Genomic DNA, 71,322 nt, shown 5'->3' with positions numbered 1-71,322 from the left:
TCATATTCATAAATTTTATTGAAGTTGAATTAAGAAGTAAAAAATGTACTGGTAAATGAGAAATATAAAACTTGTTTCTACATGTACTTACTGATTCCATCTTGTCCCACCACTCGTCAGGTGCCTGAAACAAACCGGTGTCATAGTCAAAGCCTATCCCGGACACTCCCTTGCTTGAATCCATCAACTTCGTCCACGCTTGCCACTCTTTCTTCAAGCTCATGTACTTATTCTTCAACTGTTTAAGTCCATGTTTTTTTCCTATTTTTCTCTGAAATTTCCTTGACAACGACTTGTATCCTGCCTGGCTGAGGACTAAGAATGGCCGATTTCCTTTACTAATCTCATTTGCAATCAACTGGAGGAAAACTCGGACTGAGTTACTGTCCCATGAGGCCTTGTGGCTTAGCTGAGTTTGTGTCTCTTCAAGACTGGTTGACTTGTCACTGACAACGCCTTTGCTTTTCGAGTGGTTACGAGGCGAAGTACGTGTGGAAGCCATTACTAATGTACGGTTACAAAAGATTACCATCACAAATTTGGTTGTTACATACACACGCATAAGCCATGACACATTATTAACAACAAACAGACATATATGATGCTAAAGTTAAATTTGCATATACCCATTGGAAATTACTAACGTACGTAAACAGGTTCCATGGAAGTTAGTAGTTGCCACAAAAAATATGATAGTTAGTATTATGGCTCCCATATGCGAGAACATACTACCAACATACTACGAACGTACTAACTACATACTAACAACATACTGACAACATACTGACAACATACTAACGTCTTCATACATAGTAACAACATACTGACAACATACTAACGTCTTTGTACATAGCCCCAAACATGGTACCGGTGCCTACATACGGCACAACAAAATGACAACCACAATGCAGAGCACATACACAATGGTCTTAAGGACACGCAAGGATTGTTGAATGTCTATGACATCAGCCCGCAATTGCATGGCAATTTCATCTCTGGGAGACGCATAGCCTTGGTTCTCTCGCCTTGGTTCTTCACACCAACCAATCCAACTGACACATGGCTGATGAGTGGAGATTACGGAACTATTAGTTTCATGGGTTGGTAATGTTCATACAGTTATGATCGGTAAAGATTGGGTCACTCACCACAGGGCGGGGACAGACAAAGTAGGGACGCCCTGGATTTTTTGTGGACCTGGAAATCTTAACAATACAGGGGCCATGTCCACAGGCACACATTTGTCGTGGCCATGTACTGGAAGTTGCAGTAGAGGTGAACGACGCCATGGTACGCTTTAAATTGCAAATAAATTTACACGAACCAACATCAACACATACAAAGACAAACGTAAGTTTATATTTTATTCCATGAACTGACTACGTTGTTTGTAAAAGTATTGTGCATCATGAATGTAGGTATATTGGTCATATATTTTGAAATTTATTTTTTATTAGATTTGTGAATATGTGGTTAATATATTTTGTAATAATTTATTAAATTAATATATGTTTACTGAAAATTTTACTGACATATGTTGAACATATTTTTGAAGAAAATTTGTTTAAGATAATTGTACAATGGTTTTTGTGCAACTAATATATTGTTCAGAAATGAGAATTGAGCAATTCGTATTCAGTAAAAAATATATTGAAATGAATAAATCTATTGTGTAACATATTTAAAATATATTTCGTATGATACTTTAAAAATATTTGCCTGCATATTTGTACTATATTGTTTAATAATTAAATGTTGTCATATATGTTTAATGCAATTTGCACGCTCTTTACTTTTGAAATAAAAAATTGTCATATTTATGTTAATATATTTTTAATATGTTTGTAATATATTTCTTAGTAAACCATATTTTGTAATTATATTTGTAATATAATTGTAATATATTTTCGATAAAATTTGTTGTTAATACATATGGATAATATATATCTACCTTCCTTCCCAAACTTAGTTTGAAATATTTTTTATGTAATTAATATATTGTGCATAAATGAGAATTGAGCAATTCGTATTGAGTAAATAAAAAATTGAAATTAATAAATCTATTTTCTAATATATTTTAAATATATTTTATATGATCGTTACAAAATATTTTTGAATATTCATTTATTTTGTAATATATTTTATATATATTTTATATGATATTTTAAAAATATTTTTGAATATATTTGTACTTTGTATTTTTAATAATTAAATTTTGTCATATATGTTTAATAATATAGTTTTTCATAATTAAATTGTGTCATATATGTGTACCTAAATTTTCAATAATATAGTTTTTCAGATATATTTCACAATTAAATTTTGTCATGTATGTTTAATAATATAGTTTTCCAGATATATTTCAGATATATTTTAAATATGTTGGTTAAGAAACCTAATTTTTGTAATTTATTTGAACTATAAGTTTTATATATTTTGTAATTTGTTGTTAATATATGTAATTCATATGTAACCATAAAAATGGGAATTGAGCATTTCTATTAGCACCAATTCAGAGTATGAACAAAAAAAAAATAAAACAAATCTGGCCCAACTTTGTGATAACCGAACAGAACAGAGTTATGCAAGACCTGGTAATTGAGCAATAAGAACATTTATATTTTATAAGAACAGAGTTATGAACATATCTGATAAGAACAGATTTGCAATGAAAGGTGGATATTAACAACGGTTTGTGATCAACAGATCATGTGTTCATAACTAAGAACAGATATTTGAATAAGAACATACATGTTTTATATACATATATACGTATATATATACATATATATATATATGTGTATGTATACAAATCAGTCCCAAATTTGTGATAATCGAACAGAGTTTGAACATAAGAACAGATCCGCAACCCAAATTTGTGACAGAGACAGATCGGTGCCCCAAATGTGTGTAATGTAAGCGTAATCAACCCATTCACGACCGGAAATGAACAGATCGGTCATGAACCGATGCCGTTATAAACCCACACAACGCAGATCGGAAGAAGAAAAAGATCAATCAATAGGCCATAAAGCATTACCTGAATCAGATCGGTTTGAGTTTGAGAGGCTTGGTTCGTGTTCGCCGCCGCGGATGGGTACTCCGGTGGCGATTATCTCTGCGGGGGTTCCTGGTCAGCTGTGGTTCTTCTCTTCGTCTTTGTCGACTCGATAGGGTATGTGCTGCGCAAGACGCCTATTTGATGAATACAGATTCAGATGAATGTCTTCGGGGCATTTGAGTCAATTTACAGGCGTAAGGGTTTGTTGGATACCCGTGAAGGCCATTTTGTCGGGACGTGGCTGAAATAGCCAATCTTGTCGCGACGTGGCTATTTTAGCCCCGCTTCTCCTTCCCAAACAGACGCTTACGTACCGTCTATCCCTACATGTCACATGTATCACCGGGAAGCTTCCCGTTACGAAAAAACAGTGGCTCGAGGGATGTTTTCTATTTTCGCCTCCCGAATCCCTTTTTTCGACTAAGTTTATGACATTTTCAACCCTAACTCCCAACGTACGTGTCCTACTTACGTACCGTCTGTCCCTACATATTGTTTGGTAGCTAAATGTCTATCATTGGCGACCAACAAATTTTTAGTAGCTAATTGGTATACCTTTGGTGACTAAATTTAGTTTAGTCGGCAAAATTAATCGCCGAATGTGTTCTTTGTTGTAGTGTCTTAACTTACACAAAAACAATTTTATTTTTCTTAATCATTATTATTTGTTACCTTTTCAACGCATAGTATAATTTTTGCCACTATGGCTCTGCCTGGGAAGGGCTAATTCAGTTTGGCTTTCTAACTAATTTATCCTGACTAAACTAATTTCGTTTGGAAAGAATTTTTAACCTTTTTTTTATTTGAATGTGATAGTTGTAAGAGAAAAAGTGATGCTGTGAGACTAAGGATGAAAGTCTAACGCCTTGTTTGGCAAATGACTTTTTTAGTCAAAAAGTCAAAAAGTTACTAAAAAAATTAAAAAGCCAACAACTCATACCAAAAAGTCAAAAATTCCCTTTTCTCTCTACTTTTTGTACATCTTTTCGTAAAAAGTCAAAAAGTCATCCCAAACATATTAGTTTTTTTTACATCACATTTTAACCAAAAAGTCAAAAAATTACTAAAAAAACATGTTCTCAAATAAGGCCTAAACGTGATTGGCTGCGCCTGACACAAGGGATATTTTTAAGAAAATGAGAATTAATATGAAATTTTTTTAAATAAATAAGATACTAGTTACATTATAGAAAATATTTACATTAGATAGATTACTAATCGACAATATTTAGAACATAACCATGCAACAAACAAAAAGTAAACATTAGGTGTAACATTAATATCACAAAGTTATTCACTTAGGGTTTTGTTGGCTACATATTTTGTAAAAGCCAGTTACAGTTCGACACGTGGCATAGTAAGGGTAATAAAGGAAGGTTATTCAAGCCTTTAATCCTGATCGTACACGTGACAATAAACATTGGTCCTCACATGATCCGAGTAACACTAGATCAAATAAACGGGATGCAAGATGACGTGTCTTCAAACGGTTACTCATATTCAAATCTAAGTACAAGAGGGAAGCTCAACTGCCAGTAATGGCGTAATGGAGCTACTTGTAAGGAAGCATGACCAGCGATCATGGAGGAGCAGTTCGACAGTTCGAAGTGCAGTTCGAAGGTCATCACTGACGAGTATAAATAGCAGGGTAGCCCCCAGAAAGAGGGACGGACTCAGACCATACAAACCAGTCATTTACTTCATATATTTTCTTTCCAGTCATTTATATTTCCAGTCCTTAAATACCTGTTCTTTAAATACCTGCACTTTAAATACTCGCACTGCACTTCGATTCATAGGAGTAGCTTCAAGTAGATTCAAGTAGATTGCTGTTGTAAACCTCTCCGAGGCTGAGTTCGGACCGTTGTAAGTGTTCATTTTTATGAAATACTTCAATTGTTCTTCATATTACTGTTATTTCTCTTAATTTCTCCTAAGTCAAGCCACCAGTAAAAGTCCTCTTCATTGAGGCTGAAAAGAACTAAAACACAATCGTCTGATAATTGGTTGGCAATTATAATTTCTGTAAGGACTGATTGATCCTTGCTGGCACGCTCACATTCACAAAAATACCCTTCGAAAAGCCAAAAAGCCAACATATATTTTTGGCACGCCCAGTGGGACTTAATTAAAAATGGCTAGAAGAAGACGACAAGGAGAAAATGAACGCTTCGAAGAAGGCGTGGAAGGAGAGGTAGAAATACCAAATCCAGAGGATAATGTGGTAACACATCCTGTGGAAACTCCTATATTGTCAGAACCCATGGTCGAGCAGACCAGTACTTCTGGACAAGAACCATATGTTCATATTATTGGACAAAACCAAGGAATTGGACCGTCCACTATGCCAACAAATCCATGGGATGGTTTAGTGAATGCCATGGGACAACAACTAATGAACACAATGGAAAGGTGGGCAACATCCTTTTTGGATCGAATGAATAACCACCAACCAACAAACACAAGACAAACGGAGGAAGTTGTAAATGTCCCCCAACAAAGATTGGCTAGAGAAAAACAGCCTATGCAAGTTAATGGTCAAACTAGTACCCAAAACTTTGAAAGACCATCACCTCAGTCTTGGTATGAACCCATTTCAAGGCCTATAGCAGGCCAAAATACCTCAGCACTTAATAATGAAGCCACACAAGTTGGTGGATCTGGCCAAGTACAAGAAATTGGTGTAAGAATGGTTACAAATCCTATGTTCGAAGCCATACCTGGCACAAGAGGGTACACCAATCCCTTATTCGAATTTACACCCGGGGGGTTGGAGGGTTTTCCTACAAATGGTAGAGACACGACACCTGTCCCAGCACCTGTTGCAGGTCCTTTCGCAGGTCATGCTCAAAGAGGTTACCCATACCCTCAACAGCAACCTGCACCGCAAGGACAACCAGCCCCAAATTTACCACCTTATGGACCAAGAGGACCACAAGCACAAGTTTATCCACCAAATCCTGTGTTTGCTCCTCCAGTAGTGGTTCAGCAGGCACAAAATATGGTCCCTAGAGACCAGATTGTTGATATTGTTAGGGAGATATGTGGACCAATGGCTCGGGGGGTCCAGACTCCTATATACAGAAAACCATACCCAGAATGGGTAGATAGGGTACATGAATACCCAAGGGGATTCAGGATACCAGATTTTACCCTTTTTTATGGGACTGGAAATCAATCAACGATAGAACATATTGCTAGATTTGCTGCTCAATGCGGTGAATTCACTAACCATGATTATATGAAATTGAGATTATTTCCAAATTCCCTAACGGGAGGAGCATTTGTATGGTACATCAACCTTACACCTGGCTCCATTCAAAATTGGCAACAAATGGAAGAGGCATTTCATGCCCAATTCTTCCAATCAGAACCAGAAGTATCTATGGCAGATTTGGCTAGGTTGAGTCAAAGGCCTGAAGAAAAGGCTACTCAGTTTATTGCCAGATTTAAAAGGGCTCGAAATAAATGTAGAGTCATCCTGCCAGAGCCAGAATTCGTCAGATTGGCTCAAAATGGTTTAGAATTCAGGCTTCGAAAGAAGTTTGATTCAACTGAATTCAGAGATTTGGTCGAACTGACCTATAAGGTGTCTCGATATGAAACATTATTAGAAGAGGAACAAGATCGAAATAATGCATCATATAAGACATATTATAGAGATCCTAATTATGAAATAGATGCAGCAGAGATTGTAGGCAAAGAACCTGTAATCTGTGAAGCATTAATTCGTAAGGATACAACTATAGACCAGCAGTTTAAAAAGAAAGACTTTCACAGAAAATACTCTTTCGATTTAACAAAAGCAGATGACATCTTTGATCATTTGCTCGCGGCTAATTTCCTTAAGTTGCCTAAAGGAGTAAAACTACCATCTCCGGATGAACTGAAAGGAAAAGTATACTGTAAATGGCATAATTCTTGGTCTCACTCGACTAAAAACTGCATTGTTTTTCGAGACAGGATCCAAGAACAGATTCGGAAAGGAAGTTTGAAGTTCTCAGCTAAAACAGAAAAAGCCATGGGAATTGACAGTGATCCCTTTCCAGAAGTTGGAGAGGCAGCAGCCAATGTCATTACATCAGATTTCCAGAACTTGTCCTTGACAGAATTGGAGGAAGTCAATGTGCAGATGCATGTTGCTAATCAAACCAACGTCAAGAAGAATACTAGAAGACTACCAGTTATTGAACAAGGTTCCTCACACCAGATGGAATGTTCTGATGAAGAGTCACTGGATGATGATTCTTTAGAAGCAGCAGTGATGCAGAGAATGTGCCCCAGGTGCAGACTCAGTTACAAGTGGTTGAAGGGGCTTCCAACTGATGGGAAGCAATACTACAGGGATGTTCAGAGACGTCCTAAATCAACCAATGCTTACAACAAAAGGCCGTATCCGGCTAGTGATAGGCAGAGACCACCAGTGGTTGAGCCTGTGGTAAACAGAATGCATGACAAAGGCAAGGAACTCTTGCATGAATCCAGACCACATAACTATTATAGAATGCAGAGTAGCCATTCTGAAAGAAAGCTGGAGAGGAGTTCAGTCCATGGAATCAAAGCCAGAGATTGGCTCCCTAGATCAGTTTCACGCAGGTCAGAAAATGGTCACCCTTATCGAAGGTCTGAACCAGATTCAAAACATGAGGACAAAACCAAGCACTTACCTTCACGGCCAGTTTCGAAGATGGCTTCGAAGGTGGAAAAAGGCAGGTCAGCTTCTGAATCAGTAAGCTCATGGGTACCTGGGGTCCCGGATTGGTTTGTAATGCAAAACAAACCTAGGGAGGTACGGGCTTATGGAGATACTGTAAACCAAGGCAGGATGATCAAGCCTCCTATGGTGGCTCCGAACAACTGGGTACTGCTTAAACACCCAAAGACGAGGGAACCCGACATGATCCCAGTCATCTCAAGATCACAGAGGAGAAAAATTCAGCGCAGGTACACCCAGTACCAAAAGGATCTGAAGGAAGGTGGAGAAAATTCTTCATCAGTCAAAACGGAAGGGAGGAAGAACCTAAAATCAGACCATGCTCCAAAGCCAGTTCCACAGAGCACAGTGGTTTGCAGCCGAGAACAGTTGGCCAAGGTTCATTCTGAACTGAAAACCAGAGAAAAGGCCAGTTTGGTAGGGTTGGAGAAAGCTCTGATGGAAACAGATAGTGAGACTGAAGAAGAGATTAGCGTGAGTCAGAAGAAAGAAGTTGTGGAGGAAGAGATGTTTGAAGCCTTCATGGCTGAGCAAACGTTTCTGACTAAAGAGCCAGTTGAAAAAAATCCTTCGAAGGGATCAGTTAGTGATGAAATACCAGAATGCATCATGCAGGATGTTTCTGAGGGAGTCAACCAAAGTAACCAAGAGGGGAAACAAGTACAGCCAGCCATCCAGTTTGGCTCGTTTCCCCCAGTATCAGTAAACATGGTGCACATATTGCCACAAGAATTTCAAGCTGGAGATGAGAATCAAGAGGGGCAGGAAGCTGACCCAGTTCAGATCTCCAGTGAAGATTCACAAGCAAGTATGGTGCAAGATAACTTCGAAATGGTCATCCCGATGGAAGATGGATATGAGGGTGAAGAGGTGGTAAGCATCAATCTATCATATCCATTTGAGTACCCCTCGGATTCGATGACACAGCACGTCAGGCCCTTGTACATCAAAGCTTTCTTTGATGGGGTACAGCTGAACCGAGTCCTAGTAGACAATGGGGCAGCAGTGAACCTTCTCCCGAAATCTTCTTTGAAGAAACTAGGGAAAAAGAATCCCAGGTTGATACCAACCAGCACAACCATTGCTGGATTTGCTGGAGATAAACAAATGGCTCAGGGGATTCTACCCATTAATTTAAGTGTGGGAACCAGGGATTGTATGACAGCATTTTTCGTAATCGACAGTAATGCTAAATACAATGCTTTGCTTGGAAGGGACTGGATCCACACTAACAAGTGTGTGCCTTCTTCTTTACATCAGAAAATCATGATGGCCTTGGGCAATGGAGAGACAGAGGAGATCGACGCAGATCCTCAACCCTTCATAGCCTGTGCAGACTTTGCGGAGGCTAAATTGTATATTGAGGGAGTGACACCTCTCAGTATACTGTTGAAAGATGACAATTCAGCCGAAGTGACGGCTGATGAAGAGGTGACACACCTGAAGCACTTAGTCCAAAAAAGTGCTGGTGAAGAGGTTGTCCTTAGAGATGACAATGATGCCTGGTTATAGGCAAAGAGAGGAATCACCAGAAGCCAAGTCCTTGGCTTTGATCAAGTTTTCAGCATTGGACATAAAAGCAATAGTCCAGAAAGTTCAGGAGCAAGAGAGAGAGGCCATGATAATTGGCTGCAAACAGCAGCAGCAACAGGCTAGAGTCTTGACTCTTGGTAAGTACTGTGCCTTGGACATTGAAACAAAAGTCCAAGAAATACAGGAAGAGGAAGCCTTGTGGACAGATTTTGTCTATGAGGAGGAGGGCAGAGATATTGAACTGAAGAACTTAGGGGCAGAACCAAGCTCGAAGATCACTTCAAAGGCAGCAGAAACTAGAGGGAGTTCTCATGCACAAGATCCTTTAGAAGAAGTAAATCTAGGGGAAGGTTCTGTACAACAGCCCACTTATGTAAGTGCTTGTTTGAATGATCTGGACAGAAACCAGCTTTTGGTTGTTCTGAAGAAATACAAAGATTGCTTTGCATGGTCTTATAATGAACTACCAGGATTGGACAGGTCATTAGTGGAACATAGGCTCCCTATGAAGCCTAATTTCAGGCCCTATAAGCAGAGACCAAGAAGGATGAGTCCAGAAGTAATTCAGAAGGTCAAGGAAGAGATCCTTAGACTCCTCAAGGCAGGTTTTATTAGAACAGCCAGGTATGTTGAGTGGCTATCTAATATTGTGCCTGTAGTCAAGAAGAATGGCAAAATGAGGGTATGTATCGATTTCAGAAATTTAAATCTAGCAACTCCCAAAGATGAGTACCCTATGCCTATAGTGGACTTGCTGGTAGATAGTTCAGCAGGTCACCAAGTCTTGTCAATGATGGATGGGCATTCCGGCTACAACCAAATATGCATTGCAGAGGAAGATATCCACAAGACAGCGTTCAGATGTCCTGGGAATATTGGCACCTTTGAGTGGGTTAAAATGCCATTTGGTCTAAAGAATGCTGGAGCTACATACCAAAGAGCCATGAACACTATCTTTCATGATCTTATTGGAGGATATCTGGAATGTTATATTGATGATATTGTAGTTAAATCCCAATCCATGAAAGAGCACCTGTTTCACTTAGAAGCAGCTTTTGAAAGGATGAGGAAGTTCAAGTTAAAGCTCAATCCTCTTAAATGTGCTTTTGGGGTATCATCTGGAAATTTCTTGGGCTATGTTGTTCACAAGAAAGGAATACAGATTGATCAGAATAAAGCCAAAGCAATCATCGAAGCCAAACCCCCATCAAGTAAGAAAGAATTACAAAGGTTCCTTGGGCAGGTTAACTTTCTTCGAAGGTTCATTTCTAACACTGCAGGGAAAACTAAAATATTTTCTTCCTTGTTAAGGCTGAAAGATGAAGAGGAATTTGTGTGGACAGCAGAGCATCAGATTGCTTTCGAAGGTATCAAGGCCTATTTGGCTAAACCTCCAGTGCTGATGCCACCAAAGGGGAACAAGCCCTTGAAGTTATACATAGCTGCAGCAGAGGATTCATTGGGAGCTTTCTTAGCCCAAGATAATGAAGAAGGCAAGGAGCAAGCTATTTATTACCTTAGTAGGTTTTTAAGTTCGTGTGAATGTAAATACTCAGCTGTTGAAAAGCTGTGTCTTGCTTTGTATTTTGCTGCAATAAAATTAAGATATTATCTTTTGCCTACAACTGTCTTGGTAATTGCAACCACAGATTTGGTTAAATATATGTTATCTAGACCAATGTTGAGGGGAAGAATTGGCAAATGGATACTTGCCTTATCAGAATTTCATCTAGAATATGTCCCTCAAAGGGCAGTAAAAGGGCAGGTTTTAGCCAATTTCTTGGCAGACCATCCATCTCAAACTGAGAACCAGGAGATCATGGAACTTGGTATGACCAGTGTTGAGCCATGGCAAATGTGGTTCGATGGGTCGAAAGCAAATGGGTTAATTGGAATTGGTATTGTAATCAAGTCTCCACAGGGGACAGAAACTACCCATGGTTTTAGAGTGGATGAAGCTACCTGTTCCAATAACCAGGCTGAATATGAAGCCTTAATTGTGGGACTAGAGATTCTTATTGGATTACAAGTACATGCAGTTGACATATTTGGGGATTCTCAATTGGTGATTAACCAAGTGAAAGGAATTTTCAAGTGTCAAAGCATAAGTATCTTGCCATATTATGTTGTTGCATTACATTTGCTTTCTCAGTTTCAAATAGCAAATGTAACCCATGTTCCAAGATTCTTGAACAATAGAGCCAATGATGTGGCTCAAAAGGCTTCGAACTTCAAGAGAAGGGATAATACCCAAAGGGACATAAGCCAAACAACATATCAGAGATTAATTCAACCTTTGAATAAAAGGAATGTGATCTTGGAAGTCAATCATAATGACTTACAAGAACAAGATTGGAGGCATCCAATAATGCAGTACTTGGCTGGTCCATCTTCGAAGGCCAGTAGAAAAGTTAAATTGCAGTCTATGCAATATATGATATATGGTAATGCTCTCTACAAAAGGGGGGGAGATGGCTTATTGTTGGAATGTCTAGGCCCTAAAGAAGCATTAACAGCCATGGCTGAGGTTCATGAAGGCATCTGTGGTGCTCATCAACCTGGTGTAAAAATGAGATGGTTGCTTCGAAGGCATTCCTATTATTGGCCAACCATTCTTAAAGACTGCATAGAATATGCAAAGGGGTGTCAGGCATGTCAAAAGCATGGCACAATAAGGCACGTGCCCATAACTGACCTACATGCAGTAGTAAAGCCTTGGCCATTCAGAGGGTGGGCCATGGATATGATGGGAAAAATACACCCACCTTCTTCGAAACATCATTGTTTCATTCTAGTGGCTACTGACTACTTCACTAAATGGGTCGAAGCTAAGCCATACAAGGCTGTAGACCAAACAGAGGTTATTGGTTTTATTAAAGATTTGATCCATAGATTTGGAATCCCGCAAACCATAACAGTTGATAATGGAACTGTGTTTGATGGGAAGATGGTGAAGGCTTTTGCGGCAGAATTTGGAATTAGCCTTGTTAATTCCACACCCTATTATGCACAAGCTAATGGTCAAGCTGAGTCATCCAATAAGTCCTTGAAAAAAGGAATACAAAAGGTTGTGGATGACAATCCCAGGGATTGGCATAACCTATTGTTGGATGTTCTGTGGGCATATAGAACCTCACCGAGGTCAAGCACAGGGGTCACTCCTTATGCCTTGGTGTATGGACATGACGCAGTCTTACCAGTGGAGATTAATGTCAAATCTTTGAGAGTAAGATGTCAAGATCAATTGAATCCTGAACAATACCATCAAAGTATGTGCTTAGAATTAGAAGGCATAGATGAAGCCAGAATTTTGGCATTAAATAGCATTCTTTTCCAAAAGAAGAAAGCAGCCGAGAATTATAATAAGAAAGTCAAACACATTGGCTTTGATGAAGGTGATTTGGTATGGAAGACAATACTCCCAATTGGGATTAAAAGCCATAAGTTTGGCAAATGGTCACCTAATTGGGAAGGTCCATATCAAATTCATAGGGTTCTGCCTTTCGGAGCATACCATTTAAGAAATTTGAATGGTTATGTACATCCCAAAAAGATTAATGGCAGATATCTAAAACCTTATTTTCCAACCGTTTGGGAGACACAAGGGATAGAGTAAACACCATATGCAAAAACACAAAGCTTGTTCAAATTATATTCAAAATAGTGTGCTTTCATAAAGAATCAAGTACATTATGCCACAAGTTGGCCCAAAAATCATTACAATGCTTTAATTGTTTTTGTACAATAGCTTTCCTATTACTAAGGGAAGGAAATAATTGAATAGCTGCAGCCATGTTTTCTTTTCGATCAGCCAGTCCTTGATTGGTGATGTGCAATTTCTTATCAGTTCGAACCAAGGCTTGGTTTACTGCAGCTAACTCCTCTTCGAGCTGAGCTTTCTTCTCCAGAAGTTGGACTCGAAAGTGGGAGGCAGAAGAGTGTTGTTCTTTCAGAGTTGATACTTCAGTATGCACCTGAGAAACAAAACTCTGGTCCTTAACCAGCTTATCATCCGCAGCTTTAGCAGCATGGCAAATGTTGAGATAGAAATCAATAGTAGCTGCAGCCTGAGATAGATGACTTGAAACACTCATGGCAGACTGCTCAGCAATGTTACAGCATTGAAGGAACCCGTTCCTGATGATAGGCCTTTGTAGAGCCTCGAAGGGGATCCTCGAAAAGGAAGTCAACAGTTGCAAGCATGTGTCCAAATCTACTAAAGGTACAAAAGGCTTGTTGCTGGAGGAAGGAGAACTCTCGAAGATTTCCAAAAGGGAGTTAGCCAAGGCTAATGGCTCAGCTTCAGTAGTAGAAGTAGGAGAGGTAGAAGGAATGTCAAAAAGACTAGCTAGTCTTTCTTCAAAAATGTCTACCTCATCCCTTGACATGAAGGGCATAGAGAGTGTTGTGGTGGAAGACACAAAGGGCTGCATAGGGATGGGAGAAACAGATGGAGCATCTTTGGCAGCCTCTATGGTCTTGGCCACCAGCAAATCAAGTGAGGAAGGGCTGGAAGTAGGCATTGGTGATGAGTCATGAATTGGAAAATTATCGGCATCCCCTGAAGGAGAATCAACTGCCATGCGAGATGAAGTAGCAGTAGGAGGAAGAGTGAGGATCGAAGAAACAAACTGAGGCAGATCAAGAGTCAAGAAAGGGAGGTATGGCTCTAAGCCAAGGAAAAGAGATGCAGGGATACTCGGCCTCGGTAAAGACGTATCGAATATAGGCTTAGGAAGTGGGAGCGTGATTTGAATGGTTTTCACGCGTTGCATCTGATCAACTTCGACTGAAATTGGGGAAGTTTCCGTTGGGAAGATTAATGCAGTGGTCGTTGCTGTAAAAAGAAGAAAATGTGAGGTAATGTCAAGTCTTAGTCTTGAAAAGTCGACAAGAAAAGAATAAAGGCATGCAGAAACTTACTTGTCCCAAGGAATTGTTGCTGCTGCCTCTCCTCAGCTCTTTCAAGAACAACTATGGCTTTGGGATATTCTTGTTCTACAACCTCATGGATGGGATCTTCAAACGAGCTGGTAGCTAGAACAGTGATCTTCCTCCTCTTTTCTATTACTTGAGCAATTGTCTCGGAATCAGAATCTTCGGTAAAATCGGAAGGAGAAACGGTAATTTTTCTTCTCCTTTTCCTTTGAGTTGGAATCATTCGCTCCTCCATTGTCTTCTCGACCTTTTTAGGTTGGGGTCCAGACTCTTCAAAAGTGAGCTTCTCCTCTTCTTCCCTAGCGGCTATCCCCTCTTGAGCCAATTGAGGGTCTCTTTTGTTTCTTTTCAAGGGAGACTCCTGTTCTTGATCATTTTCTTCTTCCTCCATCTCTGGAAGTTCAGTTTTTTCCCTTTCTAGCTCAAAGAGTCTCTTCTTCTTTTGTTGTTGACCACCTTCATAAAAGAAGGATTAGAGATAAGATAGCAAGCATTATATGAAGAGGTTAGAGAAAAGGAGAAAGGGGTACATACTTCGAGTGACCCTGGGAGGAATTGAAGCAGCAGAAGTAAACTGAGTTGTAGCAGTTACTGTAATTGGAATAGTGGAAGAAATGACAGTCTCAGCTTCTTTGGGCTTGGGCACATCCAGCACCTCCAATAGGTTTTGAGAGGAGATGGCCAAATAAACTTCCATGTTGCTCACCCACCAATTTTGATATCTCTTCAATGCAGTACCATGAGGGGAGAAAGGGATGAACTCAAAACTGGCCAAATCATCCATAAACTTGAAGGTTGCCTCTTCTAATCTCGATTTTCGAACCTTCAAATCCCTCTTAGTAAGACTCAGATTGGTGTTGCTGCAAAGAGGTATTGGAACTCCTTGTGTGAGGCCAAATTGTCTAGCAAATTGAGCAGGACAATAAGGCTCAGCTATGCATTTATAGGCTCTGGGGTTGGTGGTCCCAATAAACAGTTCCCTAGGGATCAGTAGGGAAGCCCACATATCTTTATGAATAGGCAAAGCACAGAGCCTATCACTAAGGAAGTGATTTAACCAGGTTGGACCTATGCTAGCTTCGAAGGGACGGAAACGATGATCAGGAAGAGCAGCTGGTAGTTGATGAAAGAAGGAGAAATAAAAGGCAAAAGTAGCTGGATAAAGTGAAGCATTGGCCAGTTTTATGCCATGAGTGAGGGAGTGTAGCCCAGAAAATTTAAGACATTTGGATTGTAGTTCAGAAAAATAGGCAAAGAGCCAAAGCTGAAGAATCCAAAATGGTCCCCCTTGATTGGCATCTAGGGGTTTCTCACAAAAGAGGGAACAAACTCTATATACATGACCCAGAATGTATGGGGCTAAGGCTATTCTTTTCTGCAAAACCAAGGCTTTGGCAAGAGGAGCAAATTCGAGCATGATTCTTTGGGAGGAGGTGCAGAAAAGAAATTTGCAAAGCCAATATAATAAAAAGGAAAAGAATTCCCTATCAGTTACTGGACCCATTCTTTTGTTCTCGACTCTAACAAAATCACTGTAAGATACATTAAGAGAGGGGAGGGAGAAAGGGACTACTAAGTCAGGAAAATCTGGTGTGATGGGGGTACCAATGGGGGATACTCCTAATAGGTGGCAAATATCAAGAACAGTGGGAGCCATCATCCCACACCTAAACTGAAAGAAATTGAAAATAGGGTTCCAGAAACATAAAGCAGCGGGGATTAGAAAAGGGTCTTCTGGGATAGTTACCCTAGATAGTCGAAGAGCATCAAGAAGGCAGAGTTCTTGAAGGTCCAATGTCCTAGCAGGGACAACTCGGTCGTACCATTCTTGCCACTCTGGTCTCATCGTGGGCCAGCATCGGTGAGGACGATTGACTTTCCAGCCTTGCCAGTCGAGACCACCTTCATACAGAAGGCATTGATTCTCCAAGCGAGGATATAGGGCGGGAAGCTCGGAAGGGATCTCCTTGAAAATAGGTCCTAGCACGTACTCTCGCTGCACATGGCGACGAGGGATAAAGAAACGCCCATCGATAGCACTTTTCTCATCACCCTTGTATTTCTCACATTCAGCATCAATAAGCCGCTTCAAAGCCACAGATGAGCTTACGCGCTCTATGGTCGGAACTTTTGATGGGGAAGAAGCCATTGATCGTGGGTTTTCGGAAAATATAGAAGGGAGTAGAGAGAAATGGAAATCCAAAGGGGATTTGAATGTGTAAGCAATTCCGGGGCACAGAGTGAAAAGGTTTTAAATAACTTTTGTGTGCGGGGATACATCTCGTAAGTCATTAAGTACTAAAACGTGCGAAAACAAGGAATCTCTTTCAACATCGATAATTTCTGGAGGGAAAAGCACATTGATGCCAGCTTCGAAGCCACATTTTTGCGCTAAAATTTCAAACAAAAACGGCTTCGAAATGCAGGAGCCGACTTCGAAGCATACTGCATGCTTAAAAATGTCTGAATATTCAAAGTATTGGTCTACTTCAAAAAATCTAAAGACCTGTTCGAAGTGATAACATTCGAAGCAAGCCCTAGAACTCTTTAAGGAAAAAAGGGCATTGTTCGGAACATCCAAACCAGTTATTGGTTTGAGCAAGAAGGAATTACCATAGTTTGCCCTTCGAAGCCAAAAGAGATCAGTTTCAAATTGATTGGCTATATCAACTATGACCATATATTGGTTACAGTTAATATAAAGTCATTAAAATCAAAGTACTAAAATGATATCTGCCAGAATTGTCAATTTTACTCCATGAATTGGAAGAAGACATGATTGGTTCTTTTAGTACTTCATTAAACAGTTGATTCGAAGTATGAAATTGTTCAATTCAAAGTTATGAGTTAGCTTTTAGAGATAAAAGGAAACAGAGTCAAACAGTGTTAAGTACAGAAAGACTTTGTTTATTACATTAAGTAACTCTATCTCGGTACAAATTCAAGCTCATAAAAATAAGGAATAGAATAAATAACAAGGTCATGAAATTTTGTCCAGCAATGGTCAATAAATTTCTGTTCTTTCTTTATTATTTCTTCTATTTCTTCTAAAGTCGATTGCATAAGCTGATGAGCCCTCACTTCATAATAGAGTTCTTCAGCCTTTGCTTCGAAGGCCTCTTCCCTCGATTTTTGTTCCAAGTCATCCATAACCAAACCATCCCAGTACGTAGAATCTTTATTCCTGAAGTCATCGAGCTCTTCGATGAGATTCTCTGCTTCATATTGGGCATGAATTCGGAGAGATAAAAGTTCATCCAGATTTTGGATGGTGATCTTAGAATTCTGATGCCAGTAGAGGAGCACTGGGAGTTGGTCCAAAAACAAATGGAGCTCTGCTTGAGCAAGAGGGTTGAGGACATGACCCCTAGTGAGGATATCACAAGCCCATTGGAAATTCTTAAGAGGAATATCATCCTCAAGAACATTGAAGGGCAGGTGGGAGAAAGCCGCAAGCAAAAGTTGAGCTTGCTTTCGCTCGGCTGGAGAAGGGGGTGACGGAGGTTGGTAAGGTGGAAAGACTTTGTCCATTGGAAGGGCAAGTCTTAGTTTTTCTGTCCAGGAAAGGATGGGAGGAGGAGAAGGAGAAGATGATTCTGCTTCAGAAGACGAAGGGGAAGGAGCAGGTGTTTCTATCTCAGAGGATGCAGATGCAGAAGAAGGTGTGGATGCTTCTATTATGGGAGATGGCACGGGAACAGAAGGAGCAAAAGCATTAATATAGTCAAGCCAATCAGAAGAACAAATCTTCGCCTTTTTGGCTAAAAATGAAGGGGTATACCCTTGTGCTTCTTCTGAACGTTGGGCAGGATGCATTATCTTCGTAGGCATGGAAGAAGTATACCAAGCCACAAGCAGATTCTCCTCCAAGCTACGTCGAAGGTCAATGGGCGCGTAAGGGTAGACCACTGAGCTTCGAGCGTAGGAGGGAAACTCCAAAGGGTCAGTAAACTCAACAAAATGATGATTGATTCGCTCCCTTAGATCATAAGTCTCAGGAGAGGACCAGATTGTCCAGCCAGAAGCTCCAGAGGATGAAGAGGTCACAATTTCATCCCATGCAGAGGTCTGTGAAGAAGAGTTTCCTAGATCCATATTTTCAACTTGTCGAAGCAAAGGCTCGAGGGTAGTTCGGTCAGAATACAAAGGGAGCTTAGGGGAAGAATTCTTTGTATCTGTAAGTTTGTAAACCAAGGGATTAAAAGCAATGTGTTCATAGTCCAGAGGTTTATAATCTACAAAAGCCTCCATTACCTGAATATAGAAGGGCGGGTAAAGGTGGCTAATGAATGCGTGGAGGTTCTTTCGAGGGGGAACAACATCACTCAAAGGCTCTTCATATGCTTGATCAATAGAAAGGGAAGTTGATGCAGCCATAACCTGTTCGAATACTAAGGTATTGGGATGTTCGACGAGTTAATGTAGATGATCTCCAAATGGATGACGGTTGTATTTCCAGAATATGGACTTCATACACGTTCTGGAAGCGCGGGAAAATTGCAATCCACTAATATCACCAAGTATTGGGTATATTAGTGCGGGGGGTAATGTTGGCTACATATTTTGTAAAAGCCAGTTACAGTTCGACACGTGGCATAGTAAGGGTAATAAAGGAAGGTTATTCAAGCCTTTAATCCTGATCGTACACGTGACAATAAACATTGGTCCTCACATGATCCGAGTAACACTAGATCAAATAAACGGGATGCAAGATGACGTGTCTTCAAACGGTTACTCATATTCAAATCTAAGTACAAGAGGGAAGCTCAACTGCCAGTAATGGCGTAATGGAGCTACTTGTAAGGAAGCATGACCAGCGATCATGGAGGAGCAGTTCGACAGTTCGAAGTGCAGTTCGAAGGTCATCACTGACGAGTATAAATAGCAGGGTAGCCCCCAGAAAGAGGGACGGACTCAGACCATACAAACCAGTCATTTACTTCATATATTTTCTTTCCAGTCATTTATATTTCCAGTCCTTAAATACCTGTTCTTTAAATACCTGCACTTTAAATACTCGCACTGCACTTCGATTCATAGGAGTAGCTTCAAGTAGATTCAAGTAGATTGCTGTTGTAAACCTCTCCGAGGCTGAGTTCGGACCGTTGTAAGTGTTCATTTTTATGAAATACTTCAATTGTTCTTCATATTACTGTTATTTCTCTTAATTTCTCCTAAGTCAAGCCACCAGTAAAAGTCCTCTTCATTGAGGCTGAAAAGAACTAAAACACAATCGTCTGATAATTGGTTGGCAATTATAATTTCTGTAAGGACTGATTGATCCTTGCTGGCACGCTCACATTCACAAAAATACCCTTCGAAAAGCCAAAAAGCCAACAGGTTTGTTTGGGAATCAAAATTTTTAGTCAAAAAATTAAAAAGTCATTATAAATTTTCAATTTTTTTAAAAAAATTCATAATAAATTAAAAAATTGCTAAAAAATCTAATCTCTTAATGAGTCCTTAATTTATTTCTAACTTTTTACTTATTAGTGACATTACGTTAAAAAGAACTTATCGATATCCTCAATAATTTTTTTTTTTTTTTCTTTTTTGGCAACAAAGGATCGAAGGTACGGAAATATCACAACCATCCAATTGATGAAGCAGGGGCCATCTTTACGGTCTATCCTTTAATGACCATATGGTATGGTTTCTTGATCTACATCATAGAGAATGGCTTCTATCCTCCCCTTTCAGGTTTGGACCCGAAAAAAAAAAAAATGGAATTGGGTCGCATGGACATTTTATTTTTTTATTTTTTTTATATAAATCGAAATTTAATTTTTGTCTATCTATTAATCTATTGAATTTTGGGTCAAATTTTTAAATTTGTTAATAGATAGATAAATAGATTGGTAAAATCCGAATCATTAATATATTTAAAAAAATCCAAATCATTAATATATTTACAAGGAACTGTTTGGACCACTGGAAACTTGGTACAAAAAACAAATGCATGTCAGTACGCCCATAATCCATAAACAAAAAAGCATGAGATTATTAATTTATAATTGCATTTTTTATTTATTTTTTATTGCTAAATATGTTTAGATTGTATTTAGATTATAAATTTTGATATGAATTTATATTTCACATATCTTTCTATTTTTTTTCTTTTTTGTTTTAATTTCAATCAAAATTAATGATTCAAATACACATTAAGAAACAAACAAGGACAAAGATTTAAAAGACAGAAGACCTGGTCCAGGTGACGTGACTAGTTATGGGCTCAGTCCTGAGCTATAATTGAGCTGAAACATAGGCCCCCATTATCCTCGGGCAAACTGCAACATGGGGTGAGTCTATTTGCACTCAAAAAATAATTCAGTAAGTTTAATTAAAATTTTAAAAATTAAAAATTTATTATATTTTAATATAAATTTATTAATAAGGCAATATATATGAAATTTTAAAATAAAATATTATTTTTTTTTCATGGTACATCTTAATCACTCATGTGTTCTTGATATTCAAGTCTCTTCATTTTTTTTCCATAAGTTTCAATCATTTTCTTTACATTTTTTCCCTCACTCCAAAACTCTAAGGCCATGTTTGTTTGGGCGGACTGGATTAGCATTCCCATGACTAATAGTCCTAGGACTACGAATCCGTTGGATTATGTATCCTATCTTAACTAATAGTCAAGTTTAAAATAATTAGTCCGTACTTCAATTGTTTAACCAAACATCGGATTAATAATTTTATTAGACTATTAGTCCAATCCCAAGCTCATGTCCACCCAAACAAACATGGCCTAATTATCTTATCAAAACTCACCATTATCTTCAATATCATTTAAATATTGTACAAAAGATTAAAATTCAACTTTCAATACAAAATCTGTAGCTTTAACTGCATTCAATAGGGAATTTGGATCCTCGGCCGCCCTTTTGAGCGGCAGTTCCAGCAGCCCCCCCAAAACGACGTCGTTTTGGGGGGTTTTTTCGTTTTTTTTTTTTTTTTTTTCGCAGAACCAGAGCAGCAGAGGGGAGGGGAGGGGAGGGGAGCTCGCCGGAGGGGAGGGGTCCGGATTCGCCGTCGCAGGTCGTCGAGCTCGCCAGCCGTCCGATCGTCGCCCGATCTGCCGTCGCCTCCGCGTCCGGCCCGCCTCCGCCTCCTCCTCCTCCTCCCCCGGTGATTTAGGCCCCCTCCAGTCCGGTGCTCCCTCTTCTTCTCCCTTCCTCTCTCTCCTTCCCCTCCCCTCCCTCTCTCTCTCTCCCTCCCCTCCCCTCCCCTCCCCTCCCTCTGGTTCTGTCAAAAAAACGAAGAAGAAGAAAGAAAAAAAAAAAAATCAAAAAACCCCCAAAACGACGTCGTTTTGGGGGGCTGATGGAACGGCCGCCGGAAAGGGCGGCTGAGAATCCGGACTCTTCAATAGGTACTTGAATATATATGCAGTGTGCACACTCAAAAGTACTATGAATTTGAACCAGAAATTGAAAAAAACAAAAACAAATAAATAAATAAAACGAGTTTCCATAAAACAATTGAGTTTAAGACTGTACCTATAGTGATGAATTAGGGTTGTACTAATTAGTCAATTGAAATGATTTTTCAAAATAGTGTAATTTTGTGTTTTTGATTTGTTTATTATTTAGGTGTATCATAAATTATGATTTTATTTTGAAAGGTAATTTGTGAAAAAATATAAGGTGTATTAAGAGTAAATTATAACTCTAAATAATTTACTAGAGAATACTGAGAAATTGGGTGTACTGAATAATATTTTGAGTGCAAATAGAATCCCCCTGCAACATCTGGTTCTTGGACGCCAAATTATCTCAAGTTTGAGAATATTACAACCGAAAAATTATTCAGTAGGCCCAAAATATCATGTTATTATATTAATGTGGTGTGTTAAACCAATTAGCCCCGGTACAGAGCCCGAAAATCGGGGCTCGAATTTGAGAAGGAAGAAGGAGGAAGAAGAAGAAGAAGAAGGAGAAGTAGAACTAGAGGGGGCCATAAAAATGGGGCCGGTGGAGGAGGCGGGGCTGCGATGCGACGAGCGACGATCTGCGACGACGACAACGACTCTCTCTCTCGCCTCTGTTTCTCTCTCGTCTGTGTTCAAACGAAGAAGAAGAAGAAGAAAAGAGAGAAAGAAAGAAAAGGAAGAAAAAAAAAAGAAAAAAAAAAATATCGAAACGCAAAACGACGTCGTTTTGCGTTTCAAGCCAAATTTGAACCTTGATTTCGGACCCTCAAACATTTTTCTAAACCAATAAAATTTAAAAAAAAATGATAGTTATTTTTTCAAATAAACGACACATTGGCAGAGTTCTTAAAATTCTTTCATATATTGTGATTTTTTTTCTCCATATATTATTTTCATTGATCAAGCACACACTACTAATCGTGGTATGCGTTCTCATAAAATAACTTCTCCTCAATGAGTTTGTAGAACTGCTCTAAAACCACTTCACAAAAAACATCAAACCAACACATTAGTTGAACAAGCCCACTCATCAATCTCCATTAGACTTATATAGCATTGGTAAAATCAGGATATTTTGATAAACAGACTTTGCATATCCTCATAAAAAAAAAAAAAATGTAACATCATTCGACGTTGTACAAAGATATTTGCCTAAAATGGCGATAGAAAAGAGATAAGGTGGTGGAAAGATATTTTGTGGTGGATTGTGATGGTGATTATATATATATATATATATATATATCAATTATTTATAGCACTCAAGTACTTGCTTGTATGTGTCAAAAAGTTACTTATCATCAAAACAAAGTTAGTGGTAACAATTTTTCCACTATCAAATATAGAACTTTTCCATTGGCCTAAACGGTTTACCATTTTCTATCTCAATTTATTATTATTTTTATCTTCTTACTCTGATTTATTTGTTGCTCTTCATATAATAATATTCTCACAATTTTTTTTAAAACACATGTATTATCGGCTAAAACCACTATTTAAGGCCTAGTTTGGGAAGACTAAATAAGTACATTTTTTGACTTTTTATGAAATATGGGTTGAGTTTGGGTTGAGTTTGAAGTGATGTGTTAGAGAGGTGATGTGACTTAAATAAGATGATGTGACTTAAATAAGATAGTGACTTTTTGACTTTTTATCTTTTTTCAATCATGCCAAACTTGGCCTTAGTCATCTAAAACCGTTGACTACCAATGGTAGGAAATAGATAAGTAAGGAAAGGAATAAAAAAATCCAGAAAACCAACATCACACATCTTCGTTTAAAAATTAACTATTTAAATTAAAAATAAAAATAAATAATGAGATAATTTATTATAATATTTTTTGACTTTTTAATTAAAAATCACATTCTCTAGATGGGAGCATCACGTTGAAATTGGTCTCACAAATAATATTCAATTAGAAAAAACTTGAAATGCTTAAAATCTTACCATTAATTATTGATTCAGTAGAAATCAAACACTAATGCTAATCCCTATCACATCATTATAAGTGAATTTATGAAGTAACCTTCTAACACTCTATTTCCATCATGGGAGGAGAAAGAAAAAAGAAATTGTGATAATTTGCCTAAGTGAGAATAGAAAAGAAAAGAAAAGAAAAGTAATGGTAAAAAAGCAAAATATAAGGATACAGGTGGAATTTAATTTCCTTTCCTTTGTATTTTAATTGGTAATCTCAATATTTGAAAAATACACCACTAATTGGTTTGTTTGTCACTAAATCTCATAATTTTTAGTGAGAAATGAAAATTTTAAAATAAGAGAATTCTCGTTCTTGTCATTTCTTACCTAACCTATACACTAAAACATGAAAAAAAAAAGAAAAAAAAAAAGACATTATTCTTTGCATTACTTATAAGGGTTTGATTAACAAGTATCTTAGAGGTATAAATTTGACGCATGTTTTATTAAAATAATATACTTTTTAATATTTTATTATTTATTCTCAACATACTTTTCACACTTATCCTAAATATTAAACAATGTCATACAACCCTCATTATTTAGTCAACTTTTCACCAAATCACTCGAGTACAAGAGAGTCTTTAAGACCATCTCCAACGCTGAACCAAACCTGGCATCAAATTTAAAATTTGGTGAAAAAGTCACTTTTTTAAGTTCCAACGGTTTCACCAAATCGATATCAAATCCAGAATTCAGCAAAAATGGTACCAAACTGAGTGCAGGCGAAGCATTTCACCAAAGCACTGTTCCTAACCGTTGGGATGAGATGAACGGGTCGACCATCCGGTTGACCAACCGGTCGCCCCGGAGAAAGTTCAGACCGTTCACAAAAAGGTTGAAACCAGTCAAAAAAAAAAAAAATTTGCCTAGGTGGTCAACCACCCGGTCGACCACCAAAAATTCAAAAAATTCAAAAAAAAAAGGTTCAAAAAGGTAAAAAAAAAAAAAAAAAAAAAAAAATTTGCCGTTACCGGTTGACCGGCCGGTCGACCGGCCGGTCAACCAACCGGTTGCCCAGCGCAAATTTGATGAAACGGATTTGATGTTGAACCGTTGGAGCGCGAAGTATCAAATTAAGGAAATGATCCCTTTTTGACTCAGATTTAGTGAAACATTTGGTACACCATTAGAGATGCTCTAACAATTTGTTTAACTATTCACCAAATCACCCAAGTATAAGAGAGTCTTTTAAGAGACCCGATGAATTATTGAAGAAAGAAAAGCTTTAGGTAAGGCTTTAAAATCTGGCAGCTTCTCAATCATCTTTTTGGCTTTATCGTTCGGTTTCGGTTCCAAGTAGAGCAACAAAACAATGGGAGGACCATTTTCCTGGTAATAAGCTCGAATCACGCACCCCCCAAAAACGGTCCCCAAATTCCGATAACCACCAAAGCAAAATTACCACAAATTAGATGCTCTTTCCAAGTCCTTTTCTAGTTGGAATCTTCACAACATGTTCTCTAATACCCAAAACAAAAACACTTTTTTCTCTTTTCTCCTCCAAGAAATTCAGCTAGTAGTAGTACCCAACAAATATTAATAAAAAAAAAAACCCAATTCCAAATGGTGAGTTTACACCGCCGCCTTCTCGACACACACCCGGTGGCTGCGCCGCCGCCACAGACAGGTAGCAAAACGAACAACACCTCATCATCGTATGCTGTAGACACGAGTTTCGACACCAACATGGTGATCATATTGGCGGCTTTGTTTTGTGCACTGATATGCGCACTTGGGTTGAACTCAATTGTGCGTTGCACGCTGCGGTGTAGGCGTAGAATTGCGATGGAGACAGCGGAGCAGGCGGTGGCGGCGAGGCTGGCTGCCACCGGACTCAAGAAGCACGCTTTGCGTCAGATTCCGGTGGCAGTTTACGGGGCATCGGGGTCGAGTATTTCTGCCACTGAATGCTCAATTTGTCTAGGAGAGTTTTTGGATGGAGAGAAGGTACGGGTTTTGCCGAAGTGTAACCACGGGTTTCATATCAAGTGTATTGACAGATGGCTCGTGTCGCACTCGTCGTGCCCCAATTGCCGCCACTCGTTGGTTCTCGAGAGGCCAACCAATTCAGAGGAAGCATGTGGAGCTCAAAACAGGTCTGAGCCACCATAGCAAATTAGTGGTTACCTTGACTGCACTCAAAATTTGTTGTCCAACCTCAAGTTTGTATTGTATTGGAGGCCAAATCACGATTGATCTAATGATAGTAGATATCAGATTTGTAGATATTTTATTGGGGACTTCTTATGAGGTTTCTAGTTCATGGCCTAAAGAAATGAATTCAGTATGTAATTGGGATCATTGAATTGTTAATCTGTAACTTATCTAAAACTTTAACGCCGTGTTTGGTTGAGGGATTTGAGGAGGGAATTGGAAAGGGAAAGGGAAAAGTTAGTTGAAATGTAAATAAAATATAAATACATTTCACTTAGTTTCACACACCTTTTCCCTTTCTTTTTCCAAATCCCTCTCCAAATTCTCCAACCAAACACAGCATAAGTGATAGCTTGGCTCTGCTTTGATACCATGTTGAATTTAGTCTTTAACTAATTGTAATTGGAATTCATTCATATGAATTTTTTTTGAGAGAATGTGAGAAATCATGAGTTTTAGAAATTCCTCTTAGTTGGAAGAAGGGGGGTTGGGAATTTCACTTGTTTAAACTCAACCAGCATGAATCGCTAAATGGAGCTCAAGAATTGCTGACTCCAAGCAATTTTCTTGACACAAGAAATATGGGATTGAAGAGAATTTGTAGAGGATGCAATTAAGAAAGATTATGGGTAGAGGATTGATATATATCACTTGATGAACTTTACCGAATTTTTAGTTTTATTAGGATTTACATACCAATCGCACGTACCCATCATTTATTTATTTTTATTTTTTTTGAATATGGTAGACTATATAAGCATTGCTTATGAGTATCATTTTATTATAAATATAATATTAAGATTAATTATATTTATCTCTTTCAACTATAAGTATAATATCATTTTACCCTCTCTCTTAACTTCTGAAAGGGTGATAAATTTTGACCACTTAATGACTTTTACTGTTTGTTATTGACTAATGACACTTTGATATTCTTTCTAAGAGGAGGGTGGGTGGGTGAAGTGAGATGGGGTGGCTTGCTTCAACTAATCAATGAAATGTTAGGAGGATATATAATATAAATATAGGCTATTTGTATACGGTTCAGATCAGTTTTAATTCGGAACTGTGGGGTTCAATCTAGAACCAATCCGTGCAGTGCGAATTTTTAATTTTTTTTAATACGGAACCGAATTACGGATTTAAAAAATCAATCCAAACCTACCGAATTGAACAGAACCAGATCAGATTACGAATATCATAGATTTCTTACTCAGCAACACTGTTGAATCAGCACCATGTGGTCCGGACTTGGGCTGGGGCCTGATTGTCCTTTGTGATATGGACTTCAAGGTTGGAATTTATGAGCCTACTAGTACATTGGGCCCAAGGCATGAGGCTAAAATGCCTGAGAACCCACTACTGATGGCCCACAGTCTGCCCCAACCCACAAGAAATATGTCCAGTACCTAATGATTTAGGCCAAGTTTGGGAAGATCCAAAAAAGCCAAAAAGCTAAAAAGTTACTCAAAAAGTTAAAAAGTTAACACTATTCACCAAAAGTCAACAATTACGGCTGCACAACTCCCAATTCAATTTTTTCCCTACAAATCAATTTTTACAATTTTTTATTACACATTTTTCAATAAAAAGTCAAAAAATTAACCCAAACATCCATATTTTCAACCTCAATTTTTTAGTCCAAAAAGACAAAAAGTGTACTTTTTTAGTCTTCCCAAACTTGGCCAATGGTAACTCATTTAGGAGTCGGATTGGTTTTGTTTTTAATAATCCAGTGTTTGAATTAATTTACGTATATTTTAATTAATTTTAAAATATTAAAAGTAATGACCGAGTAATTTTAAACCGTTGATGACCCGTCAAAGATACTCCCTCCGTCCCAAAATATTAGTCCCTTATTCCATTTTTCATTGTCCCAAAATATTAGTCCCTCTTCAAAAATCAAGTACAAAAATAATGTAAATTTCCTATTTTGCCATTCTTTTAAATTAATAAACAATATAAAAAGTACAATCATGACATTGATATTCTCAAAAAATGTACTATCAAAAGGATAATTTTGGAAAATAAACTCTTTCAAATGTAATAATTGTACTATCAAAAAAAGTTGGATTCCCCAAAAGGGACCATTATTTTGGAACGGAGGGAGTATATAATTTAAATGGCATAGATAGGCACGTGACAGAAAGCAGCGGCACCGGCACCGGCCAGGACAGGACATAGTTATTAATAAATAAGGACAAAACAGTTGAGTTGATGTGAATTTTGGTTGGGTCCGTCCAGTGGGTGGATCGTGGCGTGGATACGTGGTTTTGCCTTTTAAAAGAGTAACCGTCTGATGTGTATAATACGCCATCGCTCATAATCTGACGGGGACGGGACCACTTCTTCGCAGTCAAAAGCAACCCGCCACTCTCTTCAATGGGGCTCTTTTGACTATTATATCACATTATACACGTTCTGCAAGCTTCTTAATTTGCCTTCTCATACTCAAAATTTAAAATTAAAATACTTGGCTTTTGTAGGGTAAAACTTTACTACTTTTAGTTTATAAAAAAATATTAAATATATTTATATTTATTTTGTGTAAAAACGAAAAGATAAATATAATTGACATACAATTATTTTAAAATTTTATTTTGAAAATAAATATAAAAAATAATTACAGGGGTGAAGTAATTGACTACGGTTAAAAATAATATTGGCAGTGTTGTGATTCCTTTTAAGTTATGGAGGGTTATTGGCCATCAAAGATGATTGTCATTGGTGAGAGATAATTAGCTGTGGATGGAGGTGACTGTCAACCATGAAAAGTTGTAGTCAAAAGTGATTGTCAATTATTGAAGATGATAATTAGTTGGCTGCCTAAGGTAGTTACCACGCTGATAGTTGATAATGAACAATGAGTGAGAATTGGAAAGGGTATGAGAAAGTGGAACAAACTGAAAAAATAAATTTAAATAATTAAAGCCAATTTATTTATTTTTTGTGATTGCAAAATTTAATAAATTTTGTAAAATGTTTATAATTTTTTTTTAAATGGAAACAAAAATTAAATGATTTTTTTAGGAAAACTTAGCCGAAATCCTTCTATTGGATCCTTATTTGGTAAAAAGGATAACCCAATTTATTTTGCTTCATAAACTTCCTAAGGAGGAACCGTATACTTGAGTAAAGACAAAGTAAAATATATATTTTTTTTCTTGGATAATATTGTCAGAGTAACATATTACTGTCAAACAGAATAACATGTTACTATTTACATTAATTTCGAAGGTAATAATTTTATTTTTTTTAAATTTCATAGTCAACATGAATCTTATTTGATAGATCTTGATGAGAGGATTCTAAAAATATTAATTTTATTAAAAATCGATATCTAGATAAAAAGTTGTATTATTTTAAAATTTATTTTAGTAATAATAGTATGGGTTAGATTTTTCAACGAAAACTTTTTATACTTATTTTTAATACATTAAAGTTTTATTATGAAGGGATTTTGATCAAATCTCCTTTTCTTTTTCTTTTTTTCAAAATTTCTATAAATATAAATAGAAAAATTATAAATATAAATATTACCAACCAGACTTTTTATGTGTATACATCTTAAGAGACTTACAAAAATTATACATTTTGTATAAAAATATATATAATAAATAATTTATAATTTAAGAAATTTAATATAATTATATCAAATGTTCAAAACTTAATATATATATATATATATATATTTTAGGGAGGTAAGCGTAATTTAATAAAAATATTCATAAATTAATAAATAATGTATACAACGGAGACAAATTGTAAAGTTGTTCAAATAAATAATAATAAAATTTCAAAGGTTTGACTGGGGGGCTGTTGTGGGAAACCACTTGGATCCAGGCGCCCTTCTTTGAACGTCGATGTGCCGCTCGTATCCTCCGCCTCCTTTTCATCCTTTCATTAATTTCCTGTTTCCATTACTACTCTTTAAAATGATGAAATTACCTTTTCTTGCCCCTCCATCACCCAACTAAAAATTTGTCCATAATATGTGAAAGTATATATATTAATTGAAAGATTAACAATGAATTGAGTCGCACCATTTCGAGTATGCAAAAGGAATAAATAATTAGTGCTTCTTGAACGACGGTTACTAGTCGGAGGATACTCTGACAATCAAGTTAAATATCATATATCTAAATCAAACTGAATAAGTAAATAGAATAGTTTAGACATATCTTTCCCCCACTAGAGTTGAAGATTACATCTCTTTATGTAGGCTAACTTGTCACTCATTTTGTCCAATGACGTTAAGTCACCAAATTGGTCCAATGAAATGAGTCACTTATATGGCCCAAAATCCATTTAATGCATGTATGCCAGAACAATTTGGCAAGTTGGCAAGTTGCATTGCAAGGCATTATTTTATTATCTTAATTCTATTTTTATGTACATGGGTTAATTTTTATCCCTCCACAATTGCTCCTAAGTTTTCGCTTCAGTCGGTCAAAAGTGAGAAGAAGTGAAAACTTTTCTTATCTCTGGTAGACTCTTGTACCTTTGTTACTTCTGTAATCAAAGGAGTTTTTTGTCTTGTACTTGTCATAAACAGACTTTATTTGCCTTTATCTTGCAAAATGTGAATATTTTTCATGTGCCCTCCAATTTTTTCGTGTGACACCTTTGATTTTGCAATCATTATGACACGGTCACTTATTTTCTGTATGTTATTGTAATAACCCGACCCTTGCACATGTTCTTGGTATAGTTTTAGTCCCTTATTCTGTGCATTTAAATCCTTAATGAAAAATTTCACAAGAAATTAAGTTTAAGCACATGTATCTTATGAATTGAACCTATATCTGTTTGGTAAGGAAGCATCTGTCACAATTGGAATGTTTAAATCGGAAATTGAGAGCCTTAGAGACTTGATAATTTGAAATTGATTTCACATTCAAGATCAACATAATGTTTACATCATAATGAGCACTTTTGTAAAAATTTGGTTTTGGATGACTAAACTGATTGAGTTTTGTCTCATTCAACTTGTTTTATATTATGTATATATATATGCCTTTTGATCATTGGTATGAAAGAACCCAAAAAAAAATATCCCCTAAGTGCATTGGAAGAGGAAAGTTAGAGAAGTAGAAGGGAAGTCTAGCAAAAGAGGAAGATTGAGTAAATTAAAGGAGCAATAAAGATTTTAAGCTCAATGGAACATACTGGGAGCGTCTACCACTCCACTACAACACTGTGAGCAGTAGTACTGTAATCGTACACTTACTACCGTTAATAATTCTTATTATTAACGCTCTGCTCTTTACAAGTAATTACGTTAACGTTTATGTTGTTTTGAAATCGATGAGAACGTTGAAAGACTTTGTGTACATCAGCATGACTTTGGATCTACTCTGCATTCTGGTTACGGTTAATAGTTAGCATTAATGTGCTACAACCTGTAAGTTACTTATGATTCCGTATAAGAATTACATACGAATTATTAATACTGTGCAATTGATTGACGAGAAGGAATTGTGAATGTAAACCCCGCTTATGGAAACATGATCTTTTGAATGTCCTATTATGGACTCCCATCATCTTGTTTGGTATGGCGTATGTTTTATGACATTGATATCTGCCTAAAAGGGATTATTGAAATGGATAATCGGATAGAACAGTGGGTTGCTTTATACGTCAAAGAATTGAATATCAACAACATTGTTATATGACTATGTTATGGTGTGAATTGGTCCGCTTTCATGAAAAGTACCGTAATGACGCATGTGCTTCTGTAAACAATTATTATTAATGCTCTGTTATATGTAAGCCAACTGTGTTAATCTGTAACATACGCTTTACTTACAGCTAATGATTGCCATTAGCATTCTGTTATCGCATGTTAATTATGTAACTATGTGAATGATTCAAAGAATGTAAATGAATGATTGTCTATATATATATAAGTATTCATGGCATCCTTAACACAAGGCCCTTACCCTGGGGTAAAAATACCGTGGTCTTATGGCCCTTGCCCGGGGGTAATAATACCGTGGTTCATGTATGTTATGCTATACTATGACACTATATGGATGGTTCGGTCTTTAAGACCTAAGGATTTCTGTACGGAACTAAGTGCTGTACGGAACTAAGTGCTGCTGTGCAAGTCACCTCTAGAATTCGTACGAGCCACCTCTTGAGTCCATACATAAGTGAACTGAGGCCTATGGCCGTTCTGTGAAAGTTATGAGGCCTATGGCTGTTCTGTGAAAGTTATGAGGCCTATGGCCGTTTTGTGAACGTTATGAGGCTTATGGCCGTTCTGTGACATATGTGAGGCTTATGGCCAATCTGTATGATCCGCTAGTATGAAACAAAGTGCTGCACGGAACTAAGTGCTGCCATACGAGTCATCTCTAGAATCCGTGCGAGCCACCTCTTGAGTTCATACATGCATGAAAATGGCTTAACGCCATTCTGTTAAGGGCTTAACGCCATTCTGTTTAAGGGCTCAATGCCACTCTGTTCAAGGGCTTAAAGCCATTCTGTTTGAAGACTGGGCCCAAGGCCGTTCTGGAAACAATCACATGATAAAATTAACTACATGTATTTTACATTATATACGTATTGATATGCGTTGTAACTCAAATTGATCATTTAATTATTTAGGTACTATTATTCACTGAGGTTGTCTTATTTTGTATTTTGTCTGATTCTGTAGGTAGCAAATCTGGAGGTCAGCCTTAACCCTCGATGCTCATCTCTCTCTTGTCAACCTCTGTGTGTCCAGGCATTTGGGCGAAGCCTGCCTATTTTTGTGGAGTTTTACTAAGTTTTTGGCTTGTACGCTGAGTTTCCATAATATGTTTCCAATGTTTTTGTTATACGCCCAAGCAAGGGGCGGTGTTTGTATATGTATATGTAAATATTCATTATCTGATGCACTGATTGTGATCCTGGCATGAAGTGGTCGCTCAATGGATGTAGTTTTTCTTTATTTCATGTTATTTTATTATATATGATGCTTCCGTTCTGGCCCCGTATGTAATATATATCAGGTTAAGTGTCCATTTCTGTATAGGTCATGCCCAAACTTTTAGGGGCGAGTTTGGGGCGTGACAGTTATCTTTCTTGTTTTGTCGATCTACTACTTTTGACAATTATGTTGCTAAGACTATCATAGGCCTTTCATTCCCCTGGTTAGATAAGTTGACAACCTAGTTGCCGAACTACTACCCTTAAGTAAGCTTTAATAGTAGTTTCTCATAGGATTTCCCTTGTCCTAAGCAAGATAAGCTGACGACTTAGTCGTCGAACTGCTACTTTTAAGCAAGCTTTGGGAGTAGATCCTCTAATGTCTTTCTTTGTTTCTGGCAAGATCGCTTCTGTTTGTCAGACGGTTTTGATGTACCGTTTTGTTTCCCATCACCCTTGATATTGTAAAAGTATGGAATGTGTGAGTGAGATTGATTTTTGGATGGGTTGATGGCTTTCTTTGAGAGCCAAACATGCTCTTTTGATCTTAGTGTTAATAACACTGCTTAATATGCCTAGCCTAGCTAGGACTTTAATGTTTGATGCCTTGTAAGACTAGGGCTTACTCATTTTCCGATGCCTAGCTCGGCTAAGGCTTACTCAACTTCTAATGCTTAGCTCAGCTAAGACTTATTCAATTTTTTATGCTTAGCTTGATTAAGACTTACTCAATTTCCGATACCTAGTAAGACTAGGGTTTACTCCTTTTTCGATGCTTAGCTCGGCTAAAGCTTACTTAATTTCTGATGCCTAGTAAGACTAGGGCTTACTCAATTTTCGATGCTTAGCTCCGCCAAGGCTTACTCTTTTTTCGATACTTAGCTCAGCTTAGGCTTACTCAACTTCTGATGCCTAGTAAGACTAGGGCTTACTTAATTTTCGATGCTTAGCTTGATTAAGGCTTACTCATTTTTCCGTATATGCAAGCTAACGCACTCTTAATAAGTTCTATGGTATGCATCTACACAAATAAAGAGAGAAAGCATATGAATGTAAGTTGTGTGTGTCAATTTTCGACCACACTGCCAAACAGGTACTCAGCTGGAGAACACTGGCAGAACAAATTAAGCCCGAATGACTTGTCAACAAAAAGAAAAGATTCCAGCGGTGGTTCGTCCACCCGGGGGCACTCCGAAAATCAAGTCAGTTATCTCTCAAAGATAGCAAAAGTGCTTAACTCACTATTCAGAATACAAAAAGCGTACCTTAGATCCACGGGGTGCATCTCTTTTATAGCCAACACTGACCTAATCCCAATAGAAGCCTAGCTTCAATGGATTCTGTCTCTCAAATGTTGCTTGCAATGTGGGATGCAATCACGGTATTTTTCCAATTTTAAAAAAATAAATAGTAGTTGGAATGGAGTAAGACGCTTTTCCATGAGTTTTGGATATTGTATATAGGCCATGAAGCCAATAGCACTGGAAGTGTTGAAAAAAACATCAAGGATGCCGCCCAGTTCTTGAGCTGCTTTCACAGTGAACCCCATTACAACATCTGAAACTATGTACGCAAGTCTCCGGAGGGTTGAGTTTGGCGAGTACGACTCTGAAGGGATCTAAGAAGTTATGCAAAATGAAGGCTGTCGGGAATGGTTTTGAAGCGGAAGGAGGCGGTGTCGAAAAAGGAGTGGTGGCCTTGAGATTTGAGGAGGCGACAGTGGTTGAATTCGGTGTTGACGAAGGTGGTGTGCAAGCCCTTATGGTGGAGCAGCTTTGCTAGTTTCAGCATTAGGTTGATGTGGCCTTGTGCTGGGCATGGTATGCACACCGCATGGGGAGGATATGGGCTCGGTGGTTTTTGTTGTGACTGAGAACTCATCTCTCTCGTGGGCATCTTGTTAAGATTCAAAAGAGCTCTTCTGAATAATTTTTGTATGGCTAGTTATGCCAAGCATACAAATTCCACTCAATCTATTTAAGCAAAAACACTTTTTGACTGTTGGTTTGGGCTGATTTAAACACAATTATCATGTTTCAAATCACAAATTTGTTTAAACACAACTCATCGAATGTTGCTTGCAACGTGGGATGCAATCACGGTATTTTTTGAATCACAAACGTGGGATGCAATCGTGGTATTTTTCAAATTTCAAACACCACATATGATAGTCGAACACATCTACGGTTTCCATCGACTTCCTCAAACGGAATTTGTTTCCAATTTGGGGATGTACCACCCAATATGGATCCCCTATTTTGGGGTTGTGCATGACAACCCGCAAACCCACTGGTTCAACCATTATTCTTCTTCACAATTGGCGTCGTCAATCCGGGTTGGTTGGGCGGGTTACACTGTGATGTCACTTGTTGATGATGTTTCCACATCCCACATTTTGGGCATGTCACACAGAAACAAAAACCATACTAGTATACTTTTTGAATTAACGTGAAACACACACACCCGTATTCCCATAAATGAACACTCAATACATTTAAAAAAAAACAACCAATGGCAAAACAGTTCATAATTAGGAAAAAAGACTACACAGTCTATAAGAAAACATTTAGGATTACATGGATTACAAGATCACAAAATGGAATTTATTGGTCAATCCCCCTTGAATGGGATTTATTGGTCAATCCCCCTTGATTTTTTTTACTATCACGAAGTAAGGAAAAAAAAATACAATTAGGCTTGTTTAGTGCAATTTTTATAAGTAGAAGTTAATAATAAAAAGTAAAAACCAAAAACACCTCTATCACAACTTTTATATAATCATTTTTTAAAAAATTTTAAAACTAATTTTAACTAGTAAATTGAAAGTAGAAATTACACTTAAAACAATTTGGTACCAGCCCCCAAAATAAATAAAAATAAGTTATAACAACTCATATAAATTGTATCAATAAGTTTATACTTTTTGATTAATAAGTTTCAACTTATTGAATGTTGCACCAAACATATCCATAACTCAAAATTTCGATAGATCGGGAGTATGGTCACGTTGTACTCTATGATAGTATGATTGTGAAGAAGGTAAGGTATTAACTATTTGTGTTGAATGATTGAGGAATATGAAACGATATAATGAATGATGATTGGTGAAGGAGTATGGCCACGTGGTACTCTGGAATTATTGTATAATTTTCTCTAAAAATATCACTTTATTGTATGATCTCTTAGGTAGGAATGTAAAAAAAAAAAAAAAAAAAATTGACTAAATCGATTGAACCGAACCAAACTAATTATATTTGGTCTATTTTTTAATAAGAATCAATTTTTGTGGTTTTCAAATTTGATTTTTTTCAATTTTCTGTTCGGTATCGGTTTAAACACCTTGTGCACGGAACTAAACTGAAACCAACTATTTCAACATATATTGTATTTATAATAATATACATATATATAATCTAATAATATAATGATATTAATAAATATAATAAATTATTAACCTTAATTAATTAGCCTTATCATCTTTATAACTTAGGTTTGTAAATTCTTATTATATATAATCTTAATTTTAACTCATTATTTTTGAAATTTTAGTATTTTTTAACCTTTTTTTTTTTTGTTTTTCTTTTTGTTAATCTAGGAATTGAAAAATATTTATTAAATGAATGGATTGAATATGTCTGAAATGGTGGAAAAATAACAAATTTAATGTGTTTTATATAAATTAGTGATTATATTTAAAAGCAATTCAAGTTTGAAAGGTCTTAGATCGATTAAACCGCATCGAACCAGACCGCATTGATGCGGTTCAATAGGAGAAGCGCGCTGTATCGGTATTCAAAATAATAAAATCACTATTATCAGTTTGGTAAAAAATTTTACTTAAATATTTACCGTACCGAACCGATTACATCCCCCTCTTAGGGATATTAAAGTCATTTTGTAAAATATTAGCACTATCACCTAACTGTAGCATCTGGTTAAGGCCCCGCTTGTTTTTAGAGTTAGAGGATGTGATTGGGATTAGTGGTGAGGTAGGATTCAAAAAATTGTGTTTGTTTTGGAAGGTGGACATGGGATTAAAAGTCCCATAGGACTATGAAAGACCTTAGATGAGGATAGGGGTGAGCATGGTCCGGATTGGATTGGATTAGGGTAAAACCAGGACCAATCCGTTATCTACGGTTCCTAGAAAATTGGAATCAATCCAATCCGTTTAAATCATGGAACCGATCCGAACCAATCCATTTAAACACAGATTTGATCGATTTAGAACCACGGATTCACATAATTAAATAACAAAAAAAAGTATATTTAACACTTTAATTTCTTAAAAATATAAATATAGCGCTATATTAGTTTCACAACAGTAACATGTTTTTCTATAATAACAGCATACTGTTTTAGAATTTAAACAACCATAAGAAAACTGGTTTCACCATAAGCATTTAAACCATTACAAATTAAAACTAAAAACTAACAAACAAAAGTAATAAAAGAAGATATTATACGAATTTAGGTTTGAGTTTAGGTTTTATATAGAATAAGAGAAGATACTATGGGAGATGATGTATAATAAAAATATAGACTATTTATATACTGTTCGGATCGGTTCCAATCCGGAACCGTGGGGTTCAATCCGGAACCAATCCGTAGACTACGGATTTTTAATTCTTCAATCTGGAACCGAACTACGGATTCAAAAAATCAATCCAAACCTATCGGATTAGATTGGACTGAAACGGATTACGGATTTCACGGATTCCTTACTCAGCCCTAGATGAGGAGACTAGTAGTGGCCTAGGGAGGTGGTATTTAAAAATGAATCCCTTGAGATTATGGGTTAATTGACTATTTTACCCTTTGTGTTTATTGCTAAATTTGTTATAATATTTAGAATGAGGCTCATAATATGGCTCATGTAATATTAAACACAAATAATTGAGTAAAATTTTATTGATAGTTGGATTCTTTAATATTTGCAAAAATAAAAAAAATAACATTGAGTAAAAAATTATTGATAGTTAGATTCATTAATATTTAAAAAAAGAAAAAGGAATAACATTGAGTAAAAAAAATTAATAGTTGGATTCTTTAATATTTAAAAACTATAAAAAAAAAAAGAAAAAAGAATAGCATTGAGTAAAAATTTATTTATTTTTAAGCCTCGTTTGGGAACAAACTAGTAACTTTTTGACTAAAATATGAGGTAAAAAAAAATTAGTATGTTTGGAATGAATTTTTAATTTTTTACGAAAAGATGTGCAAAAAATAAAGAGAAAATGAAATCTTTCACTTTTTTGTATAAGTTGTTGACTTTTTGATTTTTTTAATGACTTTTAAACTCAAAAGTGATATTGCCAAATAAGAACTTAGTTGATATAAGCCTAAATTTAATAATAATACAAAAAATATTTATAAAATTTTACATAATTAATCAAAAGGCATGGCTTTTGTCCAGTCCTTAATCGGACTGGATCGTACTGTTGGGTTCGTGGGGGCCCACCACGGGTCCCGTTTTGATAATCTGAACCGTAATGTGTAGAACTCATTGAGTACTATATACTTGTAAAAAATCACGTTAATCGGATATCGATAGCTATGTGATCTAATCAGTTTTGTATAAAAAAATGGACGGTGAATAAATTAACGGTTGACAAAAATCTGTTTTGATCACATAGCTATCGATATCCGATCAACGTGATTTTTTACAAGCATATAGTACTCGGCAAATTCTACATATTAACGATTCAGATTATCAAAACGGGACTCGTGGTAGGCCTCCACGGGCCCAACAAGACGGTCCAGTCCAATTAAAGACTGGACAGAAGCCATTCCCTTAATCAAACTCTCATTTCTCAAAACAAACATAAATCATTACTTAATTCACTACTTATAAAAACAAACACAATTTTTTTAGACCTTTTACTAATACTAATCTACTTAACAATTCTCCCACCATTGAAGAGTAACGATCCTCTCCTTACATTCTCTACTTCATTTCTTCTTTACAATGGTCAAGATATCTTAAAAGAATCTAATAATTTAGATTACTTTATTAAAAATTAAAAAATAATTTTTTTAGAATAATCTATATTATTAAATTTTTTTAAAATAAATTTTAACCATTGTAAAGTAGAAGTGAAGAAGGAAACGCGATGAGAAAATCCTTGCTCCACCATTGAAAACATACGGGCAGAATAGCATAAAATTGGGGGTAAAAGTGTAAAACCATTCCTTTATGTTGTGTGCTAACTTTTCCATAGAAAACAATAATGATATGACATATATCTTTCTTTAATTGAAGAATTCAAGGGCTGATTTGGTTGGTTTTGACCACTGCTTCTTCCACCAAGAGGCCCCTTCCCTCTGAGCTCACGCAATTCTCTCATCTCTCTCTCTCTCTCTCTTCCTGCTGCTTCAATTCTCTTTTTCCCCAGAGCCCCTTCTTACTTTTTCACCTTCAAAAATCTCGCCTCACCTTTCCGTTTGCTTTTCATTTTGACTTTTTTAGTGTTTATTTGTTCTTCAAATCAAATCTCACAAATCACCAGTCTTGAATTGCACAGTTTGGTCTTCGAAATTTGATTCATACAAGATTAGCAAAGATCAAAACTTTGTTGCAAAGCTGAAGAAACCATTGCTGTCAGGTTTGATTTTTCTATCTCCTTTGGATTTTTTTATCAGATTTTCTGGGCCAATTCGGAATTTGAATATCATTTCAGAAAGTTTAGTCATCGGAGAGTGTAATGTTTATATGTATATATGTTCTGTTTGATTCTGCTCTCAACATGGAAATGAGATATACCCACTTGTAAATTTGTTAGCTTCAATAGTTCTGATGTATATTGTTAAGATGATTGTAATAGCTGGGTAGTTGTATTTGAGTTTGTACTTGTCAATCGTCATCAGTTTTTGGTTCTTTCGGTCAGATCTGTGTTGTTTTATTGTTGCCCAAATTGTTCGATTGCAATTCATGGGTTGCATGTTATATGGTGCTGATTAAAAGTTTGAACTGATATAGATTTCTAAAGTTCCTCTATTTGGGGGAAGTGCGAAGGTGAGTGTAGTTGAAGTCGGTTGCTAGGAAACTAGGCTAATTCATATGGCAAGTCATGGTTCGAACCTTGAGGCTGGACCAATGGTTAAATGTTCCATTTACCACTGCCTTTGGTGCCACCCCAAAGGTTTAGGCGCAGTGTATGTGGGATGGGAGACTATATGTACTCAGGAATTAGTCGCGCATGCATCCATGACCAAGGCACCAACCCTCAGAGGTCCCTAGGCCTTGCTTCCAACCTAGGGAGGCTATGTAGTTTAGGTAATACTCTTGGGCCAAGTGATGGGGAGGTGAGGAAAGGCCATGAAACGAGGTGCCTAGGTGAGGCGAGGTGCTGAAGTTAGGAGAAGTGCCTACGCTAGGCAAGGCTAGGTGCCAAGGCAAGGCGAGTCCATGATGCGAGGCAAGGCTTCTGCATTGTATCTAGGTGATGACAGGTCATGCGGGGCACAAATACCTACATGTATAAATTCATATAAAAATGTTTGTCATTAGTGCAAATGATTTTGAAACTTTAAAATTACAAGAGAGGCATTTTGTGGAATAAAGTTGTTGTTGCCATTGCCAGGTACTTTGTTATATCTTCTAAAGATTGAAATCTTAAAATGCCAATCAGTTACTTGATGCCCCAACCCTTTGCAAAATCATAAATGTTCATATTGTTCATTAATGTTTTACAGTGAGTCGGTTTATATTCAAATATATGGAATAGAACTATTTGTCATTTCATTTGATATGGGTTCTAGTTTAGTACTATACCAATCTTTGAGGTTCATATGTGTTGATATGCATTCTTTCCCTTCTTTTCATTTGGCAGGAAGAAATAATAAAACCTGGTTAAGCTTTAAGTTTCATATTTAAGATGGGATGTTTCACAGTTTTGAAGAATAAGAAGAAGAAATCTGGGCAGACCACTTATGTTAGACACGTGAACCCTCAGGAACATTCACCAACTACATTGCCTGAACCACAGATCCGAACCCGCACTTTGCAGTCTGCACCCCCAAGTTTTAGGACCAGAGTAATACCTGTTCAGCCAATAAACAATGTAACAAGCAATAGAACAAGGGCATTGTCTGCCCCGTCAAGCTTCAATGAAAAAGTTGGTCTTTCGTCAATGGAATGTGAGGAACAAGAAGAGTCCAAGGGCCGGATTGGATCAATGAAGGAACAACGCCCCCCAAGTCCACATCCTCTTCCTCTTCCATCACCTCAGATTCAGAGCGTGGCTATTCTGAAGACTATGGGGAGCTTTAAAGCAGGGACTACCAGTGGTCCTCTCAATGCCTCTGGACCACTACCACTGCCTCCTTTGGGAACACTCCGGAACTTTTTGTACGATGAACTTGCAGCTGCTTGCCACAATTTCTCTCCAGAATGTTGTATGTCAGAAGGTCTTTCTTCCTTAATGTATAGAGCTTTCTTTGGGGATGATACTTCTGGCTCGAAAAAACTTGAAGCCACTGTTATTCGCCTTCACCCCTCCACCCTGGTAATACTGGATTGAAAATCGATAGTGTTGCTGTTTATCATTATTTTAAAATTTTAAGCTCTTTGAGAGATAAACTCACCATTTGAGCCTTTCTTCCAGGGTTTGAGGGAATTTGTGAATGAGGTGAACACTATTGCATCTTTGCAACATCCTAACCTCTGTAAATTGATTGGTTTCCATGCACATGATGGATCAGAACAAAGGATGTTGGTTTACGAGAGGCTTTTCCATGGAAGCTTAGACCGGCTTTTGTATGGGAGATCTGATGGTCCCCCTATTGATTGGAATGCCAGAATGAAAGTTGCTTTGTGTGCTGCACAAGGTCTCACTTTCTTACACGAGGAAGGTCCTTTCCAGGTATTCAGAATTTCTTATCTGCATAAAGTTACATATGAATGAATTTTTCAAAAACAAATTTTGAAAACTCAAGCAAACATTGATGATTTTTATATTCAGTTTGGGTTGGAAAATTGAATGATGATTGTTTGAACATTCTTAGTTTAGTATTCTTGTCAATCTGTTTCCTTGCAAAAGCTGTTGCACAATAGTTCTTGGTGTGTGCTAAATGCTCTCCTTGTGTTTGTAGGCAATGTTCAATGAATTGTCAACTGCCAATATACAGATCGACAAAGATTTTAGTGCAAGACTTTCAGGATATGGTTGCATTAGCCACATTCCAGAGACAGAGATCTCCAACAGTTCAGTTGTAAGTTCTCTCGGTGGAGTGATCATTTTTTATTTTATTTTTATAATTTCAATAAAAAGGGCTGCCAAAATGCAAGGCTGCTTTGCAACCTATACAATTTTATTTACTAAGTATGACATTTTTATCAAGAAAATCTGAGACTTGATAAATTAATGAGCTCTTTGCCTCTCTAGAACTGTCATAGGTTCATTGTGTTTGATTAACCCATTTCACCCAGTGTCTCTTGTTCCATAATTAGTTTCTGTAATGATATTGTTGAGTCTCAACTTAGTATCTTCTTGCTTTATTTACTTATCCAGGCATTGGCAAACCTTTCAGTGGAGACCGTGGAGAGAGGACTTCTCACCCCCAAAAGCAATGTGTGGAGTTTTGGAATTGTGCTTCTTGAATTGCTCACAGGCAGGAAGAATCGTGATAGCCGTCATCCTAAGGAAGAGAGGAACCTAGTTAAGTGGAGCCGGCCTTTCTTGGCTGATGATTGTAGACTGTCACTGATCATGGACCCTCAGTTAAAAGGCCGATTCCCAGCCAAAGCAGCTCGGACAGTGGCTGACATAGCTCAAAGATGTCTTCAGAATGATCCTTCAGGAAGGCCCACCATGAGAACTGTTGTGGAGCATCTGAAAACCATACAAGACATGAAGTATTCATGCCGGTTTCCATTGCAAGATCCAGGAACTATTTCTGGAAAAAATATGTCAAGATCTCCAAGCCTGAATGGCATCATTACCCCCATCCCAAGGGTTTGTTTCTCTCCATCTCCATCAACGACTAGACCATCCATTTCTCCGACAAGGGCACCACCGCCTCCGCTGCCAATGTCTCTTCCTCCCCTAACTTGTTCCTCTATTCTCTCCTTGTAGGGAATTGATCGACAGGAAAGCCGGAAGTCATCATCGTCAACAAGTCGGAGGGCTAGTGTTGAAGGATTTTGATTGTTGATAGACAGCATTCTTTGCTTTTTTTCTTGTTTGTTTAAGCTTTTTTGGTTGATTTTACATGATATATATATGTAGAAGAGAAAGATGTGGTTCTTCCACCTTCCCATTCCTCAGTAAGAAAATATTGGGGACAATATTTTGTAGATAAAGGCTACCCTTACTAAGTTCAATTAGTTTTCTCCTGATCGAGAATGCTTGATTGTTGATAGACAGCATTCTTTTTCTTCAGACTCCTGCTTGGAGATCTCTCTCCTTTGTTAGCACATATGTTTCATCTTCTTTGTTTGGTAGGGTATGGTGTCTCTTCTCAGTTCTCCATATGGCTATGTTTGATGATATAAAGGTTTTTTTTTTTTTTTTGATACTATTGGAGATTGGTAATACCATAAGATTAAAATTGGAATTTGTGAATTTGTACTATGTAAAGTAAGAGATGAGATTATAAGTATCTGTGAGAGTTTGTGTATTTTATTTTATTAGAGTAAGAATATAGCATGGAGTAAAAAAGAAGAATTATTTTGGGTAAATTATATTGACATCCCTGATGTTTGGTTCAATTACATTTTATTCCTTGACGTTCTGGAAATTACATTTTCATCTTGTGGTTAATAGTCTCATTTTACAAATTTTCCTACTTATATAAAAGGCAACAGTTTTTAGTAAAAAAACAGCTGAAATTATATTGAAAAAAAAAAGTAAAGCAAAGAAAAGGAAAAAAAACATAGAGGAAGTAAATCAAAATAAGAAAAGAAAAAGTGCATGAATTCAATATTTTCATTTTATCTAAATAATTATAATGACAGGAGAGTTAGTGTAATTTCTAAACGTCCGGAAGTGATATGTATTAAATTCAAATTTTAGGGAGGTCTAAGTGTAATTTACCCAATTATTTTTTATCATGAGTGATGTGACTAATTCGGATTATCCAAACATATACTACTTAATGATAATTTTTTCTAAAATTAATAATATCGTTCCTAAAATCATATTTTTGATTTGGTTATTCATAAAAAAAGAAAAAGAAATTATAGGTATAATTAAGCTCATTTTCTTTTATTTCACTAAATTTAAGATCCAAAAATAGCATTAACAAATCCAATTTTCATTAAATGTATTTTTTTAAATGAGGAGAATAAAATTAAAAGGGAAAACCAAAACAATAAATTTAAAAACATAAATCAAATTACAAATGCACCACATAATTAAAGAAAAAAGTAACATAACCCTATACTTTTTGAGTGATAATTAAAAAAAAATTATAACCAAATACTGGCCCCGTTTGGTGTAGCTGTTAAAACAGCTTATAGATTATAGCTTAACAGATTATAGATTATGACTTTAATCAGAAGTTGTTAATCTGTTTGGTGTAGCTGTTGGATTATAGATTTAAATTGTTGAGTAGTGTTTGTTAAATAAGCTATGAAATAACTTTTTCGATTAATTTTTATTTTTTGTTTGTCTACATTTCTCATAAAAAATAATAATAATAATCTATAGTCCATTTGAGTCTTTTTCTATTTTTAAAAAAATAAAAAATAAAAAAATTTAAGAGTATAACCATAAATTAACATGTCCACAGTAGAAACTGATAATCAGAAGCAAGGGGTGAGCAGCTTTTCAGAATCAACTTTTTTGAGTTAAAATAAACTGTTAGAATCAGAAACTGTTTGAAATAAGTTTAACCAAATAGTCCAAAATAACTTTTTCAAAACTAAAAGTCATAAGTTAATTCTGAAAAGCTGAAACAAACACTCCTACTATATGACATAACTATAGAAAAAAAATTAGTCATAATTAAAAAAAAAAATTATTTCAACTAGGGGTTCTATGATAGAATTATTCTATTATAATAATAAAACCATCTTCTTTTTTTATTCAAAAAAAAGTTTAGGAGGAGGGGAGGCTACCCCACTGCAGCAATATTACCGACCAACAAAGGACTGTCGGCAGCGGGACTCGAACATAAGCCAAATGGACGAAGGGAAGGAGCCTTACCAACTAAACCAACCCTTGTTGGTATAATAAAACCATCTTCAAAATTAGAATTTACACTAATTTTATTTAAAAAATATTTTGGTGACTCATTTATTGAAAGCAAAAACGTAAAAAATGCTAGCTTCCAATACCACTCCTTATCTAGGTCGAGGTTTTCAGGCAGAGGGGGGGCTTTGGCCACTGGGTTTGGCCATTCTCTTTACTTTTCGCGGGCACAATTTCTGAGAAAAACCATTCTGAGTTAACTATTCATTCCTCCATAGCCATGGCAGCAATTGCAAGCTTCAAGTTGTCTTCGATCCCTTCATGCATCCTTCAATCACCATCATCATCATCATCATCATCATCATCTCTGTCGTTTTCTTGGAAGCCTTCAGTTCTGCCAATGCGAGTTTTCCCAGGAACGCAACGCCGTCCTACATTCCCCAGTATGTATGTATGTATGTATGTAGCAACATTGAAGTAGATTGGAGCTCCTTGGAGAGTTCTTTTTGTTCAATTTGTGTTTGTTTTTGCAGAGATATTTGCGTTTTCTAGCAACGATATCAAGGTGGGTAGCAACATTGAAGTTGATGGATCTCCTTGGAAAGTTATTGGTAATAATAATGCCCACCTTCTGTTTGATAAGTGATATGATATGGTTATGTTTTCTGAAACAATTGGAACATCAAAGCTATTATGTGGTTATGTTTTCTGAAATAATTGATATGGTCAGTCAGGTATCTTGGGCAAATGTTCATCAAATCAAGGGAGAGTCATTGAAATTGAAGATCATTTTTTTCCCCATCAAATTTGATGAAAAGGGAAATTTTTAAAAACATTTTGATGAAAATTTTATTAGAGGATTGGAGCAGTTCATATTTAATCAAGCTTTTTATTACAAAGAAATTGGTCAAGGTTGGAGATGCTCTGATATATTTATGTTTCCTAAAATAATTGGAACAAGCAAGCTCTCGATTTTTAAGAGCTACATGTAGTTTGAACATGTGTGATATATGTTCATGGGATGAGGCTAGATGTATAGACTCTAGAATTGCCTCCTCTGTTCTGATTTTAATTCCTCAAATTTGTTTACAATGGAACTGTGTAGAGTTTCTTCATGTGAAACCTGGTAAAGGAGCTGCCTATGTGAGAACCACACTGCGAAATTATGTGACAGGAAACTCTGTTGAGAAAACTTTTCGTGCTGGAAGTAAGGTAATTTTAGTTGAACTCGAAACTAATCTCCTCTACTATTCTTGTTTTGTTGTCCCATTTATTTGTACTTACTTTGGTCGTACGTAGATTTTCTTATGTAATCTCTTTGGAACCTGAAGATTTTGTTGAACATTTGATAATGCATTATTTAAACTGGGGCAGACTGAAGACTATTTTACCCCCTCCGCAATGCTTGAATTGCAATCTGTGAGATTTTTGTTTGGTCAACATATAATAATCTTTGCCAAGAACTCAAAATTTGGCTTCTTAACCAATTTCATGATATTCAACTGTGCTCTCTTTTGGTGAGTAGACCGAGGCCACACAATCATGGCTAAGTGGCATTTGCCGGGGTTTTCCCTACTTGGCACACTAACATAGATGGACATCGTTGTGCTTGTGGATGTAAATTAAGGTTGTTGGAACTTGGAACAAACAGATTAATTATAGTTGAAATGCTATAAATTGTTAGTACCATGTTTTAAGCAACCATATTTTGGTCTTTGCTTAGATACTCAATGTTGATAAGCTAATGATCAAACATTAAATCTCTGCATGGTACCTCACTTGGTGCAGCCACATGCCTGAACTCGTTAAAATGCCTCTAGAGCCCTCAGAGCACTACCAGTCATGTGAATCTGTTCAAGATTCCTTACCCTAGGTTCTACATAACTTAGCTTTAGCTTTAGATCTACATATATTAGCTTTGACAGGGAGCATTTCCCCTTTCATGGTATGCAGATCTCTTGATTGGTTATTGTGGGTGAGAGGTGTGGTTGGAGATAGTTTGGGAAGATGGCAGACACTTCAATGGACTGAGATCACCGGAGGTGGAGAGAAGGAGGTCAAGGCAAGCTTGGAGAGGAAGAGGTTGGCAGTGATGGATCTTGAACACTAATGTAGAATGTGAGGGGGAATGAGACTTAGTGTGTGAGAGTTATGGAGTTGTGTTGTGGTGAGGTGTAGTTTCTTGGAACATATACGATATGTTATAAAGGCCACAAGAGTATTGGAGCCCAAGCAAAGTGTTGAACAGGTGGCTCGTTCTCCTCAATTCTGCCTCAACTCTACCAGAAGTGATATAAGCCCTTTTGTCGTCTATGGCTTGATGGTAGGCAGAGGGCAACGTTTCATGGCAGGTGGAAAGTAACGTTTCATATATGTATCGGATGACATGAATGTAAGGTTGCTGTTGCCTCTTCTCCAAGCCTAGTCGAGATGGAGTTGTCTTAGCAAGAAGACAACCATCCCGACGATCCCATAACCTCAGCCGCCAATCCAATATCCTCTAATGATCCCAAGCAGTAGTGCCTGGGTCCTGCTCTTAACCCAGGCAACCAAGTAAGTGAATGGGCCAGGGCCCACCTCAATGTTTAGGAGAGCCAGGGGCTCGCTTCCAAGCGACCAAGTAGGAGAATGGGCCGCGGACCTATCTTAATGTTTAGGAGAGGCAGTGTTTATCAATCAAAGTCCAAGTAAACTGGGGCTGATTATATTGTTGTTTAGTCTTGAAGTGAGGTATGAAGGACCATGGGTCCTGCGAGGCCATGGTGCTGCCTGTTGCAGGGCTCTTCATATTTAGATATATTTGGGCTTGTATGTATGCTCCCGCTTACGCTAAGCATATAGTCTTGGTTTTGCGTGGTGCCCTGGCACACAACGCCCTTAGGGCTCGCCATGTATCAAACATGTGATATACCCACGTGGTGCCTTATTGGTCTGCCATGTGGGTGGAGTTTTGGTGATGTGGCACTCGTAGGGCTTGCTGCGTATTGGGCTTGATACAAGTACCCACAGTTATGTCTGGTATCATTAGGATAATCACAATGTCATGTGCTTGCATCAACTGCACAATCACACTTCAAAGTTTTCAATCTCCTTTAGAACATATAGATGACTCTCATATCTCACTTTACCCCCATTGATTCCATCTGATGTGTGATCATTTGTCCAGATTGAGCAGGCTGATATAAACAAGGAAACAAAGCAATACACATATAAAGATGGTTCCCAGTTTGTTTTCATGGATCTGGTATTGTTCACTATCTTTTTCATGTAGTATGTTAAAAGTGCTACTGCAAGCCTAGTTTGCTGCAGACTTGTTCATATGCCTTACCCATGAAAGTAACTCAGCAAAGGCTTCATATGGGCTGGTGATGTACTTCCTCTATTTTTACAAGTAAAATTTTCATTTTCATATAATTAATTCTCCTTGCTGATGAAGAAATCTGGTTAATTTGATGTCAATTTTATGCTTCTCATACTACTTTATAGCATTCGGGTGTAGCTGTAATATGAATACTAGATGTTTTAATAAGGACTTGGACCTGACTTTACTAGATTTTATCTTGTAGATCTTGAACCACTACCAAAACAGCCCATAGATATCCAGTGTTGTAAAATGCCCTGATTCATATGATTAATGGGAATCAGAAATTTTCACTTTATATTGTTCTCAGCTAATTCATACTCCCAGTTTTTCTTCAGTTTTGGAAGGCTTTTTCTCTTCTCTGACATCAAATTTTTTTTTTTTTTTTTTGAGCTATGCGTCTTTCTTAAATTTGGGATTTTTTTATTTTCAGAATACATATGAGGAATATCGTCTTAATGAGTCATTTGTTGGAGATAAGACGAAGTGGTTGAAAGAAGGCATGGACTGCAATTTGCTGTTTTGGAATGGGAAAGTATGTTTCATTTCCAATTTTGTCTTTGGATTATTGTTTCAGTTCTTAATTTCTTTAATTAAAAAAAAAGAAAAAGAAAAAAAGAAAAGAAGAAGAGAAGAAATAAAAAAAAAAGGCACAATATATGTTAGAAATGGTATTTTGGGGACTGCTCTTTGACACAGGATTGAATCCCTAGTCTCCATATTTCCTCCTTTCCGCTTTCTGGATAACAGCATTTCAATGTTGTAATGGTTGCAGGTTATTGATTTTGAACTCCCCATCACTGTTAAGTTGACTGTGGTTGAGGTTGATCCTGGCCTTAAAGGTGACACAGCACAAGGTAGTGTTCTTCGTTATCTCTTAGACATATCTTCTTCCAAGGCAATGCATTTGCCCATCAAACAATGGCTTGGGATGACAATAGCAGATGCTCCATGTTATTGTTTTGTACAAATGATTGTCCATGATTAGGGTACTAGTGTTGGAGTGTTTGACCCTTTTGGAAATGGATCAACAATTGGATAATTATAATGTTTACTATCCAAGATAGTGTTGAATAACTATTTGATCTTGCTTTATGTGGCAGGTGGATCTAAACCTGCAACACTTGAGACAGGCGCCGTTGTTAGTGTTCCACTATTTGTAGATAGAGGCCAAGCAATAATGGTGGATACTAGAACCGGGCAATACATGAGCCGTGCATAATTGCTTAAAGATTACTTTTTCATCTGTAGAAGATCCTCCCAATCCATTTGTACTTATTTCCTACTGGATGTTTCTTGGTCCATTTGGATGCAACAGTGTGCCCATTCAGACTTGGATCGTAAACAAGATACAATCCTCAACTGTTTTGCCAAGAACAAAAGAAATTTGTATTAGTAAGAAAAATCTCATTGCAAATAACTGATTTTGTATTAGAAGAATGGTTTTGTCGTTATAACTCATAGCCATTGATGTTGAATTACAAATTAATGAGCATCTATTAATTTCTCTATTTGCGGTGACTACTCCGTAATAATATGAATCTAAACATGTCAAATAAGAGCTTTTCTCTCAGTTGAATATCCTCTAGGCTCCTTCTCTGGAATCACACCTACTTTCAATGCAGAACCATACACATTACAGGCACCCAACCGCCTTCCCTGTCGATTAAACTCACTAATCAAAATGTTGAAAGAAATCTTGGTGGGGACTGAACTTCCTCGATGCATGAGGACTAAAACCAACAATGCCTCTTCCACCTTTCCCTCAACACAAAGTGCTCGAATGACATTGTTGAAGGTGATATTCTTGGGAGCATATCCAACCTCAACCATCTCATGTAAATTGACCATAGCCTTGTACATATCCTTCCCAGTGCAGAAAACTTCAATCATTAGGTCGTACGTACAAGAATAAATGACAGCAGCCCCATTCTTCATTCTCTCAAATACTTGGTGGGCGTGTTCTAACATCTCTCTCTCTTTCCGAGACCTCCTGCACAACCCTCTCAATAGAGTGTTCGTCATTCTCTCATCCACTTGAAAACCAATCCCCACCATCTCCTCATAAATCTGCAGTGCGGTGTGAATTTCACCCCATTTCAACAAACCATGCAACAAGGTGCTATAACTGATGTAATCAGGTATGCAATTTCTATCCTTCATTAGATTCAACAAACCAATACCCTCTAATGGCCTCCCCTCCTTGAAATACCCAGTAAACAGAGTATTGAAAGTGACCACATTGGGGATCAATCCCATCTCAAGAGCTTCATCAAGCAATTCATAGGCTTCATCTGATCTACCCACTTTGCAAAAGCCATCCATGATCACTGTGTACGTATAAACGTCAGGTTTCGTGGAAGTTTTTTTGATATTCATCAACAATTCATAAGCTTTCTCCACCTGCCCCACATAGCACAACCCCTTCAACAAGCAATTGTATGTCTGAATTGTTGGTTTGCAATTGATTCGACGCATAATCTCCATAACCTCTAGAGCTTTCTGGACTCTGCCACTTCTGCAGACTGCACTGATTAGAACAGTGAAAGTTGCAACAGTTGGTTGAGACCCATTTTCAAACATGTGGTCTACAAGTCTCTTGGCTTCACTCGGTTCGTTTTTCTTGCAGTAACACCTGATCATAATAGAAAATGTCCAGCAATCTGGCACCAACCCATAATAGGATAGATTAGAGTACAGTTTCAAGGCAAGTTCAAGCTCATCTTCTGTGACCAAAGCCATGAGAAGATCATTGAAGTCAGATATGGTCTGAAATCCACCATCTGTCTCCATGATATCAACAATTCTGGTTCTCTGCGAATTGGGTAATGCTCTAATCCTTTTGACCAAATCTTGAACTTGTAATCTACTGCTTTTCCTATCAAAATCAAGGTTGGATTTCTCTTTGGTGGGTAAGACATTTTTCTTATGAATTGAATCAGAAACCTGTTTTGAGCACAATATATCTTTTCTTTTAGCAAGACTGAGAGTGTTTGATGATGAGCTCCGTGAAGAATTACTAGTAGAAGTAGGCAGTGTGGCAAAGAGAACTAGCTTTGTTTGTAGGGTAGTATAGTGGCTGCTGAAAAAGATGGGGCTTTTAGGGGAAGGAAATGGAATGGGGAAGTGAGGAAGGGTGGAAGGTGGACATAGAGATGGAAATGAAGAAGGCATGAGGGAGATAAGAGAGAGAAACACTGGAGACTGAACGGAGTTTAAAGATAGTATTATTGAAGGAGGAGTGGTGCCAATGTTTTGAAGTTTGTCACTATGGAGATGTTGTTCATGCTGCAGACTGTATCTCAACCGTTAATTAGTGTGGACTTCGTGTGAGATTCTCAACCGTTGAAGACTTTGAATATTGTTAAAATAAAGGGTTGGGTGTGAATTTCTTATTCAATAATTTAAACCGTTTGTTTTTGTAATATGTTTTCATATATATCATTTATAAAAAAAATTAAATCGATTTGATAATCACAACCACAACTAAGAAAACTGTTCAGAACCACAACTAAGAGAACTATTTTTATTGGTAGTAATAACAATGTAGTACGAAGACAATAATGCAAAATGTAACAATAACTGAGAAATGTGAACATAAAATAAACAAAATTATTGGGTCATGATTGATTCAAACACGCATGGATCGACTAAATGTCTTCCAAAACATTGGGTCCTTGGGATCGGGACTCTCCTTTTTCCCACTGCCCCATCTTCTTCTGAGAATGGGTTTGAGCAACCTCTTCAGAACTTTCTGGAAACCCGACCCACGACGCCGCTTCCCTTGTTGAACTTGAGACGCCATAGCTGGTGGAGCCACCCGCAATGCCGGTGGTGGTGCTTGGTGGTGGTGGGTCCAACCCCGTGAGACACTGGGCTCGGATAGGCTGCGACCCAGAATGGCTTGGTTCAACTGGACCTCGAAAGAGAGCCTTTCGAAGCGGTCCAACAGTGTGCTCTGTTCATCTCCAAACCTTCTCAGTATCACTTCTATTCCATCGTCCCCCCTTGTCCCCATTTTCTCATCCATACACACTCACTTCTTCACTAACTCATTTTGTATCTCTGAACATGATGATGTATATGATTAGCCCTTTTCTTTGATTTCCTTTATATTTGGTTTTGTTTTGTTGTGTTTCTTTGTTTCGAGCTTGCTTGCTTGAAGTGCCAGCCGTCAGGCTGAGATTTTGGGAAGCCAAGCTGATGGATGCCTGGCACAAACGTATCATACAAGTAAATTTTCCGAGGAATATTAGATATTTTTAAAATTCAATTAAAAATTTTACTAAATGTTTTACATAAGCATGAGATTCACACATATAAATCTCACACTTATGTGAGACATTTGATAAAATTTTTGAGATTTTTAGTATTTTTGAAACTTTTTTCTTACAAAATCAAATTTAAATTAAAAATCAAATCTGATAGAGTTAAATGATTGGAATAACCCAATGAAATATTAATTTGTAAAAAAAAAAAAAAATTATTTGTATAGGTGCTTTGCTTGCGATCATGTTTGATTGGAAAAAACATGTCATATATTAAATAATCTTTTACTATAATTATCTTGTCTCAAATAGGGAGTTTTTTTGATATATCCTTTTTTTAGGGGTTTTATTCCATCTAATTCATATTCTTTTTAATTATTCCATTAGATTTTATTTGAGATAAGAAGACTAAAACACCATCAATCTTTACTGTCTCCTATTAATGTTAATTGTCATTATATTCATATTAATTTGAAATAAATTTTTGTCATTGTGTTGTCATATTCACATCATGTAATTGAAATAAATATTCACATCATTATATTCACATTAATTTGAAATGAATTTTTGTCATTGTATTGTCAATTACACGATGTGAATATTCATACTAAAGCATATGAATGTAAACGTTCACATCACTACATTAGATGATAGAGAATGTTTATATGTTGTGACGTTCCCATCATCACTACACGTTGTGAATAAGAACGCGTTGTCAATTAAGAAAATAATGAACATTATTTTTAATGTGTTGTCAATTAAAAATAAGAAGATTCACATATTGTGAATGTTTACATCACTATATTAGATGAGAGAGAATTTTTCGGAAAGGTGTTGTGAACGTTCACATCAGATGAGAGAGAATGTTCACATTATTTTTAATGTGTTGTCAATTAAAAATATATTCACATTATATAATAATATAAAATAATAACATCAATATTATTTAATTTGTGTATAAAATTTCCTATGCCTTGGTCCTTTCCCTTCTCTTTCCTCCCTCAACATTACCAATATTAAATATAAAGGCATAAGAGTCTAAGAAAATAGTATAAATCAGGAAAAAAAAAAAAAAGACTTTATGGGATAAAAGTATAAATATATGGAACTAAATGGGTTAAAAAATTTCTTCATGAACTTCTTAAGTTAGAACACTTCTAAATAAAATTTATCAATAAAAATTCCTTTCAAGCATTAAAATTTATTAATTTATATGGCATGTTTTTGCCCCCTCACATTCATGACTACTTGTTGCTAGAATAGCGGAGCAAAGTTGCTTGTTGTTCACTTTTTATGAGAGATAGAGGAAGAATCGTGATTAAAATTGACGTGATATTCATTAATATTGTATTTGTTTTGAGAGATGGAATAAGAATTTATAATCCCTTCCGGATTAGGATGAGGAGAGGATTAGAATAGAGAATAGAGACTTGAGACTTAGTATTAGAAAATAGTTCGCTGGACTATTTTTTTTACAAGTTGGGTATTTTTTTTTGAACATTAGTGCTTAATTTTTTTATATTTTTTGTTAAATAAAAATCATAATTTTATTTTTTATTTTTTACATGTTGGGCATTTTTTTGAATATTAATGTTTAATGTTTTTGTATTTTTTTAGTTGTTTTATTATTTTATATCAAAATAATTTAACAATCCCTACACCAACAACTATCATCAAAATAAACATAATTTTATTTAATTCCATTACTATCATTTCCTTATTATAAATCCCCATATTCTACCTTTGAAAACAAATAGGAGTTTTTTTAATAAATCCCCTTTCTAAGAGTTTTATTTCATGCAACCTATATATTTTTTTACTATTTTATTAAGTCATATTTAAGATAAGAAAACCAAAACACCCTAAATCTCTCCTGCTTCCTTTAACGTTGATTGTCACTATATCTTCACTACAAAAAAATGCATGAACTGCACATCACTATTTAATATTGATATATATTACATACAAAAAATTAAATATGGTTATTTATTAATTGTCATTATGTTTTGGTAGTTCCCATGTATCCAAATGTTGACTGTACGTGATGACGTGAATGTTCACATTAGATAACGTGAACATGAATATTCACATCAGATAACGTTGTCGTAAAGGTGATGTTAAGGTTCACATTAACATTGTATCAAATTACATAACCACAAGCCCCAACTTTCATTTGAATATAAACATGATGTGAATATTCACACTAAAATATATAAATGTAAATGAATTCTGAAATATAAATATTAACATTATGAACGTTAACATTTGTATTCACATTCATATGTTTTAATGTGAACATTCATGTCATTTGATGTGGACATTCACGTCATTACATATAGTCAACACTTGGATGCATGAGAATTACTAAAACATAACGACAATTAATAAATAATCATGTTCAATTTTTTGTGTGTAATGTATATCAACATTAAATAGTAGTATGTAATTAATGCATATCAACATTAAATATAAGAGTATAATAGTTCAAAAAAATAGTGTAAATAATAATAAAAAAAAGACCTTATGAAATAAAGGTATAAATATATGGGATTAAGAGGATTATAAATTTCCTTCATGAACTTCTTGAATTAAAACACTCCTATATATGATTTATCAATAAAAATCTCATAAAAAATACGTCCTTAGTATATGGTAAGCTAACATTGGTAATAGGGCATGGTTAAATGGCTTTGGTTGGGTCTTAACATGATTATTACGGGAAGATGGGGTTACTGTTGTGCATTAATTTGAAGTGTATTATGAGTTTATTTTTATGATCCGACCTGTTTATTTTGTAGGGTTTGTTAAGTACTTTATGCCTACTAAAAATCATATTAATCGGATATCAATAACTATATGATCGAATTACATATTTTTTATGTTATTTCTTAAAAAAAAACTTATTATTTATTTTTTAATTAGCGATTATATAGTTATTGATATCCGATTAATATAATTTTCGGTAAGCATGAAGTACTTAACAAACCTTACAAAACCAACGATTTAGAGCATAAAATAAACCTATGATACACCTCAAATTAAACTACAATAGTCACTACTCAGTGACCCCATTTCCTTATTATGGGTATTTGATACACCAATTCCAAGCTTTGAAAAGACAAAAACACCTTCTATATATAAAAATTACGGTGGTGTTAAATATATTAATTAGTGTGTTAATTAATGTACTAACATTAGTTACGATATTATTATTGACCTAACTCATTATATAAATTACAAACACTAAAAAGTTTTTAAATTATGTCACATCATCAATTGATACATTAGTTAGTACACTAATTTATGCATATAGCATTATTCTAAAAATTATGTCAAGGTGTAATGTACTTTGCCTTCCTTAGGATGTAGGTTGTCTTTTTAATTTTTTGATTTTTTAGTTATTTTAGTTTGGAGTTAAAAAGTTTCATTTATGATAGATTTTTTGATTTTTTTAACTTTTATAAGAAAAAAAAATAAAATGATTATAATTTAAATGTGATATTTTATATTATTAACTTCTTAATCTATTTTATCTTTTTATACCTAAAATAATCCCAAAATACTATGCCAAACATACCAAATATGTTGATGTTTAGTCAAGTATATATTTTTACTGTATAATCAATGGTTTTTCCTTTAAGCTTCACCACAGCCAATTACTTGGGATAAAGTTTCATCGCGGTGTGTGGTCTTGGCCCTGTTTGTTTTTAGAGGTGGTGGTTTAGATTAGGATTAATAGTCTGTTTGTTTTTAGAGGTGGTGGTTTAGATTAGGATTAATAGTGAGGTGAGATTTAAAAAATTGTATTTATTTTGGAAAGTGATTAGGGATTAAGAGTCCCATGAGACTATGAAAGGTCTCTAAGGAGGGGATTAGCAATCCCATGGGAAGGTGGTATTGATATCTAATCTCATGGGATTAGAGATAAAAATACTATTTTGTCCCTCATTTTATAAAATTAATTTAATATAAAAATAATTTTTAATATTAAAATAAAATAGTATAATAATATATTTATATCAAAAAAAATATCAACATAAAATAATATAGTACAAAAATATAATTTTTAATATTAAAATATATCAAAAACACCAAAGAGTATTTATGGTATTTCATATAGTTAATACTCTCACTAAAATATATTACAAACAAACACAATTTTTCATAATATGGTTCATGTAATATTAAACACAAAGAATTGAGTAAAATTTTATTGATAATTGGATTCTTTAATATTTAGAGAGAGAGAGAGAGAGAATAACATTGAGTAAAAATTTATTGATAGTTGGATTCATTAATATTAATAAATAAATAAATAAATAACATTGAGTAAAAAAAATTGATAGTTGGATTCTTTAATATTAAAAAAGAAAAGAAAAAGAAGAATAACATTGAGTAAAAATTGATTTATTCTTTAGTTCGTAAAAGTCCAAGGGAAATTTAGTCAAAACCCTTTCAGTAGATCCTTATTTGGTAAAAAGGATAGTTCAATTTATTTTTCTTCATAAACTTTTTTAGGAGAAAATACATAATTGACTAAGGACAAATTAAAATATCTTTTTTTTTTCTTTCTTTCTTGGATAATTTGATAAAAAAATAAAATAAAATATTATTGTCAAACAAAGTAACATGTGACTGTTACTGTTGGTATTACTGTTTACATTAATTTCAAGATAATAATTTATTTAAAAAAAAAGAATTTCATAGTTAACATGGATCTTATTTGATAGATCTTGATGAGGGAATTCTACAAAATATTAATTTTATTAAAAGCAGAAATCTACATCAAAAGTTATATTATTTTAAAATTTAATATTTTGATAATAGTGATATTTGTTAGACTTTTTAAGAAATTTTTTTTGTATTTATTCTTAATGTATTAAAATTTTATCATGAGGGTATTTTGAACAAATCTCCCTATTTGATAATAATGTAAAGGGTATTTGTGAAATTTTACATGGTTAATCCTATTCTTATCTCTCAAAATAAATATGAATTATTACTAGTCCACTGGTTATCAAACAAACACAATTTTTCTTAATTCCCTCATTAGCAGTCCCCTCACTAACAATCTCTTTATTAATAATTCCTTCCCTGAAAACAAACAGGCCTGATACAAAGTACCTCCTTGCTTGGCTAACTTGGAGCCAGAAAACCTTGAAAGAAGGCAGCCAAGTAGTTTCCAACACTTTATTCTTTCTTGTGTAGTTGGAAATTCTGTTTTTATTCCTTTTTTATGTTTCTCTTTTCTTAAGGCTTATTCCATACAAAAGCATTAAATAGATTTGAGTAATCTGCATACTCTGTAATATATTTCTTTCCAGTTGAGTGCAAACTTCCCCTTACGCTTGGACTGCTTTTTATTTATTTTTACTTATCCCTTAATCTGTGTTTTGCTTAGGCTTTGATGATGTTTCTGTGTACTTTTCTGAATCTTTGTTTCTACCTGTACTTATTTTTCATTAATGAAATTAATTTTGGCCAAGAAAGAAAATCCTTATACTGCTCTGAATGATGAATAATCACATTTCCAACCAAACTGACTGTTCCAAAAACAAGAGCCACAAATGCCTCTGGAAGCTTATGTACTTTTGATCGAGACTCCTACAAAAATTTCACCCCCACAATTCCCACATTATCCTATGTGAGAGAGAGAGGAAAAAAAAAAAAAATACACATGGACCAATCACACATATTTGGGGGTCATGGGGGTCTCCAAATTGGGGTCCCAAGCTTTTTCCCACTCTTTACATGTTACGTTTGTATGGTATGTATTGTCAAAGACAAAAACAAACATCATTCCTTGCAAAAGAGAAGTTATTTTATGCTCATCGAGCATTATTAGGTGGTGCTCTATAAAGATTGTAACTAATAGAAAGAATGAAACTCACGATTTTATGTTATAAATTGAAGAGATAATAGGAGACATGACATTTAATGATTTATATGTGACATTAGCCACATAATATCCCATGGGCACCAAATACTTTTAAATTTATGCAAAAAATTACTTAATAAAGACAATTCAAAATGTTTTTGTTGAAAAAGAAGTGCTAATAGCACCTTTCTCTTTTCATTTAACTCTTAATTTTTTGGTATCTATGTCTTAACTAATTAATTTGTGGGAGCTTTGACTTGTAATCGACAATCTCTTCACTCCCCTCTTATTGATATAAACATCAATAATTCTAGAAATATAATTGTGTTTTACAGAATAAAATACAAATGTGAGATAAATGGTTAGTCCCTAATGATACGGGATCCACATGTGATCTAAAAATAAAATTTATAATATAGATTTGAATTTAATATGGTATTGATGATAGAATAGATAGTATTTATAAATTTTAAATTCGAAATATTTTTCTTAAATAAGTAGAGCATTGGTGAGTAGAAAATGAACTCTACTATAAAAAGAAAAATGAGTGAGATCACTAAAAAAAGGAACACTAATATCTCTAAAGTGGTGTGAGTCCCACATGATGGGATGTTCTGCTCTTATATATATATATATTTTTAAAATTTTCACTTTATTAGAAGTCAGTTAATTCTCACTAAACAAATTAGTGGGATGAACCATTGTTGCTAAAAAAAAATTCAAACAAAAGCAGATCATGGGCCGAATTCGGGCATAGTCTTTGGTGAACCCACCCTTCAGTGAGAGTAAAAGGCCCGAGAAGAGTCAACTGAACGGGGCCAGCAGCCCAAAAGCACTACCTCGTAAATCATGTTCATTTCCAGTCAACCACCGCCTCGCCGCCGTCAAACATTGGAGATGTCTTCAACCCCGCCACGTTGACTATTGCTTCTTGCCGAAATTAGTTTTTAGAAGTAGAAAAAAAAAAATTTCTCGTCATTTTTTTGAATCTCGTCGAAACCCAAACCCTAGTTTTACTTAATCTAATAAATCGTCTTCGAACTACAAATTAGTTTCGATCTCTGCGTTTCCTTCTTGCACTGCGTAAACCCTAAGCTTCGAATTCGAAATCCAGCTTCTTTCTGTAACCAATTTGGTGTAGAAATGATTACTGGGTTTATGATTTTGTGAAGAAAATGATGTGCTTTTTGGACCAGCTTTTGGGGTTTGGAATTCGATTTGGTTCTGCGGATGATTTCATTTCCACAGGTTAAAGGTGCTTACCCGGATCCAAATATTTCCCAAGAAATTTTCGTGGAATGGGTAGAGATGGGTTTCTCACTGTGATCTTCTTGTTCTTGATTGTTGCGAATCCCTCAAGTGCTTGGAGTTTCCGAAAATTAATCAGTGGGAAGCCAAAGGATAAGTCTTCTGAAACAAATGTATCTCTTCTCTCTCTCTTTCTGTATCTATGTATATATATATATATGTGTGTATATATGTATGTTTCTGAATATGTAATTGCTTGTTTCTCAATGTATCAGTACTGATACATGAACTTTTTTTTAGATTTCACCTTTGCCTAACCCTGTTTCGGAGTCGAAAGCTAATCCAATTGACGGTGGTAAGCCGGGAAAAGAGCAGTTAGATGATGATAAGAATACGAAGGGCTCTGTAAATGATGCTAATAATAAAGCTTCTGCAAATCCACCGCCTGCGGCGTGGATAGATGATGATAAGAATCATGGAGAGAAGGACGGGAAAACCAGTTCACAATCTGGTGGTAATAGGACTTGCGAGGGTTCAGATAATAGATGCGATGTCAACGGGACAATGATCGCTTGCATTCCTAGTCTTGAGAGTGGTAATTTACATTGATCCTCTCCTTCAATGTTGTTTTGGAAATAATGGTATTCTGCTTACAATTGGTATTTGTTTAGGTATAACTTGTGTTCTTGTAAGGAGATTGTATAAAATCTTAGAATTATGTATTTCATGCAAATTGAAAGGTCCTTAACTTAATTCTCATGAATGAGGATTTTTGGTTCTAAGGTATTATGGTTTAGCTTTAGCTCAAACATTCATATTCAAGTTTAGGAAACAAAAATGGCTCAATCTTCAATGGTTTTCTTTACATTGATCTCTGTAAGGAGCTGTTGTAGGTGCCAATGTGCCATGCCAAACTTTGGCCTGCTAACTTGCACACACAGCTTTTGTTACAAAGGACATCTCTTTTGTGAAAATAAAAGATGCTAGGTTTGTACCTAATTCTACCCTCCCAACCCTTGAGTTAACAGGACAATTATTGGATAATGGCCTCTACATTGATATCTATAATAAAAGATGCTTTGTTCTATATTCTAGTAAACTTAACAAATCTTATTTCAGTTTCTTGGGTCAGTTACGCGGGGCTCTCTACTCAAAAAGGCCACATACCTGGTTAAATTTGAGGCAGGCATCTTTCTCACTGCTTCAACCCTGTGCTTTTTAGCTTACCTACTGTTCTCTTGACCAGGTTGGATGTATCCCGAGGAATCACTGGTAGGAGGGCACATGAAGGAATACTGTTTTTCTTCTCATTTTTCTTTCCTTTTCCCCTAACACCCCCAAGTGCCATACAAACCTTAACTAGGCAAGTTAAAACAACAATTTAACTTATGCCCATTACCTGACACCTCCACTTCCCTCTCTCTAATACATATAATTTCTTCAAACCATGATTAGACCAATGTATTTAGTGGTGTATTCTTTAGGATTTGTTTGGAACTTACCTTAGACTTGGTAAGAGAAAAGAAAGTGAGGAGAATATTTTTCCTTAGTTTTTTTCTCAAACTTTAAAAAGGATTATTTTTTTTAAATTTTTTTTATAAAATGATAAGAATTTATCAAAAATTAAAGAAAAAATTATATCAAGAACTAAAAATTTCTCACATAATTTCATCCTATTTTCTTTTGCTCTTTGTCTTCTGTGGTAACTAAACAAAAAAGAAAATAATCTCCTTTGCATTTTCTCTCCCTATCCTTTACTAAAAACATGCGCAAAACACCACAATAGTCTTCCCTATTTCTTGAAGGAAAGCAGTGCCCTTTACCTTCGCTTTTGTTTTTTTATTGAAGCAGGGTCTAAAGATTTGGTGCTTCTAGTCCAAAATAAAGGTGAAAGCACTCTTAAAGTGAATATCAATATCACAACGCCTGCGAAGAATGATCCGATCAGTCGTGAAATCTCTAAACACCAAACTAAAATGGTATGCATCTTTTATCTCTAGTACTCATTATTTCTTTATGATATTTGTGTAATTAATGAAATTTTAGATAGGGTTGTAGGCTATAGTCATTTTTGAAAATTTGATGTGAATTGAATTGTGATTTAGTGGAAATTCTCTACTGAGCAACTGTTCAAAGCACTAAATGAGATCTCATAAAACCTTGTTACTTTTTAGTATGCCATTGCATTTATCTCACCTTTATGGACTTATAAAGGTGAGAAAAATTGGATCATCAGAAACATGGTTAAGATGGACAATGCAGTGGAGGAAAGGTTCATGAGAAAAAGGAGAATATTTTCTTTGTTGCTAGATCCTGATGAGTTCCAAGACCCCAGTGGGATTTGATCATGTTTGGCTTGTTGAAGTTAACAATAGAGCAGGATTACATACGCCAGATTTGTTTTTTGTTATCTAAGGTGTTTAGCGTATCAAATATGTTCATGTTGATATGTTGTGACTTAAAGTTGTAACATAATACATATATTAAATAGGGCAAATTACACTAATAGTCCCTATAGTTTGGGACTCGTGTCACTTTGGTTCCTGATTTTTCAATTGTGACACATTTGACCTTGAATTTTGAATCTTGTTTCAAATAAGAACAATTGAAGATACAATTATTTAATTTGAAGGGCAAAATCGTTTATTTAATAAAATATAAACTAATTTGACAAAAATAAATGTCAAAAAAATATTTTTAATTTTTTAAAAATTATTTTTATCCAACAATAATAAAATTATGTAAAATTGATCAAAATTAATAAAAATTACATGATTAATTTTTTAAAATTAATTTTACATGATCATCATCCAAAGACATAATAAAAATTAATTTGGTAAAAAAAATAAATAAATGTTTAAAAGATTTATCAATTTTACATAATTTTATTTTTAGTGGGTAGAAATAATTTTTAAAAATTTAAAAATATTTGTTTGACATTTAGTTTTGTCAAATTAATTTATATTTTATCAAATTAACGATTTTACCCTTGAAAAATCTAATCATATCTTCAATCGTCCTTATTTGGATCAAGATTCAAAATTCAGGGTCAAATGTGTCACAATTGAAAAGTCAGGGACCAAATTGACACAAGCCTCAAACTATAGGGACTATTAGTGTAATTCACCCTATTATCTCTCATAAGTTGTATGAAACATTGTTGTATCCTACTAGTTCATGGCTATATAATAATAACGGGAAGAAGGAAAATGTAAAATTTAATACAAGACTCCTTTGAATCTTCTTTCCCTATTGCGCTTTAATTGTGGATATTGGCCAAGAAGGCAACAAGTTGTAGTTTTTGTTGGGCCTCATAAATGGTAGGCCTAAGATAATTTTTGGGTTGATAAGTTTGGCAGGGGCCCGGTTTCATATCAGGTGAAGTATTTGGGCTTTAGGGGCAGGAATAGGCCTTATCATCGAATTGGTCATGGGACCAGCTATTTTCAATGGCCTAGGTTTGAGCCCGGCTAAAAGCTATGTTACATGGACTTTTCTATTTCCTCCACACTATTCGTGTCCACCGGATATGACATGGGTAAGGGCATGGGATATGTGTCTGACACTCGTATCCAATTTAGACACTCGGATCCTTTAATTTGTTATAATATACGAGAAAAAGAAACTCACATTTGCTAGTAAAGTAAATATTTTTAACCTCTCACGTGAATAAAATATAGAGATTTTATATTTTTTCTGAATCTTATTAAATTTCAATTATATTTCTTTATAATTTACAACATTCCATCCAAGAATATTATTTAATATGCAATATATATGTGTATATGATGCTTCTTCGCACCCATATCCAATTTTAGATACATATCCCAAGATCTTAAGATTTAAATTTATAAAGGTTTGACACTTGGATACACACCCGCACCCAATACTCATACCCGAGTCCATGTAACATAGGCTAAAAGTGAATTGGTTAAGACGTCTTGTATAGGAAATTGGGTTGAGAAAAGGAAACGGCAGAAACGGAAAGTGATTAAGTGAGGATTGGGACCTAAAAGAACCCATTAGGCTTAGAATGGGAGGAGAAGTGATGAGCCTCAATTCATATCATCATTGGTCCAACCTAGGAAATTTGAATTTTTCAAAAGAAAACTGAGGAGGCATTCTTGCACAAACGTACGCCAATCCAAGTTGGGTTTGAGGATGTTGTGAGGCCTATCAAGGTAAGGCAACTTTGTTTTGCATCTCTAAACTTTCTTCTCCTATTTTATTAGTCTTGGGTGAAGTTCAATGGGGGTAGAGAGAGAGGCAGGATTAAGAGGTCAAAATGATGAATAGAGCACTATTTGGATCTATTTGATCCCAATTACATTAGACTGACAACGCAATAGGGTTGGAGGCAAATTTTTAGGTTTGATTGAACCTTTTAATTGTACTATATTTGTAGTGGTGGGCCTTGGGGAGGGAGAGAAGAATGAACTTATTGAGTATGGTTGCAATAGAGCTAGTAGGGGGAGAAAATAAAGAGGTTTCTAAGGGGTTGAGGAAAATTAAAGGTTTCAACAAATTTTAAGATTTATCTTTTGAGGGTATCGGGAAGGAGCAATGAAGTTATTTGTTGATATAAAAAGAGAAGAGGAATGGTCACTAATTTCTACGTTACACGGACTCTTTGGAATTTCGGAGGTACTCGTGTCAACACAACATGACATGACATGGGTACAGGTGCGGGATATGGTTCTTTACAAATGGATACGGAAGAAGAAATGAAAGAGGAGAGAGCAAGAGAGAACTTGGTCACCGTTCGAAAAGGTGAAGACATCGGTCGCCGACTTCGATCCCTTTGGTCGCTGGCTTCAACAGTTTCGACTTTCGCTTGATGCTTGATGCTCTATCTCCTTCTCTATCTTCTCTCTGATCTCCCTTTTCCTCTTCTCTTGTCTCTTGGTCTCCCTCTCCTCTCTCTCTCTTGTTCTTTTTTGTCTTCTCTTCTCTCTGTTCTCTTTCTCGCCTTTTTAGTTTCATTTATATTATATAATATAAATTATATTAATATAATAATATATAATATTATTCACCCAAAAAAATATTATATAATATAATATATCATAAATAATATAATTTTTATGTCTAAAATAAAAATAACTTATTTTGATCATATATAATATAATTTATTTTATGTTTAAAATAATTTTTATTTGTTATTTTTTTAACAAAATCTGTTATTCCTTAATTTTTTTAAGCTCATCTTCACATAATAAATATATTTAAAAAATAATTATTTAACGTATCTCTGTACCTGTATCCAAATTTGGATCCATATCTACGTATCTTCAATTTTTAATTTTGAAGTGTCTGACTCCTAGATACGCACCTGCACCCCATATCTGTACCCGAATCACTGTGACATAGACTAATTCTAGCTCAAGGAAGGAGAGGGAGCTCAAGAAGTTGGGAGTACAGTGAACTATAAAAAGGGCAGAGGCCTGCAGATGGACGTGGTGGAAGGATTGGGATCTTAGGGGAATTATATCTATGCATATCAAATTAATTCTATGAATGTGAGAAGTCTCAGTGACCCCAATAAAAGGGTCATGATCAACAACGAAGATGGAAGTTATTGATCAGGAGGTGATGAGGAGTTCATGGGGCAGTAGATGGGCTGATTTGGTTTTTTTGGGGCTAGAAGGTGTTGTGGGAGGGATTCTTGTGTTATTTTTTGTGTCTTGCCTAGTGAATAATACTAATGATTTTCTTTGAACCTTATCGGTAATGTATGAACCACAAGAAGATTTGGAGGTTTGAGAAAGGTTAATATTACTCCCATTTCCTCTATGAGAATGTGTCTTTGGGATGATGGTTTTAGGACTTTGTGAAGGGTTGGTGGGATGGCTACAAGGTTGATGGCACTCTAGGTTTTTGCCTTGCCAAGAAACTACGGATGTATAAAACAAGACATTAAAGCATGAAATAAGGTGCTTGTTAGAATTGAGGTGAGAAAGAGGATTGCCAGGCTTCTGGGATATGAGGCTAGAAGACAAGGAGGGAGGAGAGGGGTTGACAGAAGAGGAGAAATAGGCTTGAACAACTATGAAAGCAGAAGTATGAAGACTCATGATCTCAGAGAAGGTTAGTTGGAACTTGGAAGTAGTTGGAACTTGGAAGTAGAAATCATGGATGACTTATATTAAGGAAGGGGGCCATAACAAAACTTTTTTCATAAAATGCCAATGCTCATAGAAGGTGTAATATTATTAGCTACTTGGTTATTGACGAGGGGGAGTTGACTTTTGAAGAGGGTATTTTAGAGGGCATTTGTGGATTTCTACTCCAGGCTATATTCAGAGACATAGGCCTAGTTTAGAGACTAGAATGGATGGATTTTGACTAGTTAGAGAAGCCTTTTTAAGAGGAAGAAGTGGTGGAGGCATGGGTAGATTTCAGATTCATGCGTCTCATTTTTGCTAATGACTTGACTCCTTGTAGCTTTGAGATTGATTTGTTGGGAAAGGGATACATGTTGGATTAGGGGGACAATGGTGGTTGGGGGTGGAAAAAGGGTGGTATAGAGGATGCAGTAGGATAGTGTAACAGATATGGTTATGAATATATGATAGGGGAAGGAAAAACTTTGGGGATGGGGAATGTGGGCATTTGTAGAAAAGGACCTGGACGTTATCTGATCTGTGAACTTCAACTGAGGGTTAAAGATTGTGGCAGTTGTTGGTGAGTGGTCAGACTGTGGGCCCTCTGGGAATTACAGTAGGCACTAAGTTGGCACAAGATCACTGGAGTTGGGATAGGCAAAAGCTGAGGTGGTCTTTAGAGATAGAGGGAGAGTGATTGCTGAGGTTCAAGCTCCCCAAAGGAGATGACTTCAGCTATGTACTTATCTTTGTGTGGAGGCAGCGGGCTCCTTTTATTGGAGGGTCATATTCTGGAGAAGTGGTCGATCTCCCTTGGCCCAACTTCACCAATGCCTAGACCTTAGCGGAAAATGTGTTATGCCTCATGGCTCGATCGGGGAGCATATGGAGATGTGGTTGGTCCATGTCAGAGTTGAGGAGGCTTGACTTGTGGACCCCAAGTTTGTGGAGATAGCCATGTAGATCTGGATACATATGCCTACAAATTGCTAAGTAAATTTCTAGGGATTCCTTGCTAGGGTTTTGAGAAGGATGCTATGAAGCTCATAGTAACAGTTGGAGCAAAAATGAGGCCAAGGACGGGAGTGAATTGTGCTAGGAGTGAGGGTAGCAAACTTAAGATTGGAAGGGACATCAAGAATTTGGTTTGCATCAACGGTTATGATGGTAGGGGTTAAGGGGAAGGAGAATAGGGGGGTAGAGGAAGGATTGGTTGACGGCTGCTCTGGTTGGTAGAGGAAGGATTGATTGATGGCTGCTCTGGTTCTTCTGCTTTTGTTTTGGCCCTTTAAAGCTCGATGGAGGCTTGAGCTGTCGATGATTTTTTTTTTTTCTCCAATTGTTCTTGGGTGGTGCTCAGTTGGCATATTTTTTACATAAAATTAGCTCACTTACCCCAAATAAATGTGCTAATGGAAGGGGAGGATAATGTTTAGTTGTTTGTATTAGTTAAGTACTGTTAGCACTGTATCTAATATATTTTTAATTTTTTAATCTGCATCCCATAAACATAATTAATATTTTCTATAGCCCAATTTTGATGTAATTTTTCAGTCAGGTTTAATTCTTCAAGATTCTAACAAATGGTATGCATTATTTTTTGTATACTTGCTGGAACTGCTGATACTGAGCAACCACCTAAGACAATATTGATACTAATAGTAATAGATATGACAAACACTTAAACCTTGTGCTGGTTCCGTCATTCTGAATTGTGGACCAGATTTCATATACTGGCCTTTATTAGTATGATTCAGAAATTGTGTTTGTGGATTATTATTGAAACTGGTGATTACACGTGCAGATTTGCCTTCTTTTAAGTGGCATTACCTTTATCATTTGATTGTTTGTATTGTAGGTCAATATCTCTTGGACAATTGGCCAAAACACCAAAATAGTATTGAAATATGCAAATGAGACGTGTGTGCTTCACAATGGCACTCCTCCATCTGAATGGAACAACTTTTTACAGCGGCTTCCCTCTTATTATAAGCAAGTGACCCCCATCTATGTTGCCTACTTTTTGTTTCTAATAGCACTGATTGTTGGGGGGTCATGGGCTTGCTACAAGTTTAGGAAGAGGAAACGGCATGAAGGAGTTCCATATCGGGAACTTGAAATGGGGTTGCCGGATTCTGCTTCAGCTTCCAACGTGGACACTGCAGAAGGTTGGGATGAGGTATGGGATGATGACTGGGATGAGGACAAGGCAGTGAAGTCACCAGGGGGTCGCCACGTAGGCAACATCTCGGCCAATGGCCTTACTGCTAGGTCTACTAGCAGAGAAGGATGGGAAAAAGACTGGGATGATTAGAATTACTACAACATTGAGAAAACGACAGTACTTTTATAGAAGAAAAATGACACAGTTTGAGAGATACAAAGATCAGAGAAAATTGGAAAATTGAATGTAAATTATGTACTCTGTATAATATAAATGTAAACATCTTTGACATTTGCTTCCTTGACATTTGAAGTTGCTGCAAGTGTAATAAGATCATACAGTTTTGGTCGTCTGTACAATGAGATTTGGTTGGTGAAAAGGGATTGAGTACTGCTTGAAATGATTTTTGTATCTGTAAGCTGAGTGGTGGAGATCACTTATGGATTCTTTGTGATATTTGTTCATGGGGATGGGACCCGAATAGCGAAATAAAAGCAAATTAGTGTCTGTTAATCAACCTTTTGAATTTGCAGCCCACATTTTGATTGTGCTTCCAAGTCCCCACCGTAGATGTGGTATATCTTTACACTTCCCCTTTGATTTGAAAAATCTCAAGAATTTGGTGTCCAGTCGTGTACAGGTTATTTCTAAAATTCCTTTTTAGTAGTCAATATCAATTGTGGATTAAAAGTGTTTTCATTCTTAGTGGGTTTATCATTTGATTCAGACCCTCTTTTTCTGTACAAGCCCTTTTCTTACAAAGCCACCAATTTGTGCTTCCTCATGAAGAAACATGTTGTAACAACCTAAGAAAAGGACTTGTGAGACATGGAGTTGATAGTGGGTTTGGGTCCGGCTCCTCTTCAGTTATCTGCAATTTAGTTGTGAGAGAAGTTGTGGGACCCTTAATGTTGTGGGCTCATAGCTCCTCTCACAACACTGTTAGCCTCGTGAATTCTTAAGAAGTTGAACTGACTTATAGTGACAAGAGAGAATGACTCATAGTAACAAGAGAGAATGTTTGTGCAAATAAATTTGTCTTATTTATTTTAGTCACCTTTTTAATGTATACTTCAACAGTACTATTTATTTCATCTTTTTTTTTTTTCAAAATATTTATTTAATGTTTTTATGAGAGAGAAAAGGAAAAAGAAAATACTTAAAGAATAAAAAATTAAGTTTGTTAATTACTATGCACAATTATTTTAACTATTCTATTAGAGAATTTTTTTTCTTGAGTTTGATTTGCTAAACATTTAGCTATTTTAGTTATAAAAAGACAAAATAGACTAAAATGTCAATAAGACAAAATATTACATTCAAACTATAATAAATTTTTTTTTTCTCACAAAAGTTTAAAAAAATCTAAAAGCCCATCCCAAAGAGACTTTTTAGCCCAAGCTAAAAAAGTCAAAAGGTTAACCCACATCCCAAACAAAGGTAAAAATAGTTAGTTATTGTATACATAATTATTCTATCAGAGAAATTTTTTCGAAGTTTAATTTACAATTTTAACTAAATTGATAATAACCTCCCTTGAGATTTGTCTTTAATACAAGTACTCTCTCAAGTTCTAGAAATTGCATTCCTCTCCCTAAGGCTTAAACTTCTATTACAATTTGATCTTTTGTTAGTCAACCGTTAAGTCAACTAACGGAAGAATTTAATACAAGAAATTAATTTTTTAAAATATCTACTTTACCCTTGTTTGCATACATAAAATTGACAAACAATTTACCTTTTAGGAAAATTTTATATGCCCCAATCATGATCTTTGATTATGACTTATTATGGTATTAATTATAACTATGGATTATAATATTATTTTGGTTATGATCCAAAAGATATTTTGTTGTATCTTATGCGGTATTTAGTTATAACTATTTTTTTTTTTAATTTCTGATTGAAAATGATCTAAATATTAATATTTGTGATAATTAATACTACAAAAGTTTATGTACCATAGCATTATCTAAATTTTTAATGGTATAATAATATATGCATTGAATGAATTTTTGTAAGTTCTTGTAGATTTTCTTTATTCACTAGTAATTTTTTTAATAAGAATAAAATAAGTATTTTAAAATTTTAATTTTTTATATTCACTTTTTCTGTTAATTAACTTAATAATTGACTAACAAAAAAAATTAAATTATAATACAAATTTTAGGGAGGGAAATATCATTTCGAGAGAAAAATATGGGGGGAGTGATGCTCTTACAGTCAACGCAAATTTTGGCTTGTGATTCAAGCACTCGCTCCATTATTATTACTCGTCCTTCACTCTTTAACCCCTCTCTCTCTCTCACTCATAAAATTGCAACATTTTCACTATATTCTTTGCATGAGGAAACCAATAATGAGGGTTATTGATGAAAATAAACTTGATAATCCCCTTATATACTACTCCTTCTAATAAAATATTTCTCACTCCCAATCGGTACTTATGTAGGAAAAAATAATTTTATGGTGATTTTAATGTGAAATTAAAATAGGTCCTAGCTATCGATTGAGATGAGATTAAATGAGTTTAGATTCTTTGTAACAAGATTTTTACATCACAAAAAGAATGACAAAAAATAATTGAGAATTGAATGTAAAATTGTCTCATAAAGTTATTTGGAATGTCCTAAATAAGTGTAATTTTTAAATTTTTGGACTAAAAAGTTGAGGGAAAAAATGGTTGTTTGGGTTAACTTTTTGACTTTTTATGAAAAAATATGTATTAAAAAATTATATAAATTAGTTTGTAAGGAAAAATTAGGATTGGGAGTTGTGCAGCCGTAATTTTTGACTTTTGGTGAATAGTAATAACTTTTTAACTTTTTGAGTAACTTTTTAACTTTTTAATTTTTTGGCCACATGCCAAACTTAGCCTTAGCCTTAGCCTTAGCCATATGAATGAGGTATTGGGAATGGTTTATAACCACTAATCTCACATTGATTATAGAGGAAAATATCGATGAGTATTTTGATCCCAAGTTTTTGATAAGGATACAAGTTTTTGGGAGCATCCAAATTTTTCAAAAAAATGGAGTTATGGATCCTTCAATGATGGGCGCGCCACCAGATTGGGCCGAGTTAGCGGATCTTGGGTTTGAGGATGGGTTGGGAAGTAAGGATCCCCTGTTTCCAAATATTCATGTCCTCCTGTTCCAAATCACTCACAACCATTGGATCATATGAGAGTCCTAAGAATTGAGAATCTCAAGACATATCCAATGGTTGTGAGTGATTTGGGACATGGAGACAGGAATATTTAGGGACAGGAGATCCTTGGGCTGCGTTGGGCTAGATTGGTGGCTCATCAACCTCTTTTTTTTTTTTTTTTTTTTGACTAGGTCTGTTTAGTGGCTGCAGATATACACACACGTATATAAAGTGTGTAACTTACACACTTATTTTCCATGAATTTTCTTAATTAT

General features: G+C 35.8%; 7 protein-coding genes across 9 annotated transcripts in view; 4 read left to right on the top strand and 3 right to left on the bottom strand.

Moving 5' to 3' along the window:
* Positions 1-502, bottom strand: part of LOC145820888 (L10-interacting MYB domain-containing protein-like) — a 1,173-nt gene extending 671 nt beyond the window's left edge. The window contains exon 1 of the mRNA XM_082917571.1: positions 92-502. Within this exon, the coding sequence (XP_082773697.1) occupies positions 92-502 (411 nt within the window). The remainder of the gene's footprint in view (positions 1-91) is intronic.
* Positions 503-12,962: 12,460 nt separating this feature from the next.
* On the bottom strand, positions 12,963-14,652 carry LOC145822306 (uncharacterized). The gene is made up of 2 exons (XM_082918977.1): positions 14,232-14,652; positions 12,963-14,145 (listed from the first exon to the last, which is right to left on the bottom strand). Exons 1-2 carry the CDS (start codon positions 14,635-14,637, stop codon positions 12,980-12,982), a joined length of 1,572 nt encoding a protein of 523 aa, XP_082775103.1. The 5' UTR covers positions 14,638-14,652; the 3' UTR covers positions 12,963-12,979.
* A 10,240-nt stretch (positions 14,653-24,892) lies between these two features.
* On the top strand, positions 24,893-25,969 carry LOC114259268 (RING-H2 finger protein ATL74). Its single transcript, XM_028199283.2, has one exon. It carries the CDS (start codon positions 25,232-25,234, stop codon positions 25,778-25,780), a length of 549 nt encoding a protein of 182 aa, XP_028055084.2. The 5' UTR covers positions 24,893-25,231; the 3' UTR covers positions 25,781-25,969.
* Positions 25,970-38,839: 12,870 nt separating this feature from the next.
* Positions 38,840-43,122, top strand: LOC114259267 (putative serine/threonine-protein kinase PBL1). The gene is made up of 5 exons (XM_028199280.2): positions 38,840-39,345; positions 40,573-41,247; positions 41,347-41,604; positions 41,834-41,953; positions 42,253-43,122. Exons 2-5 carry the CDS (start codon positions 40,618-40,620, stop codon positions 42,814-42,816), a joined length of 1,572 nt encoding a protein of 523 aa, XP_028055081.2. The 5' UTR covers positions 38,840-39,345; positions 40,573-40,617; the 3' UTR covers positions 42,817-43,122.
* A 1,862-nt stretch (positions 43,123-44,984) lies between these two features.
* Positions 44,985-49,746, top strand: LOC114259266 (elongation factor P (EF-P) family protein). 2 transcript variants are annotated; one of them, XM_028199278.2, is made up of 7 exons: positions 44,985-45,317; positions 45,408-45,485; positions 45,980-46,086; positions 48,041-48,118; positions 48,669-48,770; positions 49,011-49,092; positions 49,339-49,746. In XM_028199278.2, exons 1-7 carry the CDS (start codon positions 45,155-45,157, stop codon positions 49,455-49,457), a joined length of 729 nt encoding a protein of 242 aa, XP_028055079.2. In that variant the 5' UTR covers positions 44,985-45,154; the 3' UTR covers positions 49,458-49,746. The 2 variants fall into 2 exon arrangements, with proteins under 2 accessions (XP_028055079.2, XP_028055080.2); XM_028199279.2 differs by lacking the exon at positions 48,041-48,118.
* On the bottom strand, positions 49,646-51,654 carry LOC114259279 (uncharacterized). Its single transcript, XM_028199291.2, has one exon. The coding sequence runs from the start codon at positions 51,407-51,409 to the stop codon at positions 49,787-49,789; it is 1,623 nt and encodes a 540-aa protein (XP_028055092.2). The 5' UTR covers positions 51,410-51,654; the 3' UTR covers positions 49,646-49,786.
* Positions 51,655-59,129: 7,475 nt separating this feature from the next.
* Positions 59,130-68,297, top strand: LOC114259265 (uncharacterized). 2 transcript variants are annotated; one of them, XM_028199277.2, is made up of 4 exons: positions 59,130-59,802; positions 59,930-60,224; positions 61,481-61,608; positions 67,592-68,297. In XM_028199277.2, exons 1-4 carry the CDS (start codon positions 59,680-59,682, stop codon positions 68,045-68,047), a joined length of 1,002 nt encoding a protein of 333 aa, XP_028055078.1. In that variant the 5' UTR covers positions 59,130-59,679; the 3' UTR covers positions 68,048-68,297. The 2 variants fall into 2 exon arrangements, with proteins under 2 accessions (XP_028055078.1, XP_028055077.1); XM_028199276.2 differs by having other exon boundaries at positions 59,131-59,802; positions 61,478-61,608.
* Positions 68,298-71,322: the final 3,025 nt, after the last annotated feature.

The sequence above is a fragment of the Camellia sinensis genome, chromosome 3, assembly GCF_055761805.1.
Source record: "Camellia sinensis isolate YWXY chromosome 3, ASM5576180v1, whole genome shotgun sequence".
NCBI lineage: Eukaryota > Viridiplantae > Streptophyta > Magnoliopsida > Ericales > Theaceae > Camellia > Camellia sinensis.
This window is presented reverse-complemented; position numbering and strand designations above follow the sequence as displayed.

Bases quoted from the DNA above. Each gene is read 5' to 3' on its own strand.
- LOC114259266 (XM_028199278.2), top strand. From the start codon at position 45,155: ATGGCAGCAATTGCAAGCTTCAAGTTGTCTTCGATCCCTTCATGCATC. The intron at 46,087-48,040 runs GTAATTTTAGTT...TCATTTGTCCAG, and splicing joins CTTTTCGTGCTGGAAGTAAG to ATTGAGCAGGCTGATATAAA. The intron at 49,093-49,338 runs GTAGTGTTCTTC...TTTATGTGGCAG, and splicing joins TAAAGGTGACACAGCACAAG to GTGGATCTAAACCTGCAACA.
- LOC114259265 (XM_028199276.2), top strand. From the start codon at position 59,680: ATGGGTAGAGATGGGTTTCTCACTGTGATCTTCTTGTTCTTGATTGTT. The intron at 59,803-59,929 runs GTATCTCTTCTC...ACTTTTTTTTAG, and splicing joins ATAAGTCTTCTGAAACAAAT to ATTTCACCTTTGCCTAACCC. The intron at 60,225-61,477 runs GTAATTTACATT...TTTTTATTGAAG, and splicing joins CATTCCTAGTCTTGAGAGTG to CAGGGTCTAAAGATTTGGTG.
- LOC114259268 (XM_028199283.2), top strand. From the start codon at position 25,232: ATGGTGAGTTTACACCGCCGCCTTCTCGACACACACCCGGTGGCTGCG.
- LOC114259279 (XM_028199291.2), bottom strand. From the start codon at position 51,409: ATGCCTTCTTCATTTCCATCTCTATGTCCACCTTCCACCCTTCCTCAC.
- LOC114259267 (XM_028199280.2), top strand. From the start codon at position 40,618: ATGGGATGTTTCACAGTTTTGAAGAATAAGAAGAAGAAATCTGGGCAG. The intron at 41,605-41,833 runs GTATTCAGAATT...TTGTGTTTGTAG, and splicing joins ACGAGGAAGGTCCTTTCCAG to GCAATGTTCAATGAATTGTC. The intron at 41,954-42,252 runs GTAAGTTCTCTC...TTACTTATCCAG, and splicing joins AGATCTCCAACAGTTCAGTT to GCATTGGCAAACCTTTCAGT.
- LOC145822306 (XM_082918977.1), bottom strand. From the start codon at position 14,637: ATGGAGGAAGAAGAAAATGATCAAGAACAGGAGTCTCCCTTGAAAAGA. The intron at 14,146-14,231 runs GTAAGTTTCTGC...TTCTTTTTACAG, and splicing joins GCAACAATTCCTTGGGACAA to CAACGACCACTGCATTAATC.